This window comes from Sus scrofa, unplaced genomic scaffold (assembly GCF_000003025.6).
Source record: "Sus scrofa isolate TJ Tabasco breed Duroc unplaced genomic scaffold, Sscrofa11.1 Contig55, whole genome shotgun sequence".
Classification (NCBI taxonomy): domain Eukaryota; kingdom Metazoa; phylum Chordata; class Mammalia; order Artiodactyla; family Suidae; genus Sus; species Sus scrofa.
Window position 1 is genome coordinate 34440 of NW_018085243.1, and position 65561 is coordinate 100000.

Below are 65561 nucleotides of genomic sequence, written 5' to 3' on the forward strand. Positions count from 1 at the left end.
CATCCAACCAAAGAAAAGAACAAAGGAGAAACATAGAATCAACTGGAAAACAAGGATTAAAATGGCAGTAAATATATATTTATCAATAATTACCTTGAATGTCAATGCACTGAATGATCAAATCAAGACACAGAGTGGCAGATTGGATTAAAAAAGCAAGAGTCTACAATCGTCTGTCTACAAGAGACTCACCTTAGGGTAAAGGACACATATAAATTGAAAGTGAGGGGATGGGAAAAGATATCTCATGCCAGTGGACAATACAGGAAAGCAGGAGTTGCAATGCTTATATCATACAAAATAAGGCTTTAAAATGAAGGCCATAAAGAAAAAGAAGGACACTATTTAATGATAACGGATCCATTCAAGAAGAGGATATTACAGTCATCAATATATATGCCTCTAATGTCAGAGTACCCAGATACATACAGCAAATACTAAGACATAAAAGGAGAAATTGATGGGAGTACAATAATAAGAGACTTTAATACCCCCACTCAAATCAATGGACAGATCCTATACATAGAAAATCAATAAGGCAACAGAGATCCTAAAGGAAACAATAGAAAAGTTAGACTTAATTGACATCTTCAGGACATTACATCCAAAAAAATCAGAACATACATTCTTCTGAAATGCATATGGAACATTCTCAAGAATTGATCACATACTGGGGCACAAAGCTAACCTCAACAACTTTTAAGAATATAGAAATTGTTTCAAGAATCTTCTCTGACCACAATGGCATGAAACTAGAAATCAACCACAGGAAAAGAAATGAGAAAAAACCGACTACATGGATACTACACAACATGCTACTTAAAACCCAATGGGTCAGTGAGGAAATCAAAAGAGGTATTAAAAAATACCTCAAGACAAATGATAGTGAAGATACAACCATTCAAAATCTATGGGACGCCACAAAAGCAATGCTCAGAGGGAAATTCATAGTGATACAGGCCTTCCTCAAAAAAGAGGAAAAATCTCAAATCGATAGCTTACCTCACCACCTAAATAAATTAGAAAAGGAACAAACAAAACATAAAGTCAGCGGAAGGAAGGAAATCATAAAGATGAGAGAGGAAATCAATAAAATAGAGATGCAAAAAAATAGAAGAAATGAATAAAACCAGGAGTTGGTTGTTTCAAAAGGTAAACAACATTGACAAACCTCTGGCCAGACTCACCAAGAAGAGGAGAGAAAAAACCCAAATAAACAAAATAAGAAATGAAAAAGAAGAAATCTTAATGGATACTGCAGAAATACAAATAAATAAATAAATAAATAAAAGAATACTATGAGCACTTATATGCCAACAAATTTCACAACCTAGAAGGAATGGAAACTTTCTAGAGACTTACAGCCTGCCAAAACTGAATCAAAAGGAAACAGATTAACTGAACAGACCAATCACTAGAAATGAAATTGAATATATAATGAACACACTCCCTACAAACAAAAGTGCAGAACCAGGTGGCTTCACAGTGAAGTCTACCAAACATACAAAGAGGAACTTATACCCATCCTTCTTAAACTTTTCCAAAAGGTTGAAGAAGGAGCATTCCCAAGACATTCTATGAAGCCACCAGCACCCTAATACCAAAACCAGATAAAGATACTACCAAAAAAGAAAACTACACGCCAATATCTTTGATGAATGTAAATGCAAAAATTCTCAACAAAATTTTAGCCAACTGAATCCAAAAGATGATACACCATGAATGACCAAGTGGGACCCATCCCAGGTCCACAAGGATGGTTCAACATGTGCAAATCAATCAACATCATATACCACGCTAACAAAGGAAAAGTCAAAAACCACAGGTAGAAAAAGCAGTTGATAAAGTCCAACATTTATTTGTGATAAAAACTCTTACCAAAGTGGGTATAGAGGGAACATACTTTAACATAATAAAAGCCATTTATGACAAACCCACAGCAAATATAATACTCGATGGAGCAAAGCCAAAAGCATTTCTGCTAAAATCTGGAACAAGACAAGGATGCCCACTCTCACCACTTTTATTCAACATAGTATTGGAAGTCCTAACGTGAGCAATCAGATAAACAAAAGAAATAAAAGGTATCCAAATTGAAGAGAAGAGGCAAAATCGTCACTGCATACAGATGACATATTACAAATAGAAAACCCTAAAGACTCCCCACAAAAACTACTTGAACTGATCAACAAATTCAGCAATGTATCAGGGCACAAGATTAACATTCAGAAAACAGTTACATTTCTGTATACTAACAATGAAATATTAGAAAAGGGATTCAAAATTACAATACCTTTTAAAATTGCACCCAAAAAAAAATCAGCTGCCTAGAAATAAACCTGACCTAGGAGGTTAAAGACTGATATGCTGAGAACTATTAAATATTAATCAAGGAAATTAAAGAGGATTCAAAGAAATGGAGAGATATTCCATGCTCCTCGGTTGGAAGACTTAATATCATAAAAATGTCCATACTACCCAAAGCAATCTACAGATTCAGTGTAATCTCCATCAAATTATCAATTACATTTTTCATAGAACTAAAATAAACAATCCAATGATTTATATGGAAGCATAAATGATCCAGAACTGCCTAGGCAAACCTGAGGAACAACAACAACAACAACAAAAACCAAGCAGGAGGCATAACTCTCCCAGACTTCAGACAATATTACAAAGCTAAAGTAAAGACAGTGTGGTGCTGGTACCAAAACAGACATACAGACCAAAGGAACAGAACAGAGAAGCCAGAAATAAACACAGACACCTCTGGTCAATTAATCTTTGACAAAGGAGGCAGGAATATAAAATGGGAAAAAGTCTTTTCATTAAGTGGTGCTGGGAAAACCAGACAGATGCCTGCAAATCAATGAAACTGGAAGACACCCTCACACCACGGACAAACATAAACTCAAAATGGAGTAAAGACTTAAAAGCTAAGACAAGACACCATCAAACACCTAGAAGAGAACATATTCTATATTAATTCTCTGCACAAATCTGTGTGCTGGCCATAACCAAACTTGGCCCTAGAGGGAGGGTCAGACTGTTCCTCGGAGGAGCATCTCTGGATTACCCAGGGCACTTGCTTGTCTCCTACTTCGCAGTTGGCTGCCAGAGCTGCAGGAAGATCCCTGACCCAAGGCAGGGGGACAGAGCCCCAACCCTGCACCAGGTGTGAATTCTGCTTCTAGGGAAGGAAAGTCAGGTTGAAACTCCACGGTGTAGAAAGCAACCGGCATTTGTGGGCGTGGCCCTCTGTTCTGTGCGCTGGGATCCTGAGACACGGGAGACGAGCAGGGGGCCTAGGAGCTGGGTGGGTGGAGAGCAAATGCAGATCACTGGGCATGCGCGCCTGCAAGCACGGCCATGCGCGCCTGCCCGGCTGAAGAACAAAGGGTGACCTCGGAGCCTTCCGGGAGCCCTGCGGAGGATCTGCCAAGACCATGAGGACTTGCCCGCCAAGCAGTGCCCCTTGCCCACCTGCCCCCCCCCCCGGAGGGCGCGCTGAAGGGAAGAGTACACCCCTGGTGAACTCCGCCTCAGCTTGAGGCCAACTTTAAGGTAAGCTTAAGAGAAACCACATTGCGGCCTGTGTGGTGGGTGAGGGGTAAGTGGTGCCGCACTCCTTAGGAATGCCTGGCCAAGGCCCCGAGCCCTTTGTGCCTGTGGCAGGGGCAACTTGCTGCAGCACTGTTGTGGGTTTTCAGCTCTGTGGGGCCTTGCTTCTGCCCAGCCCTGGGCAGTAGACCTCTTAAGTTTGGGGAAGTGGATGGAAAGAAAGCGCCCTACCAGATTGCGGGGGTGCCTAGGTGCTGGTCCACTTGGAGAGTTCAGGGCTGGCCCTGGATTTTGGCAGGTTTGTGTGGGGGGAGGCAGAGCGGCAGGAGCAGATAATTTGTCTTTGATCAGAATGGTACTCACCCTAGAGCTGGAGTGAGGAGCAGCCGGTGGCGACCCGGGCCACACCAGGTTTGGCCCTGGAGCCATTGCTGGAAAGCAGAGTATTGGCCCAGGCAGGAGAACTTCTGGTGCAGAGGAGCTAGGAAATCTCACATGTGTGCCCTGCCCTGCTTTCGTAGGTAAAAGGTGAGTCAGCAAAGACTCCACTGATCTGAACCTGCACTTTGCTTCCAATTTGTGAAATATTCAGAATGTAGGTGTGATGTCAAGAGAGATCAACTGGTAAGGGATAGTATCTTTGTGATGGAGTTACCGAGTTCCACTGGATGTTTTGTGACCTGAAGGAGTGCTGCTCTGAGGTTTGAGTTGGAGTTGGTTGAATGTACTTAGAATAGGTGTGGTTGGCCAAATCTCTGGGCTAAACATTTGAAACTGTGCTATCAGTTTATTGTGGTCTCTCTTTTGGAAGAGAAACTAGTAAGGTTATTAAAAAAAAGAAAAGAAAAAGAGATCCTGGATCTTTCAGTGGTGTTTCTTACCCCAAGCGCTTTCCTCTAGGAAGTTAACTTTCTGTTGTGTCTGTAAGATTTTTTGTTCCCACTGATGTGAATTGTGGGGCTTTGAAAACAAGAACCAGATTTATGCATTAGGAAAGTAAACTCATAAGTATTTTCTATGCAGTTAAAGTTTTTTTGTGTGTGTCTGAACTATGGTCTTATTAAATGGTTTTTGTTAGGCAACTCCCAGGTGCCCGGTAGAGAAGTTTTTTGTTTGTTTGTTTAATTGTGTATTTACAGTTGCTGTTAGAATCTGAAAAGATTTAAAAGAGATGATCTTCAGTTATTTTTATATATTTTACAAAATCAGATTCTTAAGGCTTCATACATTCAGAAAGAGATTTCAGTAGTTTAAGAAGATTTCTATCAGTAAGTGTTAAAAGTAGGTAAAGGTGATTTTTTCCATATTACTCTTAGAATTGTGGTGCTCCAACACATCCACTTTCTGCAGTTACTCAGAAAATGTGTTTCTCCAGGTCTCTAGGTTAATTCTGATGTTTGGCTTTGTGTTTTAGAAGGACAAATGTGGTGCCAAAAGTAGAATTATTATCCACCTTTCTTTGCTGTGTATTTAAACTTCATGAGTGCAAAAGTACTTAAAACATTACATAATTTTTAAAAGCAATTAATATAACCCTAAATTATGTCATACAGGAGTTCCCATCGTGGCTCAGTGGTTAACGAATCTGACTAGGAACCATGAGGATGTGGGTTTGATCCCTGGCCTTGCTCAGTGGGTTAATGATCCGGCATTGCCATGAGCTGTAGTGTAGGTTGCAGGCGCGGCTCGGATCCCATGTTGCTGTGGCTCTGACGTAGGCTGGCAGCTGCAGCTCGGATTAGACCCCTAGCCTGGGAATCTCCATATGCCATGGGAGTGGCCCTAGAAAAGGCAAAGAGACAAAAAAAAAGGTAAAAAAAAAAAATTATGTCATACATGGCACTTAACACATTCATTCTAAGGTTTGACTTGAATAAAGTGTGCATTTGTGTATTCATTCCTTGAAAAATGACTAGCTTAAATGAGCCAAATTCCTTGTCACTCTGAAAGGAAGTGAGATTGTTAGAAAACTTCAGAAAATCTCTCAGGCCACCTGTTTATGTATTCATTTGTATCTTTTCATTAGTTACTAGAAATACTTCTAATGGTGTCTCATCATGTTAATAGATCATTTAAATCCATGTTATGGACAGGTGCCAGAAGAGGAATCTAAAAATTATGTGCAGGAGTTCCTGTCATAGCTCAGTGGTTAAAAAACCAAACTAGTATCCATGAGGATGTGGGTTCAATCCCTGGTGTCACTTGGTTAGGATCCTGTGTTGCTGTGAGCTATAGTGTAGGTCGCAGAAGTGGCTCAGATCCTGTGTTGCTGTGGCTGTGGCTAAAGGTTGCAGCTGTAGCTCTGATTCCATCCCTAGACTGGGATCTCCTTATGCCCTGGCCGTGGGCCCAAAAGACAAAAGAATAAAAAATTCAAATTAAAAAATAAAAATTGCATGTAAAGTAATACTGTTTTTGTTCCATGGATCCCATGCCTTCCTAGTGTATGACTCTAGGCTTAGCTGTTGAGTCATCTCTGAAGCAGTCATTTCTTTGAATGTTAGACAGACATGAAAGGGATGTTACAGAATATTTTAACTGCCTCATCAGACCTACTTGCACCTGTTTTCCAACCAAGTTGGCTGATTTTACATAGAATCAAGAAACCTAAGCAAATTTGTGCATTACTGCTGCATTAAATGTTATCTGCATGGCCTAATTTGTGGCCTAAAGGACCTGGTTTAATAGAAGGAAGCCATAAGGCCAGGTGTCAGTTTAATCTTTATGAGTGGTAAATTGCTGTAGGTGAGCTTTTTTTTTTTGGTCAAAGCCAAATTATATAGATGATGAAGCCAACCTGTGTCTTTTTTTTTTCAGTTGTTCAATTTGTAGGTGTTTATCCTGAGACCCTGGTAAGGAGCTTTTGAAATGAGTGATGCAGCTAATAGCTAAGATCAGAAAGTTGCTTTCTTTTTTTTTTTTTTTTTTTTCCTCATCTCCTAGCTGAGAGGAGCTCTTTATTTCAAAAAATGTATTCAAGCATAGGAAGACTCAGTATATGTCACATTTTAAGTGTTTTTTTTTTTAATCTTTAAGTCCAAGATTTAAATATTGTGCCAGGGAGTTCCCATTGTGATGTAGTGGAAAAAAAAATCTGACTAGTATCCGTGAGGATGCGGGTTCCATCCCTGGCCTCAATCAGTAGGTTAAAGCAGCTGGCATTGCAGTGAACTGTGGTATAGGTTAAAGACGTGGCTTGGATCCTGAGTTGCTGTGGCTGTGGCATACACAAGCAGCTGTAGCTCCAATTCAACCCTTAGCCTGGGAACTTCTTTATGCTGAAAGTACAGCCTTAAAAAAGCAACAGATAACTATTTGGCCAAAATTCTTGCTTAATTCCAAAGGTTTATGTTCTATATGGAGGTAAATTTATGATTGTCTTCTACAGACAACATGGGAAAATCAGCCATTCTTTACTCCTTGTTAGGATATTCAAGCATAGTGCTTCTAAGAAACTCTGCAGTAGGGACACTGATCTGGCATCACTTGAAGCCACACTGGAAGCATTTTTAGGTGAGTAGTGACATGTTTCTCAGCTGCTGGAAATTAGAGCCATTTTCAGGGCATCCATCTGCAACATTTTCATTGGCCTGGTGGCTGCACCAGGATTTTCTGTGAAGCTTACAGTGATGGATGGATGTTCCCATGTTACCACGCCTTACTTCCCCACCCCTGTTTCAGTCCTGCCTTCCAGCCTTAATCCAAATCCATCTGTCCACTCATGAACTCAGCAGGTGTGGATCTCCTCTGTGCCAGACACTGGGCCAGACACAGTAAAGACAGGTGAACAAAGCATTTTACCTTATACTCTGGGTAGAAGTGGTAAGAACATACAAACAGTTCTCTCCATGGTGATGAGAGAGATCCATCAGGGTCTGCGTGGTTCATCACTGCACTTCAGTGAGCTGGGGATCTGGGGTGGGTTGGTATGAGGATTGGGTGGGATCTGAGGGAAGAGTTAATCAGGAGGGGACAGTTCAGGGAGAGCAAATATAAGTAAAGTAAATTGTACAAGCCTTAGTTGAGACTTGATTTCTGGTTTGATGAATGGTGAGTAAAGAGACTTAAGCATCCCATGTTATCATTCAGACGATGGTTAGTTTGTTTATTATCAGTATTTCTTTAATTCTGTTTTCACATGACTTATGACTTGCGTTTTTCCTTTTTATAGAACATAGAAAATCTCTGACCGGGGCTTACATTGGCTTATAAAGACAGAAAAGATAATTTGCATGGGGGATAAGAAGAGAGGAAAGATAGAAATGCTGAAGAGAAAGAGGAAAATAAATAAACTCTATACGAGAGTGAAGGGCAGGGGGAAAAAGTCATGTTTGCCTTATCTCTTAGAAGTGAAGGGGTGAAGATGTTACAAGTTTAGAGGCCCCACCACTAGGTGGTGGCATCGGCCTGGGATAGCTTGGTGGTTTCAAGCCTATGGAAAGGATACCTTTTTGGTTTGAAATAGAAAATAATATTGGGAGATTAAATTAGGAAAGTAGGTAAAAGTCAGATAATCAAAGATCTTTATTACAACACTACAAAGGATACTTAATTAGGCTGAGGGGAAACACTGAATATTTGCAAATGAGGGACTAATACTACAAAGAAGTTTTGTTATTTTTTTTTTTTGTCTTTTTTTTTTTTTTTTTTTTTTGCCATTTCTTGGGCTGCTCCCATGGCATGTGGAGGTTCCCAGGCTAGGGGTCGAATCGGAGCTGCAGCTGCCAGCCTACGCTAGAGCCACAGCAACACGGGATCCGAGCCGCGTCTGCAACCTACACCACAGTTCACGGCAATGCCGGATCGTTAACCCACTGAGCGAGGCCAGGGATCGAACCCGCAACCTCAGGGTTCCTAGCCGGATTCGTTAACCACTGCGCCACGACAGGAACTCCATCCTGTCCATTTCTAATCTGCCCTAAATTTGCTAGTAAGAAGTGTCATGCACTGAGCTCTTATTATTTGCAATTCCTTTTCATATTTCATCTCAACATACATTTATGACATGAATGCATTATTTCCAATATATAGAGATGAAAGCTGAAGCTTAGAATAATTTATTTCACTTGTCCAGGATGCTGTAACCAGTAAGTTGTGGAATTGAAAGGTTGATTCTGCTGTTTCAGTTCCAAGCTCTTAGCTTTCTAATTTAAAAACCTTCAAAAGCAGAAGTCTCTGCAAAGTATCAGGCATGATTCCCCACAAGAAGGATATTTATCCTGTCTTTTAGATCATATTATAAATAAGCTTTCTGAGAATTCATCTATGTGGAGACCAGTATTTGACCTACACATAAACAATAAAATCTTAGGCATTGCGTATTGAGTGTTTTGTGGGAGAGTATCTATTTCATTCTCTTTACATTTCATCAAAAGAAACTGTGACATGGAAAAAAGGAAAGGAACATTTCTAAAACTGCACATTCTGATGCTGGCAGAATTAAGTTAACTACTCAGGTTTCCTAAATCCCAACCTCTTTTATTTTTCCCCTACCTGGAATCACTGATGTACCAACTTGTTATAGAGCAATTCAAACAAAAGACAGTTTAGTTTTTCCAATTGATCTATGTAATTACTTAAATGAGGCTTATCATTTTCCAGGTGAGGCCTGCCTAGGGAAAAGAAGAGGTTAAAAGATGATAATCAAACACATCCTTTGACACTGCCTTGCAGCATTTTATCATATAAAGAAAACTCACACAAAGAAAACATTTATGATACAGGATTTTTTTAAGCTTCCATTTTCCACATGGATTTAACCTGTCTCTCCATTTTATTCCTAAATCATATAAGTAAGTTGTGTGGGAATATGACAAGACTTACTCTCTGCATCTATCAAATCTTTTGGTATCACAAGAATATGGTGCTTCTTTTTCCTATTTTGGAAAAGGAGATTTGTTCCAAATACGTCTACTCAGTCCTTTACAACAAGTTTACTCAGGCATCTGGGACACAAGATGGAAATTTATGCCTTCTGAAGAAGACACATGGTCTACTAGATATGAAGAACTGGTCCACTATGAGAGTGCTGAATCAATATTCCCTGCCTTTGTTGTTAAAATTAATTAACATATACTCAATTCAATGGAATTAGGTGACCAGAAGGAAGAACTTTTATGGCCTGTAACATAGCAGAGCCCAGCAGGAATAAGATAGACTTCTTCCCTTGCAAGTTGTTCAGCCCATGAAGAGCCATGGGCTCATTATTTATTTACTTAACTCCCCAAACTCTCTGTTCTTCCTTTTTTAAATTTATTTTTTATTCTTATTTACCCCAACACACTTCCCCGCCCCCCCCCCCCACTGTACAGCCTGGGGACCCAGTTACACATACATGTATACGTAATTTTTTTTCCCACTGTCATGATGCGTTGTAAGTATCTAGACATAGTTCTCAGTCCAAACTCTCTTTTATCCTCTGTAGAGCATTCACCTTTTCTTGCCCTGATGGGGATTGCATATGGTTTGTCATGATTTCAGGCCTCAAATTGAAATTCTTGCTGACCCCCAGTAAACACGTCTTTCTGCAAAAATATCTAGCATTCTTCTTGTTTCACATCAACAACCAATGGAGGATGCTAGTATAGTGCCACCCATGAGTGAGTGTTAGCTTAGAACCTACTTCATGGAACCTCCTGAATGATTTGAGTATTTCCATTTGCACAGAGCACAATTCCTTTGGTAAATGCTCTCAGATTCCTCAGAGGAAGGTTAGGTTGAAGGTGTACACCAGTTATTTTTGGATGATATTTCAGATTTCTTATTCAAAATATCTGATGTGTTATTTATTCCAAAATCTATGGATATGGAAAATATCCACCTTTGATGATGGGTTGAGAGTGAAGATTGTTCTGAATCAAATCTGGCAGTTCATTCATCCTTCTGTATTCACCAATTCAGGTTAAGTTGCATCATCACCACCATTATCATCATTGTCAGATTATTGGCTAGGGTTTCCACAACAAAACACTACTGACTGGGAAAGTTTATTAACACAATGGTTATGTTCTCACAGTTGTGGAGGCTGGACCTCCAAGATCAAGGTGACAACAACAGGGTTGGCTTCTAGTGGGTCCTTTCTTCCCTGCTTGTAGATGGCCAACTTCTCACTCTGTCCTCACATGGCCTTTCCTCCAAGAAAACATGCAAACACTAGTGCTATTCTATTAGTACCCCTTCTATTAGGAAGCAACACCTATTTCAGTCTCCCCTGTTCGAAGCTTTCCAGCCTAAACATCTAGTATAAGAATAAATCATTTTAGATTACTTCAGTCTCACCCAATTTCTTTTATTTACTTATTCATTCATTCACTCATTCATTTTTTAAGGCCACACCTGTGGCATATGGAAGTTCCCAGGTTAGGGGTCAATCAGAGCTGCAACTGATGGTCTATAGCACAGCAACATGGGATCTAAGCCACATCTGAGTCCTACGCCACAGCTCACAGCAACACCTGGTCCCCAACCTGCTGAGAGAGGCCAGCGATCAAACCCACATCCTCATGGATTGGACTCATTTCTGCTGCTCCACAATGGCAACTCAGACCTTAGCAAATTTCTAACTGCAACCTCCTAAGAGATGCTGAGCCTGAAGTACCCAAATGAACTGATCAAATTCCAAACCCACTGGAAACATATGAAATAATAGTAAATGTTGATGTTTTAAGCCACTATTTGGGGGGTGATTTTTTTTTTATAAGGCAGTGGTGTCTGAAATAGTGCAGTAATTTAGACACTCTAGTATTAGATACACTAATTGAACTAGATGGAAACCTGAGAAAATAGAAAAATAGGTAAATAGAGATTGTATATGAAAGCAGTGGTATTGCTGGGAAGTGGGAAACAGAAGGATTGTTATGGAATAATATTCAGCTGCTTGCCTCTTAAAAAAATCAATTTTTGCAAAAGTTGGTAGAAAGGAAAGGTGCTTTAAATCAGAATGTGATATTGGTCATTCTTTTCATTCAGTTTTATGGTCACTGTGCAATGTGGCAGAGAAGAAAGCTCTGTATAGACACAATGAGCAATAGAAGCTACCTGTTCCCAATTCTTGTCTGGCTCCTGTCCCTGCTGAGTGTCCAAAATTCCATTAGTAAAGGCCACCACTAACTCCCTCATAGGGCACAATTCTCTAGAGAAAAAAAAAATTTGTGGCATCTTAGGTCATTAAAACTCCTCAATTTGAGAGTTCTCTTGTGGAAAAATGGATGAAAGATCCTGTGTTTTCACTGCTGTGGCTCAGGTCACAGATATGGTGTGGGTTTCACTGCTGGCTCAGGAACTTCCACCTGCCATTGGCACAGCCAACAAGCAAACAAATGAACACACAGAAACAAAAAACCAAAACCATCTCAACCTGAGGGAGACAGCATCGTGTCATAATATACTCTGGGTGTATATTTATTCCCTCTGTTGTAGTTCTTCTGTTTTATTATTCAAGGAACATAATCCATGATCCACTCACTGCCAGACTACTCCACTCACCATCATCTCTAAAAAGTTCGCACAATATATAGTAAATTAAACCAAATCACTTGCCATCATAGAATTCACTGTGTCATTATAGCTTCCATCACCAAGAATCATTAACTGAGTGGAAAATTGGTATTTCCTGCTGAAGGCTGAGCTGTAGAACCATGTGGGACACCCTAGACTGAAAGTTTGGAATACCCTCCTGTATGTTTAGTATACAGTATGTGCTAAGTAAGCTTTGGCCATTTTGTACTTCATGGTAGCCATACTCATGGGGGAAAACCCCCATGCTAATGGAATTTCCCATGTGAAGGCTTATATTTTCCCTTCTCCATTCCAATAGCTAAAAGGTCCATTTCCACATATGTTCCTAGATTCTGCAATTGTTGGTTGAACAAGCGACTTCCTTCTTGAACAAGACTCTGTTTCCTATTTGATCTCTAGTGATGCCTGAAACTTTCTTGATCCAAAAGCCATGAGAGACAGCTCTGGATAAGGACATGAGGTCTCTGATGAGGAGGCATATTCAAATCTTCAAGAGGTTGTCTGCTACCAGCACTGCCAGCAATAGGAGCAATATATTATTCTTTTTGAAAGGGGAGCTGGGCAATACATTACCATATTCACCATAGTCCACCCCTTATGCCCCTTATGGCACCTCTAGGGTCCTGTTTCTGAGGGTAAATTAAAAGAAATGGTTAGAGTGGTGAACTCTTTCCTTTGCTACTGCAGTTGATCTTAGAGCTGCATTTTCTACTTCTCATCTTCTTCCTTCAGTGGCAGTTCTTCCTGGCTTCACTTTTCACCCACAGCTCAACTGATCTCTGTAACTTAGCTGGAGGTCTAGTCCAGAACCTTACCATACAAGGTCTAATCACTTCTTCAAAAATATTCTTCCCAACACCAGTGTTATAGCTTCTCCTTTTCCACCTAATATTCAGGGTCAATTACCTCTGCCAGTGTCATAGAAAGAGGCTCTTCTCTGAATTATTACAGATTGTACTCCTTCTAGTGCTCAGGCTGTAAGATTTAAGATAAATTCAATACTGACAAGTGGGATAAGAATACAAAAAGTAAAGGATTTTATTATAGTATAATTGATCATTTTTATCAGTGCATTCTGAGGCTGTCCAGGTTTTGGAGTTTGCATTTACATAAGCAAGTCAACAAATATCCTTACATTTAAAAACAATTTCATTTGATCTTCCTTTCATTTACAACTAAAATGATCCTAATTGAAACATTTTTTTGTGGCATATGAAGTGCCCAGGCCTGGAGTCATATTTGAGATGCAGTTGCAACCTACTCCACAGCTGTGGCAACAAAGGATCTTTTATTTAACCTACTGTGCCAGGCCGGGGATTGAACCTGTGTCCTTGGTGCTGCCAGTCCTATTGTGCCACAGCAGGGATTCCATATTTTATATTGAAATATCCTTATTCTAAATATATCTTTGTGAAATTGGGCTAATCATGTTTTGTTAATGATTTGCATTCGATATGTATTTCTGAGCCAGGATATGATTCTAACATTATAATTCGTTTTGCCTTCTAGAAAGACTCATTACTCTTTTGAAAATTAATTGCAATTTGCATACATTTATGCTTCCAGATTAACTTTTAGAAACAAAGAACCGTCAGGCATAGTTTACTTTTCTATGCAAAAGAATACAGTATAGGTTTACTATTTTCCCCCAAAGATATAGATTTAGCATACTGTCATACTTTTTAAAAAAGACTTATGTATTACCATACCTAAAGTAAGTTAATTCATTATATTGACAACTTCATAATAGTTTTTGTCTCAGAGGGAGAAGCTTGGGAGACTAGGCGAGCTGTGGTAAATAGAATTAGCCAAATAGAACTCTTCTGTTTAGCCAAACTAAAGGGTTTGAAGTAATTAGGCCAGTTTCTGGAAATAACATGGTCTAAGGTCATTAGAGACATGCTGCAAACCCTACCAAATTCACCACTACCATTTTTGCATCATAGTAACAAAAAAGAAATGAAACTAGCTCTAGGAGATTTATAGTGGGAAATTACTGGTACACTGCCATTAGAGCTCCTTAATAGGAATGCTTAGATGTTTTTGGAAGTGTCTGCTCCATGAATACTTGCAGCCTGATGACTGAGGCAGAAGATGAATTCTGCCACCCTGTGGTGGACACTGGGATTTGGGATTCAATAATTTCATGCTACAAGTGGCTAGATGCATGTCATTTGAAAGACAAATCCTAGAAGTCACTGGATTTTTGTCAAAAACTTCATCACAAATGCCCTTTATGTCATAGATAATGTCAGAGGGTCATTTGCAAAACGATGGAGTAGCGTTACAAATTGTAATGAAATTGAAACCACGTATCCTATCTTGGCCGTGCTGATCACGGCCCTGGGAGGGGCATTGGCTGCACTTGCTATGGGTCAGGAGGGGTGTCCTGGGCCCCGTGGCTGCGTGTTCAGTGGGCCTGGGCAGGACCTGTGGCTGAGGCCTTTGTGGGACTGCAGGGCTAGGCCTGCAATGTGGCCCTGAGGGCGACCTTGGCCCGTGCTGAGGGGCAAAGGTCCCAACACTCGGGCTCGAATCCTATATCAATTGGCCACTTGAGGGGACACTCATAGTTCCTGGGGATGTTGGGAAGAGAAGCCCATCTCCACGGCCACATCCGGTCCTGAGGTATGTCCAGGGGTGGAAACGGGCAGGCCAGACGTGGTGGCTCTCGGGCCCTCCAACGGAGTTGTGGTGCCATGGTCTGCTCTTGCTGGTGTTCCTCAGCCTTTAGGCAGGCCTGGCTGTGTGAGGGTCCGGGCTGCTGGTGCTTAGCAGGTGGGCCAGGGAGGTCAGGCCCGTCTTCTCCAGAGAGTTCCTTAATGCTTATAATGGTTGGGCAAGGCTTGGGTTCCAGGGATGATCGCTCCACGCCCAGGGTCCTCGTGGGGAACTCCTCAGGTTTTGCTAGAAGTGAGCACACTGGATCAGAATCTCCCCCAGGCGCGTTGTCTGTGCAGGGTGGGCCTCCTGGTGGCCCAAATGGCCACCCTGGCCTCACCCTGAGACCATCCCTCAGGCTGGGTAAGGTTAGGGTCAGCATCTGCTTAGGCTGCCCTGGGGCCCAACCCCTGCCAGCCAAGCCTTAGAGCAGACCAGGAGGTGGACAGGGTGAACAGGAAGGCCCTGGGATGCTCCACAGGTCACGGCCCTGGAGGGGGAATCAGGAGAAGACCCCTGCTGAGCCCACCTGGGGGAGGTAGGTCCCAGTTCTTCCTGTGCAGTTCAGCCATTGATGCCTGTAGCTTTTTGATCACTGCATCATCCTCTAGGGCCCAGGGCCCGGAGATCTTGTCCTGAAGAAACTCATACAGGCCTTGCAGGGGCAGCTTCAGGAGGTGTTCTGGGGATGGGGATGTCATCAAGCCAACAGGGCCCCCACTGGGAAGGCTCATCCCCCACCCTGGGGCCCCTCCCTGGGGGCAGCATGCATGATCGGCTGGGCCCAGGAGAGCCACAGCAGTGCCACAACCAGGAGCCAGCCCCATTCCTGCCACCTCTCCAGGGACCCTGCCCAGCCTGAGTCCTGGCTGGCCCTCCTCTGTGGCCTGAGTGGCCCAGGCTCGGGCTTACTCACTTCTGTGCAGCTTGATGATTGTATAGGCCATGGCTGTGAGCATTCGCTCCCCCTCCAGGATGTATACATCCCATAGTCTTAGTGTGAGTGAGAAAGGTGTCTGTGGGGACAGCAGGCCCAGGAGGGGCGGTTTGAGCAGGGCATGAGGTGTGTGGGGGGGTGTCCCAGCACAGGTTAGGAGCTCCCACTGCCTCTGGGTTCTGCAGTCCCACAGGCTGCCTCCAAAAAAGCCGTACAGCTCTTAACTGAGTGGACTGAGGAGGTCCCAGCCAGCCTGGCCTGTACCTCCACTGTCCTGGGGACAAAAGACAGCCCCATGCTCTGCAGGAGATATTCAGAGGAGCCTGGGGTTGACTGCAGTGTGGGCACATGCTTGCCCTCCCCCCAGCCTGACCCAGCCTTCCCTACAGGAGCCCAGGGGAAGATGGCTCAGCCTCAGGACCCCAGACGCCCCCTCCCCAGGGCTCTGGGCTTGCCTGGGGGGATGCCTCTTGGGGACCTAGTCTCCCTGGGTACACTTACCTGGTCAATAAAGCAATGTTGGAACCACAGCTTAGTATAAATTTCTGTGTACATGTATTCCTTGTCCTGACAGAGGAAAGAATGTTTAGGGCTGGCCTGAATGGCCCGAGTCCTCCCCGCCTGGGGACCCTGTGCAGGAACCCCCTTCAACCAGTGGATCCCAGCTCAGACCTGGCTGCACCAGGACAAGAAAGATGAAAGTGCAGGCAGGCCAGGCTCTCTGAGGGCTGCCTCTACTCACCAGGTGCCTCTTCAGCTTGGGAAGAGTCCTCTCCAGAATCTTATCATGATGGGCCTGCAATCTCTGAAGTTTTGGGAACTCCGGAATGAAGAAGCCTGAGAAGCCCCAAGGACCGCCCCCACTGGAAGTCAGAGGTGAGCCTGGCAAGGGCTTGTGTGTCCTGGGAGCCCAAGGCCTCCTCCCCAGGTAGTGACTCCAGTGTGCAAGGCCCACCCCAGCCTGGCTACATGGATCTTCCCAGACATGACTGACTGCCTTTGAGGCTTGGGGTGGCCCAGGGTTGAGAACCTGCTCACAGAGGCCCAGCTTGGCAGGTGCTCAGTGCTGAGCATCAGGCAGGTATCTGTTTCTGGCACAGCCCCTCCCCACTGTGGCTGCGGAAGGGGATGAGGACCCCAGTACTGAGGGGCAGGTTATGTGGCCCATGGGATGGGGGTTGGGGTGTGCATGAACATTTCCTGGGCTTGAGAGTTAGGCGGGGGGAGGGGGTACAGCAGGGAGACACTGCCACCTGGGCCTCCTCTGATCAGGGGCTTGGGGTGGGGTTGGAGGTGGCCTGGTGGGTGGCAAAAGAGAGGCAGAGGGACCAGCAGGGATGGTGTGGTCTGGACAAGGACAGGGCTGAGGGCCATGGCTGTGGGACACAGAGGGCTGTGGGGGGAGCTGGTGCCCTTTGCTGATGGGGAGATGGACCAAGCTAGTCCCTGTTAGCTGGGGGGAACTCTGCAGGGAGACTCCTGTCGCTGAGTCACATCCAGCTCTCCAGGGTAGTCACCTACCATGCATGGCATGTCTTTTGTTGTCCATCAGTTGAGCCAGTGCCCAGAAAGCATTCTCCTCATTAAGAAACATGAGCAGGACAGCGACAATCTGGTTCATGCCATGGCAGTAGCCCACCTCCTGCAAGAGTCAGATATGGCTGCAGGGACCCCCTTGGAGGCCTCCACCACCCTCTCCCTGGCACTTGCTCCTCAGCTACTTACTGGATGGTCTCCCATTTGTGCCTGGGCACCATCCCATGGCCCCCTTTTTCAGACGAGGCATGCCGGGTGCTGAGGACCAGCAAGGTTTGGAGGTCCTGCCATGAGGGCAGGTGGGGGTTGCTTACAGGCATATGTGAGGCTTGGAGGGCCATGGTGGTGGTGGAGCAGCTGCAGACCCCACTTTGGTCATCCTGTGTGGTCATCTCAGCTGGTGCTCCTTGAGGGAATATTCTGGAAAGTGCAGGTGGGGTGCGGAGCCACCTCCAGGGAGCCACACAGGAGTTTGGGTTGCTGGGAACTCTCATCCCTGTTAAGATTCTGGTTCATGAAATGGCATCTTCAGGATTCAAACTCAAGTGTCACCACCATAGCAATGCTTTTTAGGCCCATGTGAACTTGCTATAAAACATTCCCAAGCTCATGGGCTGGCACAGCCTAGGCATAATGTGCCATTTCTGTCCTAAAAGTGGGGTATGCACCCCAGCCATCCATGTCAGTTTGAGAGCAGAGCTCCCCTTGCATCACCTCTGTGGCTGTTGGAGCTGGCATGCTGACTGGTGCCAACAGGCCACTTAAGAAGCAGGGCCACTGTGGGATGGCTGGCCAGGGGTGGGTACTCACTGTGTTGTAGACAGAGTAAGCTGTGAGCACATTGAAGAGGGCTTGCTGCCTGGAAAGGGGACAATGGGGCTCGCTATAAACATAGCCTTCCACTGGTCAAGTGTGTGGTGTGTGTGGAACACTGGATGGAGCAAGGATCACTAATGTAGGATGGGGTGATAGCATTGCAGGTTCCATCCCACTTTACTTTTAGAAATGATGCAGATGGTCTAAAAAAGTAGACAAAGATCTAAATGAGGTGACATCTGGACCCATCTGACACTCACTCTATCCTCTTATGTCCTTGTGCAGCCTGCTCTCTGCTGCCCAGGGACCCTCCCCTCCACACGGGGGCCTTTTGACCTATGAAGGCACAGCCAATCTCCCTCAGGGTGCCTGCCCTGTGCATTTTTACTTCTGCAGGTGCTCTGCACAGGCCCCACTCTTGCCACCTCAGCTCCAGCCTCATCCTCGAGTCTCCCCTCCCCCAGGACCCCTGACCATCACCCCCTGCCCCTCTGCCCAGGGACCAGTGGCTCAGCATCCTCACTTGATGCCATACCGCTCCTGGAACATGATATTGTTTTGGAAGGTGCGGCTCACGTCCATGTCAATATATTTGATGTCCCGAGAGTAGAGCCTGGCCTGCTCCTTCATTCTCTGTGGGTAGAGTCAAGGGTAGGGGATAGCGAGGTAAAAAGCCTAAAACTAACCAACTGCCACAGCAGAGCAGGTGCTGCTGGTTCAACACAAGTGTTTTCTGGAGAAATCTTCTTTTGCCTGTTTCTGAAGCCAGGTAGGGTCACAAGGGTGCCCAGGTCACAGCCTGTGTCCAGCATCACTGGGCAGGGGACGTCGGCCTGTGGATGATCAGCCTGTGGCTTCTCCAAGGCTCAGACCCCCACCCAATAGTGACACAATGACCAGGCCAACAGCCTCCCTCCTCCCCCAGCCCACACAAGGCAGTCCAGGATGACAGTGCTGCCACCCTGGCCCTGGGCTTATCTCCTGGGAGGCTTCTCCCAGGTGTGGGTGTCCCAGGGCAGTGGGGAGGCTGGGAGGGCAGCTGGGCCTCTGTCCCTTGACCCCTCCCAGTCCCACCACATACAGGCTGGGTGAGGCAGAGGGCCAGAAAAGGAGCCCATGCCTGGTTTTCAGGACCTTTTGAGAGCATGAGGACCGAGTGTGATGCTGGCTCTTTTCCCACAGTGTCAGTGGATGCCCACCATGCTCTGGGCCTCTCAGACTGCCCATCATTGAGCAACTCGGACACCTGTGGCCACTATCACACCTGCTCCCCCTTCACTTCCCCTGATGATGCTGCTCAACCAGGTGCATAGAGCATCCACCCTGAGCTGTGGGACCTCGGGTACACTGGGGACAGGGGCTGAGTGTCAGGAACTGGCTGGGGGCAGGGACCTCTCTGGGTCAATGGTTTGAGACCTGTTTCTTGTCCCAAGTTAGTCAGGCCTGTGTTCATCTGGTCTGGCCATCTCCTTCCAAGATTTGTGTGAGGGTCTCCTTGCTCTTTCCTCCTGGCTTCTGTTCCTTTCTGTGTGACTCTGTCCCCCTCAGGTTTCTGGGAGGCCTTAGTGTGAAGCCAGGTGGTACCTGTCCATCTGTGGACTCAGTGACTGCACTGGGCCAGGGGGACTCAGTGAGGATGTGGGCAGGGACTTCCTGACAAGTGGGCCCTGGGCCTGTGAGCCTGGGAGGGGCCAGGAAATCTGGGGATGGGTGAAGGGTCCCTGAGGCACAGGTGGATGGGCCATACCTGGTATTTCCCTTGGTTCTCCACCTTCACCTTCTCCAGATCCAAGAGCAGAGACCACGCCTGTCCTCTCACCTGTGGGGGGATCCCCTTGTAGACTCGCCGGCGCATCTGCAGGAAAGAAGGGGCCCTAAAACAGGTGCAGGTGACACCTGGCACAATGGATGCTCAGGAGAAGTTGCCTCTGCCTGGACCTGGGCTGGTCTCTACATGTGGCGTGGGCATGTCTGGTCCACCCTGTGGTGTCCTGGGCCAGAGTGGCCAGGGAAGCCCCAGGGGACCCAGGGCAGCTCTCTTCAGGGTCAGGATGTTCAGGTTTCTACCTTTCGACTGCCCTGGTATTTACTCCAGTTCCTCAGCATCTTCACCCACTTAGTGGCTCGCCTAATGTCCTGGGCTCTTTGCTGGAAAAGGGGACATGGTGGTGTCAGCCAAGCTGCTAGCTTCCCTAGAGTGGCCCTGACTCAGGGCCATGATCTTAGAGGAGGCAAGAAGGCACAGACCCCTCACAGCCCAAGGACCCTTTGGCTGCTCTGGGGTCAGGCAGGGAACCACAGCCACACCCCTTGGCTACCTCCCACCAGCATAGCACAGATGGTTTCTCACCCTCGCCTTGTGGGTGCTGAGGCCATGGATGCTGAGGCCCTGGGTGCTGAGGCCAGGCTGTTCCCATCTGCAAGGCAGGAGAAGTAGAGCTGTGGGAACCAGGTGCCTGGAAACCCCTGCCCCTGCCACCCCCCATCTTAACCAGAGACACCCAGAAACAGAGGAGGACCCAAGGAGGATGCCAGCTCTGGAGCAGACTGCAGCACCCCAGGTGGAGCCCCTACTTCCAATGGGGCTGGTCACCCCCTCTGCACTGTGCACCCCCACTCCTGACCTGACAGGTGAGCAGCATCTCCCAGAGCTGACCCAGCAACTTTGGCCCAGTCTCCCCTCACCCATCATGGCTGGGCCATGCCTCCTACCCTGTGTCTCCTGGCACCAGACAAGGGATGAAACTCCACCTGCCTCTGTCACCTACCCATGAGCTTCCAGGTTCTGCATGACTGTCCCCTGACCATCTCTCTAAAGCAATATCTCACTGCCCTTTGTGCTGTCCCCACATGGCCCCCTGTCTGGGCCCACTGCCCTCGGAGACTTGTTGGCCAGGTGCCCCCTCCCTGTGGCCACGCTCTGTAGAGCCGCTGCAGACCAGCCTGGCCCTGACCCTGCTGGATGGATGCCCTGGGCTCTCCCCAGTATGGATGTGGAGGCCACAGAGCTGAGGCCCATGTTGGCCCAGCCCCCAGTTCTGCCTGTACTACCTCCCCTGTGCACTCTTGTCCAAAGTCTAGTGTGGACCTTGGTCCCCAGTGGCCACCAGGGCTAGAGGCCCTGAGCTAGGCTGAAGGGTCCTGCCTCCAGAGTTGATTCCCCAAATGCAACCCTCCCCAAGGAGAGAGGGAGGGGGTGTCCAGATGACTCATAGTGAAAATACTAACCTGTAGGTGACCTTGTAGCACGAGAGGTCAGAATCATCCCATGGGTCCGGGTCCGCTGGAGACCCTGACTGGTGCCCCTGAAACCCAGATGGTGCAATGAGATGAAGTTACATGCAGGGTGTCCTTGGGCGCCAAGGAACATCTGACAACAGGCCCAGCATAAGACCCTGCCCCTTACCTGCTCCTACCTGTTCTGATCCTGCCTGGGACACATCTGCTCCTGCTGCCTCTGGCCCCCACATGGGCCTCACCTGCTCAACCTTGGATCCGATCCTACCAGGAACATACCTGCCCCCATGGGCTGTGACTCCATTCCTGGGCCTCACCTGCCCCTTCAGGCTGTGGTCTGCACCTGGGCTGCTATAATTCCCACTTGGGTGATGTACCTGCTCCTGCTGATGATGATGCCCCTTTGGGCCTCACCTGTTACCTGGCTCTGGTCCCACCAGGCCTCCCTGTCTGTTCTTGTCTCTGACCCCTGCCACAGCTGCACCTGCTCCTAGTGACATCACTCCCTCTGGGGCCTCACCTGCTCATACTTGGCCACTATTTCTGCTCGTTCCAGGGCCAGCAGAGTCTCCATCTTCACCATGTTTGATGCTGCAAGACAAAAATCATAATATTCCACTTCATGGAAGAGCTCCAGAGCACCAACAGGTTAAAGTGGGCTCCCTGTTGGAGGCTCCCCATCTATCTGATCAGAGGGGAGAAAACCGTGCTGCCTAGGTAGGTGACAACCCAAACATCCTAACACTTCCACTTAATAGACCCCTCCCAGCAGCCTGGGAGATCCTATCACAATGAGATGATGGAGATCAAGAAGGGGGCCCAGAGGTCCATGGAAATGGCTGTCCTGCAGCACATGGGGGTGCACTCCTGGCTCAGGTATGCCAAGGGGAGGGCAGCTGCCAGGTGGGGAGGCTCCTGCTGGCTCAGACAACCCACACAATTCATAAAAATATGAGAATGACCTGACCTATAAGGGCCCGGTGTACAGAATATGGCCAAACTCCTAACTCCACTATAGAAACGGACCAAGTAGACAATGGGCAGAGGGCCCGGATAGATATTTCTCCAAAGTCAACCCAACTTTAGAGAACAAGCCCAGCAGGCACAGGAGACGTGGCTCAATATTAGCATCAGGGGTATGCAAATCAAAGCCACCAGAGGGCTGAACGTCTCCCCACTGGAGTGAATGTTACTGATTAAATGAAGATGTGAGAAGCTGGAAACTTCTTATATGGCTGACAGGATTGTAAAGTGGTGCAATGTCTATGGAAAACAAATCCTTTCTCCAAAAGTTAAATGAAGAGCCGCTGCATGACCCAACAGTTCTACTCCCAGATATAAACCCAAGAGAGAGGAAGACAGGGATGCAGACGTCTAAACATGTATGTTCATAGCAGAGCAACTCACAAGAACAAAAAGGTGGGCCCCATCTAAGTTTCCTTGGACAGATGGCCTGATGACCAGAATGTGGAGGAACATCATTCAACCAGAGAGGGAGTGAAACACTGCCACATGCTGCAACATGGACAGAGATGATGCTCAGGAAAGAAAGAAGGCACAGAGACTGCCTGTTTTGAGTTTCCAAGGAGGAGCCCGATCCAGCAGAGCCATGCCCAGAGATACAGGAAGAGGTCAGCAGTCCCCAGGGCTGCAGGAGGGCTGAGTGGGAGTATCTGATACTAAGAGATTTTACGTGATGAGGTAGTGGAAGGTGGAAATAGTGGTGGTTGTGGCATGGATCTGCTAATACACTAAAAACCTCTCAGTCGTATACTTTAGCAATTGCATTTGATGTGTGAATTTTAAGAAAAAAGCTCTGAGTCAGATTCCCCACTTTCTGGGCCCCAAGAGGCTCTGAAGGTGGGAGTGGAAGTTGCACAGGTTTAAATAATATCAGGTGCTCACCCAGCCAAGAACAGCCCTTTGCTCCTGCCCACTAAGCTCTTCCCTAACCATGCCCCTACCCCAGATGTGCCCACTGGGGAGGCAGATTGGGATGTGGGGACCAGAGGTCTCTAGGACAGGAGGCTCCCATCTGCTCCATTCTTCTTAACTCTCAGCTGATTCTGGCTGGTGAATCAGAGTAGAGTGCTAGCCTATCAGGAGGAGGGCAGGATTGGGGACAGGATGACACATTTGACCACAGGTGGCCACTGTGCTATGAGACCATCCCTAGGTTCACACTTGTGAACAAGTCACAGGGGGAAGTGGCTCATTTTCCCTGTTGATGTGGTGGGACACATCTGTTGTGGGACAACACAAAGAGGGTCTAGCCAATGGGGAACACAGCTGGGTTCTGTGGGTCAGATGACACATGGAACGATGGGGGACAGCATGCTGAACTGGGTGAGGCTCTGTGTCCCCACCCCAGCTCACAGACCACATGTGCTCACCTAGCTGGGGTCTCTGATCTCAGGCAGGATGGATGAGCAACCTCTAGGATTTAGGCCAAAGAAGGGGCTTTGAGGAACAAGTGGGCCCTGGAGAGTTGCCTGAACTCAGACCTCCTCCTCTGCAGTTGCCCGGTGCTGCTCCTCGTCCCTCCATTCACCCCTCTTGACCTCCTCCTCCTCTGTCTCCCTAATGTCCGCCTCCCAACACCACTTTTCCACATTCCTCCAACATCCACACTCATCCACAATGGTCTCAATGCTACATTCTGCCCATTTCCCAGGGCCCGTGTCTCCTTCATCCACCTCCGCAACAGTCCTCCACGTTCCTCCTCCCCATCCATGGCTCCTCCACCAGCTATTCATCCTTCCACCTCCTACATCCATCTCTCCACCTGATCCAGCTTCCTTGCACGTCGACCTCTTCCTCCTCCTCCTGCATCCTCTCTCCTCACTACTCCTCCCCACCTTCCTTTTCTGGGCCAGTGGTCTGAGCTCAGACCTCAGGCTCCTCACAGGTATTCAGGCACCTCTGAAAGCATCCCACACACCACAGATCCCTGAGTGGGCTGCATCTTCAGTTGGTTGGTGCTGAAGGTCCTTGTCACTTAGGCTACAGACCAGAGCACTCCAGGCTCCCACCAGAGGCCCCTGTCCCCTAGTGTCAGTATGTGGTGAGAGTGCAAGTCACACTTACTTTTGTGACCTCTCGCTGCTGGAGCTGTGCCTCTTTGGTGGAAATGCACCCAGGGATGGGGTGGGAGAGGTGGAGAAACGGGCGAGCGTCAGAGCAGGTCGGAGACCACAGGGCCTCCAACTGCCTGGGGACAAGAAAAAAGTGAGTGCCAGGCAGAACACAGAACTCTTGGGTCACTGTTATTCCAACAACAATAGGGCTGAGGGCAGAGGTCACAGTTCATGCTGAGCCTGTATCTAGAGACTCATTATCTCCAGGAGCAGGGCTGTAACCCAGCAGGACAGGATGGCAGGGGAAGATGACAGGGGAAGCTCTAACCTGTCAGGTGATGGACTCGGGCATTTGGAAACTCAGGAAGGCTTGGTCCCCCAACCCTCACCTTGCTCACTCTTCCTCTCTCTATCCCTCTTAGGAGTTCAGGGAACATAATGATGTGGACTCCTAAGTTCCTGGGTTTGACATGACTCAGGCCAGCGATGGACCACCCAGGTAAGAGCAGCTCCCAGATTTCTCTGGGTCTGAGCATCAAACCAGTGGCTCACATGGGTACATTTTTAAGTGACACCACGTGGATCCCAGTAGATCAGGCTGTTGGCTGGCCTGGACCTGAAAATCTACTTCAGCCCCTTCTCTATCTCACATTCCTTCTCTTCCATCCACCTCCCACTCCTCCATCTCCTCGTGCATGGTCCTCCCACTCTCCCTCCTCCATCTACATTTCCTCCATCATCCCCCTCCCCATGCATCAAAATTTTATTTTCTTCCTCACAGTCCTGTCTTTAATGCTCCTCATCACTCACCTGCTTTCTCCATCCTCCTGCATCCACCTTTTCTCCTACATCCATCTCTCCTCTGACTTGACCTTCCTTCCTCCCCATCCTCTTTCTCCTCCTGTGCCTGCATCCTCTCCCCCCTCCTCCTACAATCTCTCCCCTCCCTCCTACTCCCCCTCTTCCACTTCTGGTCCAGGATTCTGAGCTCTGACCTCAGGCTCCTGACAGGGACTGAGGCACCTCTGTCAGCAGCCCACATTTCACAGAGGCCTAAGGGGACTGTGCATATGGTGGTTGGTGCTGGGTGTCCTTGTCACCTCAACCTCAGACCAGAGTGGTCCAGGCACCCACCATGGGCTTCTTTACTTGAAGTGTCAGTAGGGGCTGAGGGTACAGCTCTTGCTCACCTTTCTGATTTTCACTTTTGGATGTGGGCCTCTCCTCAAGATGGTAACGAGGTAACCAGGCGGGTGTGGGGATCAGGTGGGTCAGAGCAGGGCAGGCAGGTGAGTGAGCGTCAGAGCAGGTCAGTGACCACGAGGGCCTCCAACTGCCTGGGGACACGAAGCAGAATGGGTTCAGAGCAGCAGATACAACTCTGGGGTCTCTGCCATTCCAACCAATATGGTGCCCATCCCATTGGCCGGGAGCATCACTGACTTCTTGACCTGAAAAGTGACTTTCTTTTCTGGGAGGGTCCTCTGTCCACACAGGGGAGCATCAGCAGGGGGAGATGGAGACTGGCTGTTCTGGAAACTTGCAACCAGCTGGTCCACCAACCCTTCTTGCACTCCTCCTCTCCCCTGCCTGATAGTAGTGCCAGGAGAATTCTGATGTGGACCCTAAGCCCTTGCCATTGGACTTGAATCAGGCCAGCTATTTCATACCACCTTGTCCTCACCCAGCTTCCTGAGGTCCCTGGGACTTAGCATCAACCCAGGGTCTCAGTAGGGTACAAGCATTGCAGGGACCCCATCCAGATCCCAATAGAGCTGGTTCTGGGCTGGCATGGACCCCCTGCTCCCCGCTCCATCCATCCATCTGGGACAAAGGTCAGATGTCTGGGTCAGTATTAAGCACATAACCAAGGAGGTTATCCTCTCCAGGGACAGGGCTGTAACATGGCAGGAGAAGTTGACAGGAGCAGGTGTCACCTGGCAGGTGAGGGACCTGGGCAAATAGGTCTTCACTAACATTTGGACCCCAACTCTGACCTTCATTCATTCCTCCTCTCCCCTCTCACTTAGGGTTTCCAAGAAAGTACTCAAGTGGACTCTAAGCCCTTGCAGTTTGACTTGACTCAGGCTGGAAATTTGCCACCCAGGCCGCACCACGCTGCTGGATTTCACCAGGTCCAAGCATCAAACCAGAAGCTCACTCAGGTACACCCTTTAAGAGACCCCACACAGCTCGCCATACCACCTGCTCTGGGATGGCCTTGACCCCTGCTTCCCCTCCCTCCTCCTCCATCTTTCCTTCAACCTCTTCCATCCATCCATGTCCTCCTCCTCTGTCCTTTCCTCCCTCTCCTCTATCTATTCCTCTTCATCCTCCTGCTCTTCATGCTCTTCCTGATCCATCTTCCTTGCATCCTCCACCTCTCCTCCACTCATGTTTTCTCCTCTTCCTCTCCCTCTTGTGCCTACTTCTCCCCCTCATTCACCTCTCCCTCCATCCTGCTGCATCCACCTTTTCTCCTGAATCCATCTCTCCTCTTGCTAGACCTTCCCATCCTCCGCCTCCTCCTGCATCCTCCTGCACCTCCTTCAGCCTCACCTGTCCATCCTTCTCCTTCTCTTCCTTTTCTGGACAAAAGCCTGATCTCTAACCTTGGGCTCCTTGCAGGGTGTCGGGCACCTCTGGCAGCAGCCCGTAGTTCATGGAACCCAGAAGGGGCTTCATGCTCAGGGATTGGTGCTAGAGGTCCTTGTCACCTTGACCTCAGACCCATGTGCTCCAGGCACCCACCACAGTCCTCTTCCCTTGAGATATTGGTAGAGGGTGAGGGTGCAGCTCAAGCCCACCTTTCTGACACTCCCTGTTGGATGTGGGCCTCTCCTCTCAAGATGGTAAGAAGGTAAGCAGGTGGGTGTGGAGATCAGGTGGGTTCGATCAGGGCCAGAAGATGTGCAGGCTTCAGAGCAGGTCAGTGACCACAAGAGCCTCCACCTGCCTGGGGACATGAAGCAGAGTGGGTTCCAGGCAGCTGGCATAACTGCAAGTTCATTCTAATTCCTCACAATATTGGGCTAAGATCATAAGTAAGGGTCAGTACTGAGCCCAAAATGAAGGAGGTCATCCTTTTCAGGGACAGGGCTGTAACCTAGCAGGGGAGGATGACCACAGACAGGTGTAGCCTGGCAGGTGATAGACTTGGGCACATGAAAACTCAGGAACACCTGGTCCCTAACCCTGCACTTTCTTCACTCCTCCTCCCCCCTCCTCTCCCCTCCATCTTGGGGTTCCCTGGTGGACCCTAAGTCATTGCCATTGGACTAGAATTAGACCAGCAATTTCCCACCCAGTCCTTCCCTAGCTCCCTATGGTTAGCGAGTTTGCAGCATTAAATTAGGATGTAAATCAAGTATACTCTCTAGCAACTCAAATTGGAACCCAAGACCAACTCTCAGGGATGGCCTGGACCCCCTGCTTCTCCTCCACATCCTCTTCCATCCACTTCTTGCACCATCCATCTCCTCCTGCTCAGTCCTCCCCCTCTTTTAACTCTTCCTCCTCCATCAGTTGCCTAACACTCCTTCCATCTTTTTTCTTCTTTCTCTCACTCCTGTCTTCATTTCTCGTCCTCACTCACCACTCCTCCCTCCCTCATCCTACATCCAACTCTGGTGTAGCTGGACTTTCTTTCCTCCCATCCTTCTCCTCTCCTGCATCTGTTCCCCTCCCTCCTACTCTGAACCTTTCTTTTCTGGGCCAGGTGTCTGAGATGCAAGCTCTGTGCTTGGTGCTGGAGGTTCTTATCACCTCCTCCCCAGCCCTGAATCATCCGGGTACCCACCCATTGACCTCTGTTCTTGAGGTGTTGGTATGGGGTGAGGGTGCAGCTCCTGCTCACCTTTCTCACTCACTGTTGGATGTGTGCCTCTCCTTTCAAAATTGTAACAAGGTATCCAGTCGGGTGGGGGATCAGGTGGGCCAGAGAATGTTGGGCAGACAGATGAGCAGGCGTCAGAGCAGGTCAGTGACCACGAGGGCCTCCAACTGCCTGGGGACACAAAGCAGAGTGGCTGTCAGACAGCAGGCAGAATTGTGAGTTCACTGTCATTCCCCCCACAGTGGAGTTGATGTCAGAGATCAGGGTCAACATTGAGTGCATAACCAGGGAGGTCATCCTCTCCAGGGACAAGGCTGTCAGGAGAAGGTGACTGGGGCAGCTGTAGCCTGGCAGGCAATGGACTTGGGCATATCAACCCTCAGGAACACTTGGTCTCCATCCCTGACCTTCCTTCACTCCTCCATCTTAGAGGTTTCTGGGAGGATAGTGATGTGGACCCTCAGTTTTTGCCTTTGGATTTGAATCAGGACAGAGATTTCCCACCCAGGCCTCACCCAGCTGCCTGAGGTTCCCTGGGTCACAGCATCAAACAAGGTGCTCCCTCAGGTACAACTTTTAAGAAACACCATTTGGAACTCAATACAGCAGACCCTGGGCTGGTCTGGACACCCTGCTTCTCTTTCACTCCCCTCTCCATCTCACCTGCATTCTCTTCCATCCACCTCCATCTCCCCACTTCTCCTCCGCTTCCTTCCTCCTGCTATTCCCCAACCATCTGTCTTTTACTACCTCACCCTCCTGTATTTTATACTCCTCTTCAATCATCTCGTCCTTCCTCCTTTCTCCATCCAATTCTGGTCCAGCTAGACCTTCCTTCCTCCCCATCCTTCCCCTCTTCCTCCTCCAGCACTTGGATTCTCTCCCCTCCTTCCTCCTCCCCCTCTTCCCTTCTGGGCCAGGAGTCTGAGCTGTCACCTCAGGCTCCTCAAAGGGACTTGGGCATTCTGGCCCTGAGGGGTGCTGCATGCTCAGTGGTTGGTGCCGGCAGTCCTTGTCACCTCAGCCCCAGACCTGAGTGGTGCAGGCACCCACCAGTGGCCTCTGTCCTTGAGGTGTTGGTAGTGGGTGAGGGAGAAGTTCAAGCTCACCTTTCTGACTCTCACTGTTGGACTTGGGCCTCTCCTCTCAAAATGGTGAAAAGGTAACCAGGCGGGTGTGAGGATCAGGTGGGTCAGAGCAGGGTGGGCAGGCGAGTGAGTGTCAGAGCAGATCAGCAACTCTGAGGGACTCCAGTAGCCTGGTGACATGAAGCAGAGTGGGTATAAGGCAGGGTGCAGAACTCTGGGACCCCTGCCTTTCCACCCACAGTGGAAATGGGCCATCCCCTTGGCCAGGAGCAGCACTGAACTCTTGACCTATAAAATGACTTTCCTTTGGTATGAGATCCTCTCTCCACACAGGGGAGTGGGACCAGGAGCAGGTGGAGCCTGGCTGAACTGGTCATAGGCACCTGGACTCTCATGACCAGCTGGTCCTCCAACCCTGACCTTCTTTAACTCCTCCTCTCCCGCTGCTTGTCAGAAGTGCCAAGTGGATATGGATGTGGACACTAAGCCCTTGCAGTTGGACTGGCATCAGGCCAATGATTTCCCACCTCATCCTCACCCAGCTCCCTGAGGTTCCTGAGGTCCAACCATCAAACCAGGGGCTCATTCAGGCATGGCTTTTGCAGGGACCCTTCCTGGAACCCATAGAGCTGGCTCGGGCTGGCCTGGACCCCCTGCTGCGCCTCCATCCATCCATCTCCTCATGCTCCTTTGTCCTCCTCCTGCTACACTTTTCCTCCTGCTCCTTTGTTCCTTCCTGCCCTTCCCCTCCCTCTTTCCTCCACTTCGTCTCCTCCTGAAACCTCTCTGTCTAATCTTCTTCCCACCGTGCCCCCCACCTGGAGTCAGTTTTCTGAACTCTGACCTTGGGCCCCTCACATGGAATCAGGCACTGTGGGCAGCAGCCTTCACCCCTTGGAGACACAAGGGACTGCACGCAGCTGGCTCATGGTCAGGGCTGGGTTTGGCATCATCTTGGCCGAGACCAGGGAGGACTGAGTCACCGACCCGCTTGCCCCTGTCCCCAAGAGTCAGTATGCAGTGCAGGTTTTTCTTACCTTTCTGGCCTCTTGCTGTTAGAGCTGGTCTCTGCTGTATAAATGGACCCAAGTTCAGGTCGGTGGGTCAGAACAGGGAGGGCAGGCGAGTGTCAGAGCAGGTCAGAGACCACAAGGGCCTCCAACTGCCTGGGGACACAAAGCAGAGAGGGTGCTATGCAGAGGGTTGAACTTGGAGGTTGCTGCCAATCCACCCAAAATAGGACCAAGGTCAGAGGTCAGTGTTAGCACTGAATCCACAACCAAGGAGGTCATCTCCTCCAGGGACAGGACAGTCAGCTGGCAGTGGAAGGTGACTGGGCCAGCTGTAGTATGGCAGGCAATGGACCTGGGCATAGGGCCCCTCAGAAACACTTGGTCCCCCAACCATGACCTTTCTTCACTCCTCCTCTCCCCCTCCCTATTAGGGGTTCCAGGACAGTAGTGATGTGGATGCTAATCCCTTGCCAATGGACTTAAATCAGGCCAGAGACTTTCCACCCAGGCCTCACACAGCTCCCTGAGGTACCCAGGGTCCAAGCATCAAACCTGGGGCTCACTACACCACTGAAGCAACCTCATCCAGATTGCAGTACCACCTGCTCTAGGCTGGCATAGATGCCCTATTTCCCCTCCTCCTGGTCCTCCACCTCTCCTTCTTCCTCTTCCATGCATCACTTCCATCCATCCGTCTTGTCCTGCTTAGTTCTCCCCCTCCTCCATCTACTTCTCCTCCTCCTCCATCTTTCTGCTCTACTTCCTTCATCCTTACTCTTCCTGCTCTCACTCCTGTCTTTTTAACTCCTCCTAATTCACCTCCTCTCTTGAGCCTCCTGTATCCACCCTTCTACTTTCATCTCTTCTTGGCTAGATCTCCCTTCCTCCACCTCCTCCTTCTCTTCCTGCATCGTCTCTCCTCCTTCCTTCTCCCTCTCTTCCTTTACTGGGCCAGGGTTCTGAGCTCTCACCTCAGGCTCTCTGGCAGCAGCCCACACCCCACAGAGCCCTGAGTGAGCTACACACTCAGTGATTGGTGCTGGAGGTTCCTGTCACCTCAGGCCCAGACCTGAGTAGTCCAGGCACCAACCAGTGACCTCTCTGTCCTTGAGGTGTTGATAGGGTCAAGGGTGCAGCTCATGCTCACCTTTCTGATCCTCACTGTTGGATATGGGCCTCTCCTCTCAAAATGATAATAAGTCACCCAGGAAGGTGTGGGAATCAGGTGTGTCAGAGCAGGGCGGGCAGGCGAGCGAGCATCAGAGCAGGTCAGCAACCACAAGGGCCTCCAACTGCCTGGGCACAGGAAGCAGAGTGGGTGCCAGGCAACAGACAGAACTCTGGGGTCACTGCTATTCCACCCACAGTGGAGCCCACCCATTGGCCAGGAGCAGCCCTGAACCGTTGGCCTGAAATTTGACTTTCCTTTGGGGGAGGGTCGTCTCTCCACGCAGGGGAGGGTGGCCGGGATGCAGTGGAACTGGGCACTTGGACCCTCACAACCAGCTGTCCCTGAACCCTGATCTTCCTTCACTCCTCCTCTCCTACTGCTTGTTAGTAGTGTCAGGAGGGTACTGATGTGAAGAGTAAGCTCTTGTGGTTAGTCTTGAATCAGGCCAGTGATTTCCCACACAGGCCTCAATCAGTACCTTGAGGTTCCCCAGGTCTGAGCATCAAACCAAGGGATCACTCAAGTAAAATATCTACAGGGACCCCAACATGACTCTCAAGGAACTGGCTTGGGTTGGTCTTGGCCTCCTGTCCTCCTGCTCCCCCTTTCTGTGCTGGTCCTCTTCCTGCTCATCCTTCTTGCCCTGTTCCTTCACTGTTCATCTTTCCTCCTTCACCCCTGCACCACCTCCTCCTGCCCCCATCCTCCCACCTCCATTTATTCTCATCTTCATTTTCCTCTCACCCCCCCCTTCCCCATTCCAGAAATCTAAGCTCTGACCTTGGCCTCCTTCATGAGCCTGGGCACTGTGGCTGCAGCTGGCACCCCTCAGCTCCCTGAGGGGCTGCATCCCCCTGGCTCACCTTCTGTGCTCCAGTGTTGGTGTCAGCTCAGCCACAGCTCATGGGGAAGGGGGTCACCTGCCAAGTGGCCTCTGTGCCCAAGGTGCCCATTAGGGATGAGGGTGCCTCTCTTGCTCACCTTTCTGAGCTCTCGCTGTTGGAGGTGCGCCTCTCCTCTAAAAACAATGACAAGGTGGATGAGGGGGACAGTGGGTCAGAACAGGATAGACAGGCAATCTCCAGAGAAGGTCAGAGACCACAAGGGCTCCCAACTGCCTTCGGACACGAAGCAGAGTGGGTGCCAGGCAGCATCGGAACTATGATGTCACTGCCATTCCATCCATGAGGGCCCATCTCATTGGTCAGCATCAGCCCTGAGCCCCTTACCTGGAAGCTCTTGCCTTCGGGGGAGGGTCCTGTGACCAAACTGATCTCCCCCAGGAGGCCTGGCCTTGTCCCACTGTCCCTTGGCCCATCTCCCCAGGTGTACAGCACCCCTTGGCGGGGGGTGGTATCACAGTCGTGCTCTGTTCCTGCCCCCAGGACACTGCAGAGCTTTTGCACTTATACCAACACTAGGGACTATCATTACCTTGGGGCCCATGTCAGTGGCTGTGTAACATGTGTATTATGGATCTATCATGATTTTATTAAAGGTCCTTATTTTGGAGCTCTCAGGTCTTTCCATTTGGCAAATACCCAGGAGTCCAGGGGGAGCCCCAGGCCCTTGCTGCTCCCCCATGTGGAGGTCCTGTTAGTCACCTCTGCCTGTGGTTATAAATAAGGGTATTTGTGGTGCTCCACTGACCCCAGCTTCACTCTCTCAGACCTCCTGACCCTCAGACCTTTCCTCCCAGCTCTGACCTTAAAAGCTGTTGAGCTAAGTGCCTGCTGTCAGGGCTTTTGCGCTCCATCTGCATGTTTCTTAGTAGTGAGGTCAATAGGCATATTTTCTCTCTCCTCCCTTTGTATTGTGATCTATATGTCACATCATTTTCTAGCTGTTTGCCATTACAAAGTTTATCTGTAGAAATTCCTCACTCAATAAGGCCTTTAGAAGTGCAAATGTCTTTTCAGTTTCAAATTTTCTTTTACTTCATTGAGGGGCCCCCATGCACATACTTGACTTCTGTGTGTTTTGAACCTGTCCCTTTTTATAAGTAGCCTCTAGGATTTTGTCTGACTTAGCAAGACTTTTCCTATGTATGTCAGCCTTGTATTAGGTTTATCTTCTTAGCTGCCAGGGCCTCCCCTCTTGAACATTTTTTTCCAGTTTTTCTAGCTATTGTTGCTTAGTTACTCTGCAGGTGAACTTTTAAAGCTGCCCAAGCAGGCCTCAAAAGAGCTGGCATGACATTTTCCCTGGGGTCATCTGTGTCATCCACTTAGGGAGAAGCAGGTCCATGGAGGCAGTGGACATTGATGGGTGGTGGGCTTGAGAATTTCCTGTCTGGGCCTGGGGTGGGGTCTGCAGGCTGCATAGTCACCTTCCTACAGTGAGGGGTGGGTTTGTGGGGGCCTCTGTAGCTTCACTGACACCAAGAGCCTCCTAAAGTATAGCAACCTGGGAGTTCCCATTGTGGCTCATTGGAAATGAATCTGTCTTGTATCCATGAGGATGTGAATTTGATCCCTAATTCTGCTCAGTGAGTTAAGGATCCAGCATTCCTAGAAGTTTTTGTGTGGGTTTCAGGCTTGGCTCTGGCTGTGACATAGACTTGGAGCTGCAGCTGTGATTCAGTCCGTAGCCTGGGAACTTCCTCATGCCACACCCGAGGCCCTAAAAAAAAATAAGTTAAAAAAAAAAGTGATTAAGGCCACTGGTGGACCCAGGCCAGTCCATAGGGCTGGTGGCCTGGATTACAGCAAAGTCACCTGGTACAGGTGTCCCCTTTAGCCCTGCCTCTGACAGTGGCACATGTATGCTTTCTGCATGTGACCATGCAAATGTGCTGTGTGGGTGGGCATCTGGCTCCTCCTCTGGGCCCAGCTGACCCACCCTGCACACAAGAAACTCATCACTTTCACCCACAGCATGGGGTGGAGCAGGCATGGCTGCTGCCCATTCTCCCTCCCTCACCTAGGTATGTGCTGAGGGTACAGAGGGGTATGGACATTGGTCCAGCACTGGTCCAGTACTGTCCAGCAGGCCAGGAATCCACAGCCCTTCCCATCACCTACCCTCCTGGCTGCCGGGGCTTGGATATGGTGACCACATGAGGGAAGTTCAGTCCCGCATGAGTCAGCAGGAGTGGTTGCCCAGCTCCCAAGGCTTGAGTGGCTGGGGATCCTGGAGCATCAACTCACTGCCTCTTCCCCTAAGGGTGTCAGATGGGGTCCCCCACTGTCAAGGAAATAGAGGAGAACTGAGGTTGACCATGGCCATGGGTTGATCCTGCTCAGCCAGTCCTCCTGCTTTGGGCTCTTGCCCTTTAACTTGTATCCTGCCCCCAGAGCAGCAGCCACAAAGGCCTGGATACCCTACCAATCACACCCACCATCGCCACCTTCCTTGGGATAATGTCTCAGGGAGCCCTGCTCCCACTCCCCTGCTCCAGTTTTCTCTTCACTCAGCACCCATGAACCACTTTAAAATATTCTACTGATTTCCACTGTTTCTAAGTTCACATGGGCTGGGTGCCCTCTGTTCTAGTTCTCTGTGCCCTGCACAGCTCCTGGTCACAGAGCACAGGCCCCAGAATGAAATCAGTTTAACACATGTGGCAGAAAGCATCAGTTCTAGAGATGCTCCTGGTTAACAACACTGTCCTGTGCATGCAAGTCAAAAGGATAGATTTCATGATTATATCACAGAAAAAAAAAGAAAAATGAGGTGCAAACGATGTGAAGTAAGACATTAAAAATAAAGCCCAGTACGGCAGTCACTACAATAATTGTAAAACAGCCTCACTTACTCTTTGAAAGTAGTGATTTTAAGCAAAAAAAAAAAAAAGTTCTATCTAAATGCAGGTAAGGCTGGCATTTTTTTGGGGGGGTTCAGGATTCTGTGTTGTCAGTGCAGGGGCTTGGGTTGCTACTGTGGCATAGGTTTGACTCCTGGCCCAGAAATTTATGCATGCTGCAGACATGGCCAAACAAACAAAAGCAAAACCGAACACATTTCAGAAACACATGTGTAGGTATTTCCCACTGTAGCTCAGCAGGTTAAGACCCTGAATAATATCCATGAGGAAGCAGGTTTGATCCCTGACCCTGCTCAGTGGGTTAAGATTCCTGCATTGCCACAAGCTATGGCATATGTTGCAGATGTGGTTCAGATCTGGCATTGGCGTGGCTGTGCCATAAGCTGGCAGCTGTAGCTCCAATTGTACTCTTAGCCTGGGAACTTCAATATGATGCAGGTGTGGCCTTAAAAAGACAAAAAACAAAAACATACAAAACAAAACACATGCATAGCCAAAAATATACAAGTTTAGTGGGGAGTGGCCCTCTTGGGTATTTCAGACCCAGAACACAGTGACTTCTCTGTGGTGCCCTCGATACTTCCTTGTTGATGGATTAAAAACCCACAGATTTGGAAACAAAGATGCATTTCTCAATGGATCACAGGTCTGAGCAGGATTCACAATGGGAATTAGGGATACTTAGAGTGACTACACCAACAGGCATGTGGGATGCAGCTCAAGTGGATTTCAGGAGAAGAGTGGATTCAGTGTGGTTGAACCAGGTGACAAGGGACACTGCAGGTCCATGAGTGGGTCATGAACTCATGGGGCTGGATGCAAAATAGGCTGAGTCAGTGGCAGGAGAAGAGTTTTGAAGAGGGCCCAGGAGCTGGTCCTTCCAAAAAGCCTGCAGTCCATGAGCATGCAGATGAGCACACAACTTGGGGGCCTGGTGGTGGGTGAAAATTCCCCATGAGCCATGGTGGAGGCAGGGAACCACCTTCTCACCTGAGGCTCGAGAGTTTTGCCCAGGGGTCCAGTGGATGTGGCCTCGCTGCTAGTTTTCACTGAGCTCGCTGAATGCAGTGGGAGCCTTGTTGTTGGCAGAAATCCATTTGCGGTCTTGGCCAGATGGATGTGCACCAAGCGATGCCCACCAGGCCACCAGATGCCATGAAATTCTGGAGAGAGTGAGGGGAGTCCGGGGGCCGCTTCAGGACACGTGATTTTTCAGTGACAAGCAGGTCCCCGAAGCCTGTGGGGCCAGGCAACCAGAGTGCCTGGCCCCCTTCCACCCTGCCCGGTCCCTGCAGAGGCACTAGGCTCTCCATCCCTCTGCATGTTCTGACCTGCCAATGACCAGCACTGGGAGGCTGGCCAAAGCTCCACTCTTCTGACTGTTCCCAGACTGGCCCAGGCTGGAAAGTCCTGAGGGGATGCTACAAAGATACATCCAGTTCACTGCCATGTGTGATCATCATCCACTTCTGATTTTCTGATCCCTACAGAGTTGAAAGTGCCAATGAAAATCAAAGGAACTGCACTACTTGCCCCTACCAGGTACTGGATGACACCTGCTGTGGTCCCAGGAGGTGTCCTAAACCTGATGCCTCAGGAGTGCTGAGACCCAGCTGAGGTGGGTGAGTAGTGGGAACTCGATCTGTATCCAGAGCTCTGTTATAGCTGGTCAGTGTAAGTCCCACCACAGGTCACACTGCAAAGGGACAGAGTCACAAAAGAGGACCTCCTCTGCCACCACATCTTCTGTCCATGTCTCTCTCTGTCCATCTGTCTCTCTGTCTCTGTATCTCTCTCTAGCTTGAACTCCACCAGCTCTTGGACTGAGTCCAGGCCCCTCACTTGCTGGCCGCCAAGGCTGTGTAATCTGGTCCTGTAGTGCCCATACAGTGGCACCATCTCTTCCATCTGGGGAGCCAGCCACACCATGATCACTGCAGAAAAGGACCAGCCCTGTGTTGCAGGTGACACGATGCCACATCTGTGTTCTCTTTGGATGGAAGTTTGGCAGGTCCCAACCTGGCCCCAACCTTTCCCTGGAGTGGACATGACCCAGCAAGTCTGCTCCCCCTGCACAGCAGCCCCAAGAACCCCAGCTGCTTCCAAAAGCAAGAAAAACAGACAAACTGGGAGAGAAGAATCAAACTCCCCATTTGAAGAGGACATGGCTGACTAGACAATCTCAGGGCAGGTGCATGTGTCTTTTTCAAGGAAAGTTTTGTCTGGATGTATGCCCAAGTGGGATTGCTGGGTCATATGGTAGTTCTATGTATAGATTTCTAAGGTACATCCATCCTGTTCTCCATAGTGGTTGTTCAGGCTTACATTCCCACCAACAGTGCAGGAGGGTTCCCTTTTCTCCACACCCCCTCCAGCATTTGGTATTTGTGGACTTCTTAATGATGGCCATTCTGACTGGTGTGACGTAGTATCTTATAGTAGCTTTGATTTGCATTTCTATAATAATCAGTGATGTGCATTTTTTCCTGTGCTTATTGGCCATTTGTACATCTTCCTTGGAAAATGTCTATTCAGATATTTTGCCCATTTTTAAATTGGGCTGTTGGATTTTTTGCTGTTGAATTTTATAAGTTGCTTGTATATTCTAGGGATTAAGCTCTTGTCAGTTGTATCATGTGAAACTATTTCTCTCCCATTCTGTAAATTGTCTGTTTTCTTTTTGGTTTCCTTTGCTGTATAAAAGCTTGCCCTTTTGATTAGGTCCCGTTGGTTTATTTTTGCTTTTATTTCTGTTGCTTTGGGAGACTCTGACCTGAGAAAACATTTGTAAGTTTGATATCAGAGAATGTTTTGCCTATGTTCTCTTCCCAGAGTTTGATGGTGTCTTAAATATAAGTCTTTAATCCATTTTGAGTTTATTTTCATGCATGGTGTGAGGGTATGTTCTAGTTTCATTGATTTGCATGTAGCTGCCCAGGTTTCCCAGCAATGCTTGCTGAAAAGATGGTCTTCTTCCCATTTTATGTTCTTGCTTCCCTTGTCAAAGATTAATTGACCATAGGCGTGTGGGTTTATTTCTGGGTTCTCTATTCTGTTCCATTGGTCTGTCTGTTTTGGTACCAGTACCACACTGTCTTGATGACTTTGGCTTTGTAATGTTGCCTGAAGTCTGGGAGAGTTATGCCTCCTGCTTGGCTTCTGTTCCTCAGGATTGCTTTGGCAATTCTGGGGCTTTTGTGGTTCCATATAAATTTTTGGATTGTTTGTTCTAGTTCTGTGAAATGAAACATGTCATGGGTAATTTGATAGGGATTGCATTGAATCTGTAGATTGCTTTGGGTAGAATGGCCATTTTTACAATATTTGTTTTTCCATCCCAGGAGCATGGATTATCTTCATTGATTTTTAACTTCCCACTGGTGGACACAGAATTATGATGACCTGAGGAATAAAAGAGGTGGTTGGATTGTAAGCCTGCATTCTAGACTGTCTCAATTAATTTTACTTTATTTGCTTTTAGAGCATATCTGCCGCATATGGAAGTTCCCAGGTTAGGGGTCAAATGGGAGCTGAAGCTGCCACCCTATACCTCAGCCACAGCAATGCCAGCTCTGAGCCATATCTGCAACCTACATCAGAGCTCACAGCAGTGCCAGATCCTTAACCCACTGAGTGAGTCCAGGGATCAATCCCATATCCTCATGGATACTAGTCAGGTTTATAAACCTCTGAGCCACAACAGGAACTCTTAGACCTCTTTCAACCAAGTCTTCAGGCAAACAGTTGCCCCAGTGTCCCATCATGGAGGCAGTCCTCTGAGCACACAAACTCCTGGTGCTCCAGGGCTGACTGTATGACCATGTCCTCAAACAACAGAACAGATGGGAAAGAGTGACTCATAGTCCAAAGACTTGTGTTTATAAAACCAGCCCCTACAGCAGAGACCCAGCAACCAAGCCAGCAGTTCTGAGGCAGAAGTAGGCCAGGCTGAGCTGTAAGCTCAAGACGAGTTTTCTATTTAGAGCCTCCTTGACAAAAGCAACATCTACAAATGTGGGCCTTTAGGAAACTGAGAGCTTGGAGGTCCTGCATGGCTGCAAAAGAGCTGCCTCCTGGATGCCCTCAATCCCAAGGCCCAGGAGCACAGCCAGCCTCCTGCAGCATGTGCCCTCATGCAAAAGCCCCACCTGGATTCAAATCTACCTATGGCTATGGGGAAGCTGCAGATACCAGGGCTTGCCAGGGGAATACCAGTGCCTGGGGATAAAAGTACATTTTTTCAAGGGTGCACTAGTGCTTGCAAAGAGTTTCTTCCAGGCCAACTTCCAGAGCTCCCGTGTGGTGCAGGTGGCCATCCTCACACCCTGTCCCCAGTGGGTCCTGCGCTGCCTCTCGTGAACCCTCAGCCACATCAGGCCTGTGTGTTGCTCCTGCCACCCTGCACCCAGTACACTGTGACACTCTAAGTGTCACTCCTTTACATTTATTAAGCACCTACTATGTTCTCAGTGCCATGCTGGGTGCCTAACACTCTCTAAATGAACCAGCCCTTCCAAACCCACTAATAGTGGAAACAGATTTTACTCTAAAAGAGCCTGTTCCTCTTAAAGTCCTTCAGGGTCTTTGGGCAGGGGGAAGGCCCTCCTTGCTGGAGCAGTGCCCACCTGGCAGGCAGGAAGGCTACCACACCAGAAGGCTGACTGAGGTGCTGGCATAGCTCTCAGTGCCCATACACCTGTGAAGAGTACTCAAGAGTCAGGGAAGTGTGCCCCGCTGTGCTCTCCTGAAATCAGGCACCTGAGCAGCACTTCCACTGGCCAGGGCTTATCTTTTCCCTCACTTCACCTGACAAGTGCTCTCCCCAATACGTGAGTGTGCAGAGATGCAGTCTTTCAGGTGGTTTTATTTTATTTTAAAATATATTTATTTATTTAGGGGTATATAAAAGTTCCTTGTACAGAGATTGAATTCAAGCCACAGCTGCCAAAATGCAGAACCATTTAACCCACTGTGCCAGGCAGGGAGAACCTGCACCTCTGCAGTGACATGCCCCAAGCCACTGCAGTAGGATTCTTAACCCACTGCACCCTACAGAAACTCCTTTCATGAGGTTTTCTGCTTTGGTTTTGCTTTCATTTATTTATGGCCACACCTGTGGCATATGGAAGTTACCAGGCTAGGGGGTCCAATCAGAGCAGCCAGCCTACGACACAACTTGTAAGTTGCAGTTTTTGGTCGATGACCCTTGCTGTTGCCAATCAGAAAGTTCTGGCAGTTACTCATGGAGTCCCACAGAATCAGGTTTGCCATTATCATTCTTACTTGGTTGCATAAGTTGAGCAAATGAAACAGCAAGGATATTTTTACTTTCCTAAGTGTTTAATCCAGTTTACATAATTTGTGTTAACAATTTAGAGGGAAAAAAGAAATAGAATAGCTTAATCCTGGAAATGTGATCACATTACAGTTACAATTTTAACAGAATAATTGCCAGTGAGCACCATATACTCATTTGTATTTAGATGCAACCAAACTACTTTTATTTAAATATTGACCATAGAATATGTAGAAAGAATCATAATCCAAAGGATACCCAGACGTTTCAACTGTGGGTGTACATCCACCAGCATTTGCTTACTGTTATGTTCACTATGAAGTTACTATTGAATCAGGAGAAGACCCACGAGGAGGCATTCTTGCCAATCCATTCATTCTTAGGAGCTGATTTGTAGGCAATTCCAATTGCATACCTGTGAGACAGTGAACAAAAGAAAAGAATAAACATTTATTAGTGATCTGAGTTGTGCTAGACACCATATATATAAGAAATAGAATACATGCTTCTTCCTTAAATAGTTAGATACTGACAACACTAGAGCTTTAAAAAAGTTAGCAATTAGAGTGTTGCAATTTTCAAGTCCTAGCTCAGTATATTTTCCAAGATTTTACTTTTAAAAGCTGGCAAATTTTTCTAGAAGTGGTTTCCATCACATACATACCTTTTAACCCTGACTTACTGGTATTATGTTTGTGCTATAGAACTGAATTGCCCAAGACACTGACAACAGGAGAGAGAAAAGAAAAGCGGGGTATACTTACCATGTGGAGGAACCCATGACCACCTCCCAATAGTGGCAGCCACTGCCAATGAATATATTTCCTGCTGCCCCATAGCACCCTGTGCCACTAAACCTCTCTGAGGTATGGCTGTTCTTCAGAGAGCTTTCATCTTTCTCCATCTGCAATCCATCATTGGAGATCTTCAACTTCTTGTGAGTCATTCTGGGATCCAGTTTAAAGGGTGGGCGTGAAGAAAGTAGAAACAAGATAAATGCATGAGGGGAGTTCCAGTTGTGGCTCAGCAGTAACGAACCTGACTAGTATCCATGAGGATGTGAGTTCAATCCCTGGCTTCACTCAGTGGGTTAAGGATGCAGCATTTCAGTGAGCCGTGGTGTAGGTCAAACACGCAGTTCAGATCTGGCATTGCTGTGGCTATTGGGTAGGCCGGCAGCTACAGTTCTGATTTGAGCCCTAGGCTGGGAAGTTCCATATGCTGCAGGTGTGGCCTAAAAAGACAAAAAAAAAAAAAAAAAAAAAAAAAAGAAAGAAAGAGAAAGAAAAAGAGAGAAAGAAAAATTCTTTTTATTGAAGTATAGTTGATTTACAATGGTGTGATAATTTCTGTGGGAATGAAGTAAGAGTTGTAACTAAAGAAACAACCTCCTGGCTGAAGAAGCAGCTAAGTGCCTGTCAGCTGCCTCTGCTGTCCACATACCACCCTTCTTGTAATCTTGTAGCAACTATGTACCTTATGTCCTTGATAGCAGAGCTGCTTACCCAGCATTCCTTGTCAGTTTCACTTTTGTAACCCTGTTTACTCAGCTTCTTAGGAACACTGTCTGCTCAGGAAAGGGGAGGGCCAGACTGCTTGGGCAGGAAAAACAAGACCTGGAAGTCTGTAAAGTCTGTATGGTATAAAAGCTACCCAGAACAAAGACCTGGGGCTCAGACTCTAGAGGCCACTTTTCTCAGCCAGCATCCTGTGCTGAAAAAGCCTGGCTATTCTGCATCTCCAAGTGCAGCTTGCCTCTTTCCGCTGCCCTGGTTTCTGCAACAGTAGCAAAAAGTGATTCATTATACAGGTACCCACATCCATTCTCTTTAGATTCTTTCCCCACATTATCACAGAATATTGAGTTGAATTCTCTGTGACATACAGCAGGTCCCCACTGGCCAATCATTCCATATACAAGAGTGTGCATATGCCAATCCAAACACACCCAGTCCATCCCCCCTCAACCTGCTCCCTTTGATAACCAGAAGTTTTTCAAAGTCTGTGAGTCTGTTTCTGTTTTGCAAATAAGTTCATTTGTATCCTTTTGTAAAGATTCCACATATAAGAAACCGCACTTATAGGCTAATTAAGGAAGAAATGATTTTCCTTGTATTATAGACAAATAGATTGCAATTCTGAGATATTCCACTTTCCATAAAATAGCTCCAATTTTCCATACATATGCACAGGGTGTTAAGTGACTATATAAACCAAATATGTAATGCCACAAACATACACACACAGGAAAATACTGAACATAGTATTATTAACAATGCCTTCTTTCCACAAAAGGAGAAAAAGGCATTTGAAAGATAAACACAGGTTAGGAAATTGTTTTCTGTCTGGGAATAAGACAAATCATACAGATGGTAATAGATGCTCTTAGTATGGAAACAGCAGGAAATGTCAAAAATTTTAAAGAACCCTCTGTCACTACTTCCTCAACACTCACAATTAAGCAAAATACAGAATAATCAGAATATTCAGAGAAGACAAGGTTTTCCACAATTCTTAAAGACTTATTGAGAGTAGAGATTTTATTATCTTTGATTTTTTTCTTTTGAGGATAAAGCAGTAGTTCCTACATAGATGTGCATCTCAGATGTCCACAGGTTGGATCAGGAACATCTTTTCTGTTCTCTTGAGACTGAAAGTAATCAGAACTACAGGTCCTCTCAGCAACTGTACCTGCTCTCACTGTGATAAAGTATACTTTCTTTTATGAATAACATTTTGAAAACATGTGTTCTCTAAAATATCTTGGGATGAAGGAAGGCACAACACAGAGAACACATGCAGTTGTCAGGAACTAAAGAAATGTGTTCCAATGACATGGACACTACTCAGACAGTGTTTGAATGTTCTAAAACAGCTGATGTTTCCATTCCTATAGAATGGTAACATTTATACATGCTTTATTGACCACATTGTTATGAAATTGATATAAATTAATGCATGACATCATACTACCAAAACTCTAGTAATCATTCACTTTAAAGTTTTTGAGTGATTATACAGACCCACAAACACAAACAGAGAGAGAGAGATGAGAATTAATTAACTTGTGTGCCTTCCTTTTGGCTTATCAGTATAAAACTTATATCCAGATTCCCAACTATCATTCACAAAACTCTAGTGATACTGGATTTAAAAATTTATAGTTGTGCCCACATGAAATCTAATACTAAATAAGAACAAGAAACAGAGAGACAGAAAGAAAAGGAAGAAAGGGGGGAAGGAAGGAAGGACGGAAGGAAAGAAGAAAGGAGTCTCCACATGTATTTAAGACAACAGCAACCTGGAATGACATTACAAACTTCATATATAGATATGAAATATGTATATATATGTATTTTCTACTTAGAACTAGGTTTTTTATGGAGGTGAAGTTCATGTTACGTAAAATAAGTTATTTTAAAGTGAATGCTTCAGTGACATTCCACTCATTCACAATGTTGTTCAATCACTACCTCTCTCTGGTTGCAAAACACTTTCATCACCCGAAAATAAAACTTCATACCCATTAAACAAGTCTTCTCCATCCCTTTCTCTCCCTGTTCCCTGGTAATCACCAATCCCACCTATTTCCATGGATTTCTCCATTCTGGATATTTCATATAAATGAAATTATATAGTAGGTTACCTTTTATGACTAATATTTCATTTAATGTTCACAGATATTGTATGAAATAAATAATAGTATCATTGGTTCCCATTTCATAGGTACACTTAAGAGATTATCTAGTCAGTAGCAGAACTGCTACTCGGTTGGGTTATCTGACTCCAGCATCTACACTCTGAGTCACTACATCACAGAGGAAAGAAAACCTACACATCTGTTAGGCCTCAGGAAACCTGTTTCCCCATCCGCACTTGAAGAACAGACTGTCTTATGAGCTTTAAACTTGATCCAGGAAAAAGAACCAGGAAAATTAATCTATAAAATAGAAGATAGACACTCTATAATTTGCATATGTGTCTCTCTGAAAAATAGAGCAATGTGATGTTGTGTTCAGACAAGCCCACCATTATGTTCTCTTTGATTTCATTTTATATACAGCAATTATACTAAAAATAATGGATATTAAATGCTAAAAATGTTTTAATGGAGGACAAAACTTTTGTAATTTTCATTAGTGCCAAGTTTAATTATGTAAAGAATGATTTACTACTCAAGCCTGATTGGAAATTGAAAACTTTTAAGAGGAATTACTAGTATGTCATTCTTAGAATACACCTTGCCTTTTTTACCCTCTAGACCTATGCTTAGTAAACTCTACCATCTAGAAAAAGATATTCTTTAACACAATTTTCTAGATACAGGTCCCCACATTCTACCTCATTGTACAAGTCTTTTATCAAATTCCCATAGGTGAAGATCTTTCTATGTTTAGCAGTGACTAATAGAATGTCTTATATGCTGCACTTAAAAAAAAAGTTAGTTACCAGGGCTTCCCCTTGTGTCTTAGCGGGTTATGAATCTTGCTAGTATACACAAAGATGCAGGTTTGAACCCTGGCCTTGCTCAGGTTAAGTAAGAATCCAGCATTGCCAGAGCTGTGGTGTTGGTTACTGACATAGCTTGGATCATTTTGCTATGGCTGCGGTGTAGGTTGGCAGCTGCCACACCAATTGGACCCCTAAACTGGGAACTTCCATATGCTGCTGGTGCAGCACTTAAAAAAAAAGTGTTAACTATTAGTTAAAAAAACTTAACATGATATTTCATACTATTCTTTATATTTTACACATTATTTTATTTTTTTACATTTGTATTCTTTATTTTTTTATATCTTTACAGTTTTAGGTAGAAAGAGATAGTAGTCGTGACAATTATGGGACAGCCGGTGGCTGAGGTTCAGAGGCCAAGGTCTGGGGGCAGATGTGTGTCCTGGGCTTAGCATTGGGCGCTTGGCACGCTGAGGGGGCGGGCCCACTGCCTGTTGGTCAGGGAGTTCTTCACCTTACCTGTTTGAGGAAGAAACCCTAGGGCCTGAGCTTTGCATTGAGGAGGCTGTCCTGTGGGCCAGAAGGGGCAGGGCGCTCTGACCATGGGGGAAACATGGTAGCAGTCTTCTCCTGCAGTTTCTGGATCCAGGTCTCCAGGACTGTGTGCAAGTTTGCCCACAATGCCTGAGATAAACAGAGACCACCTGGATGCAAAGCAGGTGCAGCTGCTGATGGAGATGTGCATCCTCATGGACAAGAAAGATTGCAGGATCAGGGTGGAGATCAAGAACTGTCACCTGAAGGAGAACATTGAGAAAGGATAACTGCATCAGGGTTTTAGTGTCTTCCTATTACTCAACATTGAAAATGAACTTGTGCTACAATAGCGATCAGATTCTAAAATTATTTTTCCATACTGTTTCACTGATACTTGTTTTAGTCATCCATTAAGTATCCCAAAAGAGCATGAAAAAAATGACACAACTGAAGTTAGAAGAGCAGCACAGAGGCCTGAACTGGGAATTCCTGTGGAAGAGGTTCTTCCAGAAGAAAGTAATTACCTGACACAAATGCACTTTAAGGATCAATCTGATGATATCTGGGGAGAACATGAAATTGGTGAGGAAAGAATGTAACCTTGAATCCAGAGCCCATTGAGACTAAAGCTATCATTATGTATCAAAGGAAGAACTAAAGGAACTTCTGAAAAAGGCAGCCACTGGTGAAATTAAGATAACCCTGTGGCTTCAAATAATTGCAGAGACCTTTCTCTTTCAATGGTGGGATAAGTTAAGTCATTTGAATCAGTTTATTGACCACAAGAAAATACAAAGAATGTAAACGTGGAGATGAATGACTGTAAAGTACTGAAGAATTCCTCTACTTGGTAAGCTTAAAATGAATTTTTAAAATGTGTTTCCCCATTGTACTCTCATTGGAAATACTGACATTTTACAACCAGAATTGGTATGGAAGAGAATTCTTCATTTTTTATTCTACTCCCCATATATGTGCACTGCTATTTGAAAAAAAAAATCTGAGAAATGATTATTAAAAAAGAATAAACTTAATTTAACCTATCTAAATAAACAAATGGTCATGACAAATTTGGATAAGTGAGACTCTTCATTTTTGATATATTATAAACATTTTTAGAAGACTTGTAGTGCCTTTTACTATTTTCCTGGTACTTGGCATATCTTTAAATTTTTTCATAATCCAGAAAAATGAACAATGGAATATATTTTCTTTTCCACGTCAACACAGGTCAAATTAACTTTCTATATTAGAAGATAATATAGTTGAACATATTCAAAGGCATTAAATTGTATATATCCTGATTTCTGTCATTGTAAGTTAATTCTGTGGTTTAATCATTCTAGAAACATTGCTTTTGGTACACATTCATTACGTTGTCATTGAAACAGCCTTTGTAGATTAGCAAATCTGTATTCAGAATTCCTGAGGACAGACCAGAAATCTGTAAAACACAGCTTGGCTCATATAGGTCATACTCTGTGATAGATGCTATGCTTGGGCTGGAGAAAAACTGGAAGTGCCCATGTTTTGGCTGGAGAAATCTTTGTTGGGGGCCATCTATTGCACTGTAGGACTGCAGCATCACTGCATTCTATCCCCAAATACCACTGGCACCCCTCCCTACATGGCAGTGACAATGGATGCCAAGTGTGACCTGGAGAACAGTATCACCCACAGTTGAGAACCACTGTCCAACATTCAGGCTGTACTGTACAGGTGAAATTAACAACAAAAAGGGCACTAATGTTCATGTTAAATAGATCTGGATTATAGAGTATGTTTATATTAACATTTAAGTTGCACCTTGACTGATGTACTTTTTATACCCTTGCCATACATTTCTCACATTTGAAATCTCAAAACAGCTTTATTATCCTTGAAAGCTACGTAATAACTAATGAAAATGATAAAAAATTTTCTTACAAAGCTAAATGTTTTATAAATTCAGTAGTAAAATCCATTTATTTTTAACCCTGAATGGTTCATTTCAGACAGGACTGTATAGCATATAATTAACTTTATTGAAATATAAACTCCCCAAAAAACACTAAATGGAAGGAAAACACTGAGGTTTTGAAGCAGTGGTCAGGCCACAGGGTCTGACATGTCATAAAGCTTCAGCCTCATCAGTTGGACTCCATTCCCAACTGATCCATGCCTTAACCATGAAGACTAATGTTGACCAAACTCATGTATTTGCAAGAAAAAGGTTTGGACCATAGATCCTCGATCTTGGTTAGGTCTGGGGAAAGGCTGATGTTTCCTCATTTATAAATGTTGAGGTGGGAACTTTGGGCACCATTCTGCCTACCACAGCCATCTAAGTTAAAATAGAGAACCTGGTCACTGGTAGGGGCTTCTGAGCAATGATGCAGGTCCTGACACTGTAGCCAGTTTTCAGTCCTATCCTGCAATATTTACATCCATGATGGAAGTAACAGCCCGGGCCTGGTTGACTCATGTGATGCCTTCAGTGGTGGACATATTCCTATAAGGCTAGTCTCCACATGTGAGCAAATGTCTATCCTTATTAGCCACATGTGGACATAGCTGGTACTCTGGAGTTGGTGATTCAACCATGCTCATTTTTCCAGGTCTTTCCAACATCATAGTCATACTTTGGCTTCAACACTAATGGGCAGAATTTTGTAAGTACTATGACATACAAATTATCTACCTATAACTCAAACTGATTTTATTTTTCAATGGAAGTATAGTTGATTTATAATGTCATGTCAATTCCTGATGTATAGTATAGTGATTCAGTTATACATACATACAAGTTACTTTTATATTCTTTTCCATTATGGTTTATCTGGGGATACTGAATAAGGTTTTTATACTATAGAATAAGATTTTGTTGATTATCCATCCTATACATAATAGTTTGCACCTGCTAATCCCAACTCTCAATCCATCCCTCTCTACCCTCCACCTCCTTGGCAACCACAAGTTTGTTCTCTATGTCTGTGCGTCTGTTTCTGTTTCATAGATAAGTAAAATTGTGTCATATTTTAGATGCCACTTGTAAATAATATATGGTATTTTCTTTCTCTTCCTGATGTATTTTACCTAGTATGATAATCTCTAGTTCCATCCATATTGCTGCAAATGCCATTATTTCATTCTTTTCTATGGTTGAGTCATTTTACTGGGAGGGAGGTACCTGAGCTGAAAAAAAATTGGGTCTGTCAGGAAGACCATCCAGTTCTTGGGGGCATGTCAATTAGCCTAGAATGCTTGGCCTCGACATTTTTATACTTCAAAACTATTCTGCTATGGAGCCAAGGAGGTATATGCATTCTGGCTGACACATCACGATGTATATAGGATCAACAGTCTCCTGCACTGGGAAAGTTCCTGACTGCACATCCTTTGACATCTTTTCCTGGAGGATTTTCTGATGGATTGGCCCCTGGTTGCTGGAGGGCTTCAAGTGTTGCAACAAATTCTTTTTCTATACATAGACAAACATATATGTGTACTGTTCTAAATATACATACCTGTGTCCCTGTGCAATGTCTCATTTTAGGCTTACAGTCATTTTTATTTGTAAGTGTATGGATCACTGACATAGTAAGCTATAAATCATGGAAAACACCACTGGATGAAAATGGAGGAATTAGAATTAGGGGCTAACTTATCCAAAACAAATCCCTCCTGGTTGCTTTTTTGTAAACTGCTATGAAAAATATAGAGTTGAGAGGTTGAGAGGATAAATTATGGAGTTCCCATTGTGGCTCAGCACATTAAGAACCCAACATAGTCTCAGTAAGGATGTGGGTTTTACCCTGGCCTTGCTCAGTGTTAAGGATCCAGTATTGCCACAAGCTTTGGTGTGTGTTGCAGATATGGCTCAGATCTACTGTTGCCATGGCTGTGGTGTAGGCTCTAGCTGCAGCTCTGATTTGACCCCTAGCCTGCGAATTTCCTTATGCTGCAAGTGCAGCCATAAAAAGAAAAAAAAAGAGATTAAATGACAATAGAGTGCTATCATGGATTAAATGTGGCTATAAAATCATTGACACTCTTCTTCTTGAATCCTGGTGGCTTTAGTGATTTGCTTCTCCATAGGAGACCACAGGAATAATTCTATGGAATTTCCAAGGCTATAACATGAGAAGCCAGCAGCATCAACCTTGGTCTTTTGGGTCATATGCTCATGAACTACTCTGAGGCCATCTTGTTGAAGAAAACACCTTAAAAGTTTACAGGGAAATGCTCTGAAAAGGAGATGCTCAGCCAAGCTCCATCCAATCTGAGCTATTCAAGTGCTCCTAAATGACATACTAGACATTAGAGAGCAGAGACTTCATCTCTATCCAGTTCTACCCACATGGCAGATTCCTGAGATAAATGAATGGTTGTTGTTTTTACCTACTAAGTTTTGTAACAGAGTGACAACAAGTTTTTTTTTTTTTTTTTTTTTTTTTTTTTTTGTAACAGAGTGACAAACAATCAGAATAGATGCTGAAGTGGCAGCTAGGTCACATGTCCTGGCATTGTTTACAGCTCCAAGACTAGGCCCTTAGCCTTTGCTCATCCAGAGATGTGGTGATGTCCTTTTGTGTCAATGCCAGTATTCTGTCCTCTTGCATGGTCTCAATGATAAGTCTTATTTTTCACTCTCAATGTCAAGCTGTAGGAGGAGCTGGTGTCCTCCCAACTAAAGAATTATGAGTTTGCAGAAAAAAAGTTAGAACCCAGGGTTTAGCCAGGGCATATGGCTATTGGAACCCATTTTCCAATCTGCTAAAGGAGGAAGGATCATTGCTTCTCTAATACTATTAAAAAAGCGATATATCTTACTTCTCAATAACAAGGCTGACGCAGCAAGATTCACTTCAGAATGGGATGAGTGATAAGAACAGTACACCTGATACCTCTTCTGTCTCTCTGAGGTGGGAAGGTGCTTGAAGTTGGTGTCAGGTCATTTTCCTTCAGTTTGCTCAAGAACACAAGAAACAAAAACGATTTCTGTAGTGCATAAAATATTTTATCTCAGTAGGAAAAAGTATGTACTGTGGCAAAATCCTAGGGTTTTGTTGTTGTTTTTCTTTCTCGGCTGCAGCATTTGGAAGTTCCCTGGCTAGTCAGATCCGTAATCCACTGAGTGAGGCCAGGGATCAAACCTGCAACCTCAAGGACACTATGTTGTGTTGTTAACTCACTGAACCACAATGGGAATTCCAATTAGCTTTATTTTTATCTTATCTATGGTGTGAGAGAATGTCAAAAAACCTTATTACATTTCAGTCATAAGGAAGTAATACAACATACAAACTAAAAAAGTAAAACCTACATTCCCTCTGTAAAAATACCTACGTATTAACAAACATGTCTAATTCAGGTCAGCAATAATGTGCTGATTCTACATCTTGCTTGTCCTTACACTGAGCTCTGGAGGTCAGGGGCAAAGGAGTTTGATGGCACGAGTTTAAAAAAATACCAAATTTTCTAGTAACATCAGACAAATTTTTTTTCATATTTAAAGGATTAAGTAAATATTTAATTCCCAAGGAGTATGTCAATGAGTAAATTTTGTTTTCTCAGAAGTAAACAAAAATATTTTCTTGAAACACACAAAATAATGTTTTCCACTTTAATAGCATAAGGCAAGAGAGTCAGAGAGAATATTGTTTGAGAATCCATACTTTCTTTTATTTGGCTGCAAACTCTTTTTTAAGTATGGTATACAGGACATGCTATAATTTATAACTGATACATTGCTATTTGTTCTAATTAAATATGCATGTGTTCTATTACATGGTTTTACAAATTTATTCCCCAATGTATAAAAATGCTCTAGGATTTGGAGTTCCTGCTGTGGTGCAAAGGGATCAGAGGCATCTCTGCAGAGCCAGGTCTCAAGTCTGACACAGTGGGTGAAAGGATCCAGTGTTATGACAGTTGTGGTGTAGGTCCTAATAACTGTGGCTTGGATCTGATCCCTGACCCAGGAATTCCATATGCCATGTGGTGGCTGTAAAAGAAAAAAAAATTGAAAGATATTAAACTTCTAAAAAGAAGCCTAAAATAAGTAAACTACAATGTATTTGCAAACTATAAAACTGTTACGACTTTATCTAGCTCAGAATTTCTAAAAGCAGCACTACTGATTTTTTTGCCAGTACTCTTGTTGGGAGAAGATGAAGAGAAAAGCTCCACCCTGTAAATTAGAAAAACATTTCGTTTCAATTTGCCACATCTTGGTATGCAAAATTCCTGGGCGGGAGATCAAATCCTCACCACAGTGAAATGCCAGATCTCTAACCTGTTGAGCCACTAGGGAACTCATATTCCTTACATTTTAGAGTGGTTGGCTGCCTCCCTGGTCTCTACTCACTGGATGCTAGTAGTACCATCCTATTTATGCTAATCAAAATGTATTCAGGAGTTCTCATTGTGGCTTAGCTGAAATGAAACCAACTGGGATCCAGGAGGTAATGGGTTCAATCCCTGGCCTTACTTAGTGGCTTAAGGATCTGGTGTTGCCATGAGCTGTGTTGTAGGTCACAGACATGGCTTAGATCCTGAGTTGCTGTGGCTGTGGTGTAGACCAGAAACCACAGCTCTGATTCAACACCAATAGCATGGGAAATTCCACATACTGCAGGTGTGGTCCTAAAGAGAAAATAAAAGTATTGCCAGAGGTCCCCTTGGAAGCAAATTTTCCATAATGCAAATGAAACCCATAAGAATGGGGTCACTGCCTGAACATACATCAGAATAATAATTTGGTAAGAACAACTCAGATATGATTTTATTTATTTCGTTCAGCATTATTTACCCAATTTCTAAAATTCACTTTGATAATGTAAACACAGAGTTAATGTAATTTTGACACATAAAATTTGTGTATATATATATGTAAATATATATACATATATTTTATAAAGTAGGACACAATTAAAAATAACTTAGAATAAAGTAGAATATTTGTAATGATCACATTTAATTAGATTTATTTAAGACTTAAATTTGATAGGTTCCTATAAGGAAATCGGTATGTTTTGTTATACAACCTTATGTCCCATTAACACGATGGATGATTAGAAAAAAATCTGCTCATCCTATGATAACTGTCAATGTTTTTCAACAGAAGAGTACACTGAAAGTAAAAGAACTATGCATAATAACCCATCCATTTCAGAAAACACTCAAAAATAATAAGTGAGTGGCATTGTACTCTGTACTCTGACAATGTTTTCATAGAGGGCAAATGTTTTCACATGATGAAGGGCATTGGATGCGTATTATGTTCCAGAGATTTTATTTATTATTATTATTTTTTAATTTTTTGTCTTTTCTAGGGCCACTCCCACGGCATATGGAATTCCAGGCTAGTGGTCCAATCGGAGCTGCAGCCACCGGCCCAAACCAGAGCCACTGCAACGTGGGATCCGAGCCGTGTGTGCAACCTACACCACAGCTCATGGCAAGAATGCCAGATCCTCAACCCACTTAGCAAGGCCAGGGATCAAACCTGCAACCTCATGGTTCCTAAGTCGGATTTGTTAACCACTGCACCACAACGGGAACTCCTGTTCCAGAGATTTTTGCTCTCTGACAACATCTAAGAACATCTGGATGCTTCCCTGATATTTTTAAAGTTCTAATTTCTTCCAGGAAATCAAACACTATTATCTTAAAATCAAATAGTAATACAATAATGGTAAAATAGCAATCAATTATATGTAATTGCAATGTGACAGGAAAAAGCTTTATATCTCGCCTAGGAGAATTACACATTTATATATATGTATACATTTTAGATCAAGTAATTCTCAAATTATGCATATACTAGTAGCTTTACATATACTTGTTTATTTACACTTCAAAATAATCCTTTCAATGTGCAATATTTTATGGTCTTCAATTACAGAATTATAATTCTGTAACAAATCCAGTTTTTTATAGTTTCAGAATTACTACAACATGCACAATATTATCTATTCATATGTATATGATCTATTCCTTCAAGCTTCTCAAGATGAAATGAAAAAGAATGAAGTCCAAGGATTAACCACAGAAGAGTTCCCTAGTGGCTCAGTAGGTTAAGGATCCAGTGTTGCACTTCTATGGCTCAGGTCACTGCTGTGAAACAGGTTTGATTACTAACCCCAGAATTTTGCATGCCCTGGGAGTGGTCAAATTCAATAAATGAATAAAAGTAACCACAGAAAATGCCTCATGATTGAAGCATCAAAATTTATCCCAGAGAAAGAAGAGTTTATACTTCAATTATTTTGCATTGCTAATTTACAGAATACAAAGTTCAATTGTTCACTGCTTCCTGAAGATAAAGCCTCAAAGATTATGTCAATAACATTTGTGTAAATAATTCCTAATTTGTACTCTCCTAAACTTGTTTGGTTTTCACATATATCCACTGCGAGTGCAAAAGTAGAGGATCTATTATGGTACTCAATCTAGACCAAAGAGAAGCAATGTGTTGCAACTTCACTCTGCTCTAATGTTGGAGACCACTGAACTGCAGAACTCTCAGAAAGCAAACTTGGTACATGCAAAAGCATGATAAATCAAGGAATGCTTGTGATGGCAAAAGGCAGATAAGCATGTCTGCTGACACAGTGTTCTAAAATGCAGGGTCTCCTGTCAAAATAAAATGAGGGGCTTATATGTTAACTATATTGTTCTTTAGGCAGCTGTACTATATCCTAGATGTATATACACCTGTGACTTTTATTGCTATTAGCCTCCCTAAATCTCACTAAGAGATAGCTTTGATACTCCCTGTGCCTACTCTTGCTCACTAATCTAAACACATCACTTTCCCTAATAAAAGTCTTTTGGGCTAAAGCCTAGGGGCCTTTATTCAGCAGAACAGAGTGCCTCCTGGTTCCCCACTTTTAAAATGTAAGAGTCTCGCGTGCTTTGCACGCCTCTTTCAGGATTTCCCATTGACCTGCAGCGCAGGATGAAGCACTCTAGTATGAAACAGTTTATTTATTTATGTGTCTTCTACCTGATTTTCTGAGAGCTGGTGAAACTGTCACCATCCATTAGGGGTAGTGTCAAACTTCCCTGGTGGCATATGCTCTGTAAGTGTAGAATCTACACTTATTTTCCCAAATACAGAAAGCTGGATTTACTCATCCATCCATCCATCTATTCCATACATCCATCAATGCATATAATAATTTTATCAATTACACACATACATAATGAGGATGTGCTAAATACCAGTGCTACATGGAGGTTGGAAAAACTCAATCAAGGTTCATATTCCCAACTGACAAGGAGTTTCTAATATGGTTGTGCTGACAGATAAGTCAACAGGTATCCTAAATCAAAACAATCAAGAAATATAATGAATTGAGGATGATGAAGGTGGTGGAGGAGTAAGACATCTCACTCAACTTGTCCCACAAACACATCAAAAAAACACATCTACATGTAGAATGATTCACACAGAACACCTACTGAACACTGGCAGAAGAAATTAAACCTCCTCAAAGGGCAATAAACCCTCCACATAACAGTACAACAAAAGCAAATAAGAGAGAGAGAGAGAGAGAAAAGGAAGCAAGATGGGACTAAAACTCTGAGAGGGAGCTGTGAAAGAGAAAAGGAACCCACATCTTGGGAAGCCACCTAACCAACAGGGAGATGAACTGAGAATGAGGGACCTCAAAGTCACAGAGAAAAGTGCAGCAGCTGGACTGAGGAGGGAAAAGCAGAGTGAGAACCTCAAAGATCATCTGCATACCACCCCAGAAACCACAGCCTGAGAAACTCTGGTGGGGACTGTGTGCTGAGACTCAGGCTCCAGAGGTCACTTCTGGTGAGAGGACTACGGATGGCTGTGTGGAGACAGCCTGAGGGGCTGGGGAGCAATGTGTCATGATCTAGGGAGCAGAACACCAGAGCTGAGGGAATCCAGGAGGAGGTCTGGGCCCACAGGAAAGCAAAGTGCCACTGTTGGGGGAGGGCAAGAGGAGGAGGAGTGGACTGCCACAGGACTCTTCTCTGCACACATGCAAGCTCTTGGAGGGCTGGCCGCCTCTGGCTCAGGCTCCACCTGCAGCTCCAGTCCACCTATTGACTGCTTTGTGTTCTTCCAGAATTCTGAAGAACAGGAAAAAAACTAATGTAACCTCTCATAGTATTAGATTAGCTTCTAGGAAAACAAGGGATGAGGTAGGAGAGAGAACCAATCATAGTCATTTATATTCCAAGTATGGATCATTATCAGGATCCAAAATGTTCAGAAGATAGGTCAGTAAAGTGATGACCTACAATATCATAATTGGTATGAAGTTACCTGTTTTTAGGGACAAGCATTGCTGAAATAGTTGGTTGGGGATTAGAAGAAAAGGAAAAGAAAATATCAAATAGAAGCAGTCTTTTCGCCCTAACACTTGGCATCATTATACCACAGTTCACAACACTGGATCCTTAACCCACTGAGTGAGGCCAGGGATTGAACCCATGTCCTCATGGATACTAGTCAGTCTCCTTTCTGCTGAGGCACAAAGGGAACTCCTATAGCTAATTTTTTTTTTTGTCTTTTTGGGGCCACACCTACAGCATATGGAAGTTCCCAGGCTACGTGTCTAATTGGAGCTATAGCTGCCGGCCTATGCCAGAGCCACAGCAATGCCAGATCCAAGCTGTGTCTGTGACCTACACCACAGCTCACAGCAATGCTGGATCTTTAACCCGCTGAGCAAGGCCAGGGATCAAACCCACAACCTCGTGGTTCCTAGTGGGATTCGTTTCCACTGCACCATGACAGGAACTCCTGTAACTGATTCTTAATAAATTATTATTCATATTTTCACTTCTGCATCCTTTTTTTGCTTATTTAACATTGCTTTAATTGTTGTAAGCCAGATGTTTTTTATGCATGTAAATCTGCTCACATCATCTTAAAATCTGAGAGAATTAACTAAATGCCAAATTTACTTCCTGTATGGTTGAACAAGTGTCATTTACTAAAGCCTTTTTTATGTGATTCATAAAATGACAACAATGGCCAATTAATCTGTTAGACAGATGTTAGCTCCTTACCTCCACATTTAGGTGACTCCAAACTTCTTTTAATGAAAATGTTTAGCTATGATGTTTGACACCAAACTTATCTCACAGAGTTTTCCATTTCTGAGTTTCCTAGTGTATAGATTAAGAGGTTAAACATAGGAGCAATGATGGAGTAAAACAGGACAAATACTTTATCTTCAGGAAAACTGGAGCAAGGTCTAAGATAGGTAAAGAGTGAAGCAGCAAAAAATAAAATTACTACAGTGATATGAGAGCCACAGATGGAGAGGGCTTTTCATCTTCCTTCAGCTGAGTGATTCCTTAAAGTGAATAATATAATGACATAAGAGAAAATAAAACCACACATGTCATTGAGGCCACCATTCCTGAATTGATAAGCATAATGACAGGCAACTTTTAGCAAAGGAGAGATGTCATAAAAATAGTGATTGATCTCATTAGGACCACAGAAAGGCAACTGGATTATCACAGACAATTGAGAAAAGGAGTGAACAGCTCCACCAGCCCAAGCAGCTAAGACTAGGAAATTGCATCTTGTCCTGCTCATGATAATCATGTAATGGAGAGGTCTGTAGATGGCAACATAGTCATCAAAGGCCATGACTGTAATAATTAAGACTTCAATCATTCCAAAGAAATGCTTGGAAAAGACCTACAACATCCAATTACCATAGGAAATGGTTTTCTTTCCACTAGCAGGTCACCAATGAATTTGGGAGTAATGCTAGAGGTATAGCAGATGTCCAAGAAAGAGGACTGAGGACTGTGGCAGAGGAAATAGTATGTGGGTTGGTGAAAAAGAGGACTGCATCTAATAGTAATAAGAATCAGAAAGTTTTCTATCAACAGGGCAATGTAACAGAGTAAGAAAAACATAAAGCACAATATTTATATGTTCTGGTAAGAAGAAAGTCCCCAAAAATGAATAGTGAGATACTTCTCTTTCTATATAATTCATTTTGCCATCTGTTATAAACAGATGATTTAAATATCTGAAAAGAAAAATCATGAATTTTCACTTAAAAATAGCAAGAGAACTATGTCTAGATACTCATATTGCAACAGAACAAAGGGTGGGAAAAAATGTATACATGTAAGAGTAACTTGATCCCCATGCTGTACAGCAGGAAAAAAATTTTAAAAAGCATCATAATAAAAATTTCAAATTTACCAAAAACAATATCCATTAGTAGTAATATTAGTAATTTCTTAAATTTAAGCTTGAATTTTTTCTCTTGTTTTGTAAAAAGTATTGTGAAATAACTTTATCATGGGAAAATGAATTAATTTTCAACATTACCATCAATAATTATAGGATATTTAAATGGTAGAGAAAATATTTTATTATTGCGTACTAGATAACAATTTTTAATTTACATAATTTTTTAAATGTACACAGTTTTAAATGTATAAGCCTCCTCCCTATGGTCAACTGGACTTTTTCCAGGGTGCTCTAGATGGATTTTCGGTTTTGTTTGCAACTTTATCCTCAAAGGTGCAAATTTATTGAAATTATATCACCTTGAATTACTTAATTTGACTAGTCACCCATGTCATGTGAACAAACAATATAAACTGGACATATAAAACTAATTGTTTCAGGAACATTAAAAAGCAAAGTAGGTTGAAACTATGCAGCAAAACATAAACTTCAACTGAGTGAATTTGTGAAAAATAATCACTAAATTCTTTCATTTCTCCTATTTACAGAATAACCTTGTATGTAGGACCAATCAAAATGATAAAATACAAGTATAAATTTCCCAATCATATTTGAATCATTCATACTCTATAACTTCTCTGAGAATTTGATGTGACTTATACACAAGCTAGGCAATAAAATTCAATTAAAGTTAATACAGAAAGTAGCTCTAGGATAGATTGTCAGCACTAAAATCCTATTCATTGCATTAATGAATGGAAGAAAAATTCAACAATTTCATCTTTTGTACAGTATTGAAGTTTTATACAGAGAGAAAGAGCATGTAAAATAAAGTGTTCTCCAGAAACTGTTTTATAAGGTGTTGAGGAGTTAACTTATACCCTGTGGGGATATAAACCCTGCAGTACACTTTCAACCAGTATGGGCAGATGTGGACGCCATCTGGGTACTCAACATGACTTTATAAAACACAGAATGCTTTTGTAGCGAAGTTACTCAGAAGCCATCATGTACAATAGCTTACAAATTCACCGTAAATAGGTAAATTAGTAGCAGTTTAAAATGTCCAATACTGTGAGAAACAAATTCTACTTTTATTCTTTTTTCTTTTTCTGGCTGGACCTGCAGCATATGGAAGTTCCTGGGCTACAGGTTGAATGAGAGATGCAGCCAGGGTCTACAACACAGCCGAGGCAACACTGGATCTGCGCTGCATCTGCAAACTGTAGCACAGCTTGTGGTGATGCCAGATTCCTAACTTGCTAAAGGAGATTAGGAATCAAACCTGCATCCTCATGGACACTATGATGGTTTCTTAACCTGCTTAGTCACAGAGGGAACTCCCAGTTCTATTTTATTTTATTTTATTTTATTTTATTTTATTTTATTTTATTTTATTTTATTTTGTCTTTTTAGCTATTTCTTGGGCTGCTCCCATGGCATATGGAGGTTCCCAGGCTAGGGGTCCAATCGGAGCTGTAGCCGCCAGCCTACGCCAGAGCCACAGCAACGTGGGATCCGAGCCATGTCTGCAACCTACACCACAGCTCATGGCAATGCCAGATCGTTAACCCACTGAGCAAGGGCAGGGACTGAACCCGCAACCTCATGGTTCCTAGTTGGATTCGTTAACCACTGCGCCACGACGGGAACTCCGCAGCTCTATTTTAAATTATTATTCAACTCTAATTTCAGGAAAAAAAAAATCAATTTTTTCCAATTATAAATTGAATGTTGCCACAACACATCTTAACATCTATTTTTTTTTTAAACAAAGTGAAGATAACTATCAGGCTCACAGTGTTTGACGGTTAACAGTACCTAAATAAAGTTTAATAAATTGTGTTTCATTGATCAACTTCCTCCTTACCTTATTACCACTAATGCCAATTCCTTGATTAGGAGAGGGCATACTGTTTACATCAAAGATAGATTTATTTACCTACAACAAATTGATGTAAAGGTAGCCATTAGATAAATAGGTTAGTAAACAACTTAAACTAATGTATCCATACCATCAATTTTCAATAAAAGAGACTAAGAACAAGATAATCTAAGTGATTTCTTAGCATAAGAAAGTAAAGCATTGTGGATATTGGCAGATATTTTGATTTCCACTCAATTTGTGGCTATTTCCCATGTTTGAGATCAGAACAAGATGGGTTGTTTTGGAATGTAACAGTGTGAGAGAGTATTTTGTTCTAACTTCAATAGGAAAAAATATCCAAGATAAGAGACTACCACATCACCTACTCTGACTTTATAAATAATTAGAGGGCTATATCTTGCAGTTAATAGTAATATGACAAGAAATAATTGTAATACTCTTGTGTCATACATGGTTCCAAACCAGTTTATTTCATTTTTTGTATTTTTTGAGTGAACAGTTTCTGAAATTATCAGACACACATTTATAATTAAGTTCAATGAAGAAATGAATACAAAAATTAAATATTATACATATATTTATGATGATTATCAGGAAAAATCTCAATTTTTATAATACGTTAGTAAAAAAAATAAAATTAAGAGATTGATTGTCTTAGGGTATTTCTTAGTGCTAAGTGAAACTGTGTACTAGGCCCTAAGTGCTTGTGTTGTGGAGTAAAAGCCTTTCCCCTTAAGCCTCTCAGGCCTTCACTCAGTCTCAAAAGGCTGACTCAAGACTTAATGAATAGGAAATATTGTTACAGCTAAAAACTAGTTAAAACAGTCTCCATTATGCTATGTCCTGCCTTGGCCCACTGACTTATTACCAATATTTCCTTTCTAGAAATCTTTTTTATAGAGAAAATATCAAGAAGCAATAACTCCAAAGGTGACTAGAAACCATCATCAGACTGACTGATGCCAGACTTGACCACTCGAAAATAATCAATGGAGGGAGAATAATATAGACACCTTAATCAATAACCCTGTCTTCTGAGCTAAACTTATAAAATCTCTTGCTGTCCCCTCTCAAGGCAGGACACAATTTTGAGGCATTAACCTGTGGTTGTCTCCTTTTCCCACCAAAGCAATAAAACTGTTCTCTCTGCTTCACCCAAAACTCTTTTTCCAAAACTTAATTGGTGCTTGTGTACAGAGACTGCATTTAGGCTACATAATCACTAAGTTGATTTTTTTTCCTGTGCTACAAAAATATAGTTAAATCATTACTTTTATTTCTTTGGTCATGTTGCAGAAAAATCCTGCGTTCTCTCTATACAGTGCTAGCAAAAGAATAAGAACAATTGCTCCTATAGTTAACGTAGAATTTCCATGATAATTTCAATTTTCTCCAGGGTGGATCAAAACATGGCCTGCTATAAATTTACCTTAATTGAATTTTATGCATCTAGTCCATTTTAGGACAACAAGGTTTATGAAAGTTAGAAAATTATTCAACATTCTGGACATGAAAGTATAAACTGGATTATTCTTTGATAAGGATATGAAGAACAATATTAAATCAAAATAAGATTCAATACAATTCACTGCAACTTGTAATTTTAACTCAACTGTTTTTGTCCACAACTGGGTTTCTGCCTATGAATTATGTACAACTAAAACTAAAGTTAACTAAAGAATGTTAGAGTAATCAAATTATTATATGTTGTAGGAGAAATACAGTCTAAAGAATTAAGCCAAATAGAATAATTTTAAATGGTGTATAACCATCCTAAAACACAACTGGTAGAATATTCTCAAAAAAAGTGGTGTGGTTAACTCACTGATTCACAGTACATCACATGTGAGTGGCTGTCAGATTAATTTTAGATTTCATTAGTAAGTATTTCCCCGTGAGATACTTGTTTTGTTGATTCATGCCAGGATTTAATTCTGAAATTAAATAGAGTGATTTACAAACCAATTATCCAAACGCATGTAGGACAACTGTCTAAAATTATTCTGAAAATCAACATGTCTTAGAAAATTTTATATGTTTGCATGGGGAGTGGAATATAAAGATGGAACCAGTGGATCTTCCAACTCAAATAAATAATAAATAAATAAATAAATAATTTTGAATTTCTCACAAAAGTGAACATACATCTTCAGCCCTGGGAGTCATTTATTTTACACTTACACCTAAAAGAAATTTAGTTCATAAGAGCAGAATATGACTTATATACAACACATGAATTAATAAGCCTTTGAATAGTCTAATAAGTTATATTCCAAGAAGCATTTCTAAACAGCTTCACCAAAAGCCTCTTCGCTGCTGTTCAAAGTAATCTCTCTGAGGCTGTGGGCTCTTCCTGACTATAGTCTTCTCCCCAACCTTGTGTTAGCCTGGCTCATGGGAGGGTTGGGAGACCTCCCAAATAGCTCTAGTCAGAGAGTTCAGGAAATTTTGCCTACCCTGTGCTCAACTTGCTTTCTGAAGGAAAAGAAGGAAAATCATGTAGCATGGAATAGCATAAGTTAGATTTGGGGGAAAATCCAAGATGAGGAAAGATAAGCAGAGCCAAAGATAGGCAGCTAAAGTGCAAATATGGATCTTTACATAGAGTAACCTTCAGGGGGTGATTGACTTGCAACCACAGGATGGGAACCAGGTTAATTTTTGGTAGGAACTAACTTTCATGGAATTGATGGTTGAGGAATGGAGGCAGAAGGAAAGATAAAAGAATAGACATTCTGTTTTATACACATTTCAAAGAAGAAACTATGTATGACTAAAAATATCAGGGGAAATTGGCACTAACTGTACTGTATAACTTTTATTTTGTTTACCATTTTTCTCCTGTGCCACTTCATTTCTGCAGGTCATATATGTTCAGCCCAAAATATTCACCTTGAAGTTCAGGTAACCAATCCCTTCTCTCATACTCAAATCCACATAGTCAAATATATAAGACTTCAGGAAGTCAATTTTTAGAATACGTATCTGATATAAAATAATTGTAGTGACAATAATTTATTGGGATTATTTCATGCTTCAGGTTTGGTATATAATTTCATCTCACAATAGTGATATAAGTAGCATTACCTCTATTGCACTGAGAACTTGAGCCTCTAAAAGTTAAATGGCTGACACGTATAGCTGTTAAGCAGCAGGAAGTAAAAAGTTTGTGTGCCTTCTGTGAGTGAAAGAAACAGGTTTTGATCAGTTTAGTAATTACTTCTAGGCTTTGACCATTAAGTAAACTTGAGAAAATGAGATACTAATACTTCAGAATGAAGGGCACCAGAACCCAGTGTTGCACTGGTTCATTTCAACATCATTTAGCCCAATGTTGACCAAGTTTCACTCATGCTCACTTCTAATACACAGAAGGACCTAGCTGGTCATGTCTCTAACCATCACTTACACACACACATACACACACACACACACACACACACACACACACACTCTCTCCTAACAAAGTTTATTCCTTAGAGATATATGCAAATGCCTCATTTACAGTCCAGTTTCTGAATTTCTCACAGGTCATCTGAATTCACTTTGCTTAGATTTATCTATTCTTTTTTTACCTAAGAATTCCCTTGTAATTCTCATTTCATGGATTATCTGACTTTATTTAGAAGATTGGCCTCTAAATATTTCTTTTAGGCCACATCTAACATACTAAGCTTCTTCAAGTCTGATGATTTGATAGTCTTAGGACTTAAATAATGTGACTATGTAATTTGAGTGTTCATTAGCAATATGGTATTCACTAATAAAGTATAGGTATATTGGAATTTAAGTTTCCAATAAGTTCTTATAGTAATAAACAAAATTTCTTAATTATATATTTATAACCATAAATATGTCTTAAATATTCTATTCATAAATTTATAGATTGACCAAATAATTCATAAAGTTTATTACATATATGACAGATATGTTTGAAATATGAGTTACTGTGCTATGGGATAGAAAATAGACATAAAAATATATAAATATAACCATAAAATAAAAGGACTAGCAAATGCATAAACTTAGCCCCATATATTTTAGGTGTGGACTTAATATATCACACTATTGTATATTCTGCTAATACACTTTGGTGATGCTCCCTTGGGTAAAATTAAAAAAAAAATAGGTTCTGTCTTTGTTTCATAGCATTCTTGTCAGCCTTCCTCAAAATCCTCACTCTCTTTAATAAAGAAAATAACCAAATAAAACAAATTATATGTGGATGAGGGTAAATAGGAGGAGTACAGAGGATTTTTAGGGTGAAGTGATCCTGTACAATGCTATACATGTTGTGCATTTGTCCATCCCCACAGAATCAATGACACCAAGACTGAACTGTAATGTAAATTATGGACTTTGGGTGATTAAGACGTGCTAATTTAAGTTAATTGGTATTAAGAAAAGTATACGCTGCTGGAGAATTCTGATAATGGGAGAAGCTTTTGTATGTATGAGGATAGGAGATTATGGGAAAACTCGTCACTTCCAATTTTTCTGTGAAACTAAACAATAGTGTTTTCTGCGCTCTAAACAATAGTGTTCTTTGAAAAAAAGACATTATAAGGACTGAGAATCTGCTGGATTTCACTGTCTTTCTCATAGGAATATGGGATGCATGTTTTTTGGGCTTGCAGATATCAAATGTTCTGTTATTAATAACTGTTAATGACAATAAAGATGTCCATACAGGATAAAAGGCTGAGGAAATAGTACATCTGTTAGTTAAAAACGGGACTGAAATGAATAGAGATAAGGATCAGAAAGTTTCCCGCTAATAAAGTAATGTAACAGAACAAGAAGAGCACAAAGTAAAAGTTTTGTATGTTTCAGTCCTAAGAAAGTCCTAGAAAATGAATTTTGAGACGTTTTTCTGGCTATTCAAATATGTAAGATTAATGTATGTTATACACTGAGTTATGTATATTAAAGGAACGAAAGGAAACTTTCAGTGAGAAATATGTGGTTAAAATAATATAAAATTTATTGAGAATAGATTAACATAGTAGAATACTAATATTAGCTATTTTTATTATGAAGTTAAGCTGCTTTATCGTTTTATTATATATTTGTTATAAATATATTGTGGATTAATTTTGTAATGGGGATAATTATACACCTTACTTAATTTTATCAGTATTTATTAGACTAATCAATAGTAGAGAAATTTAATTTATAAAAACATCTTCCAAAGAAAATCTATGACCAGATTGATTGATAGGAGATGTCTACCATATGTATAAAGAAAAAAAATACCTCTCTTTTTCAAATGAATCCAAAACATTGAAAAGGAACAACACTCCCAAATTCTTTCAATGAGGCTATTAATTACCCTGTACTAACACCAGAGACACTACAAAACATCTTTGATGAAGAGAGAGGAAAAATTCCTCAACAAAATGTTAACAAACCAAATGCCACAATATATAAAAAGGATCATACACTATGATCAAATTGGATTTATTTCAGGGATACAAGGATGGTACAGCCATCCCATCAATCAATGTGAAACACTGCCATTAAAAAGGAAGGATACGGAGTTCCCTTTGTGGCGCAGTGGTTAATGAATCTGACTAGGAACCATGAGGTTGTCGGTTCGATCCCTGGCCTCGCTCAGTGGGTTAAGGACCCAGCGTTGCTGTGAGCTGTGGTGTGGGTCGCAGACATGGCTTGGATCCTGCATTGCTGTGGCCCTGGCGTAGGCTGGTGGCTACAGCTCTGATTAGACCCCTAGCCTTGGAACCTCCATGTGCTGTGGGAGTGGCCCTAGAAAAGGCAAAAAGACAAAACAAAAAAACAAAAACCAAAAAACAAATAAAAAGGAAGAATAACAAAAATCACATGATCATCTCAATAGATGAAGAAAAAGCTTTTAACAAAGTATAGCTCCCATTCTTGATAAAAAAACTCTCATTAAACTGGTTAGAGAAGGCACATGTATCAATGTAAAGAGGTCATTTATGACAAGCCCACAGGTAAC

The 65561-nt window shown here is 44.1% G+C and overlaps 1 protein-coding gene and 1 pseudogene across 10 annotated transcripts; one reads left to right on the forward strand and one right to left on the reverse strand.

Annotated features, from left to right (window-relative positions):
• Positions 1-13092: 13092 nt before the first annotated feature.
• On the reverse strand, positions 13093-40902 carry LOC110258908 (USP6 N-terminal-like protein). 9 transcript variants are annotated; one of them, XM_021082162.1, is made up of 23 exons: positions 35916-37126; positions 34473-34635; positions 32431-32467; positions 31426-31574; positions 30303-30431; positions 29287-29435; positions 28199-28348; positions 27150-27298; positions 25533-25679; positions 24353-24476; positions 21786-21856; positions 21257-21333; positions 20379-20445; positions 20096-20176; positions 19776-19883; positions 18552-18661; positions 18023-18071; positions 17198-17318; positions 16419-16513; positions 16178-16243; positions 15656-15755; positions 15269-15421; positions 13665-14985 (listed from the first exon to the last, which is right to left on the reverse strand). In XM_021082162.1, exons 11-23 carry the CDS (start codon positions 21846-21848, stop codon positions 14540-14542), a joined length of 1536 nt encoding a protein of 511 aa, XP_020937821.1. In that variant the 5' UTR covers positions 21849-21856; positions 24353-24476; positions 25533-25679; positions 27150-27298; positions 28199-28348; positions 29287-29435; positions 30303-30431; positions 31426-31574; positions 32431-32467; positions 34473-34635; positions 35916-37126; the 3' UTR covers positions 13665-14539. The 9 variants fall into 9 exon arrangements, with proteins under 9 accessions (XP_020937828.1, XP_020937821.1, XP_020937819.1 ...); XM_021082160.1 differs by having other exon boundaries at positions 32313-32467; XM_021082169.1 differs by lacking the exon at positions 20096-20176 and adding an exon at positions 17527-17719 and having other exon boundaries at positions 13093-14985; positions 31426-32467.
• A 4741-nt stretch (positions 40903-45643) lies between these two features.
• LOC110258909 lies at positions 45644-46304 on the forward strand (annotated as a pseudogene). The gene has a single exon (XR_002341272.1). The product of XR_002341272.1 is annotated as an isopentenyl-diphosphate Delta-isomerase 1-like (transcript).
• Positions 46305-65561: the final 19257 nt, after the last annotated feature.

Excerpts from the sequence above, each read along its gene's own strand:
- LOC110258908 (XM_021082167.1), bottom strand. The coding sequence starts at position 21,848 with ATGGTGAAGATGGAGACTCTGCTGGCCCTGGAACGAGCAGAAATAGTG. Across the intron at positions 16,244-16,418 it reads CCAAGCTGAAGAGGCACCTG|GACAAGGAATACATGTACAC; the intron begins GTGAGTAGAGGC and ends TTCCTCTGTCAG. Across the intron at positions 15,756-16,177 it reads AACATTGCTTTATTGACCAG|ACACCTTTCTCACTCACACT; the intron begins GTAAGTGTACCC and ends CTGTCCCCACAG.